Genomic DNA, 57067 nt, shown 5'->3' with positions numbered 1-57067 from the left:
TTTGTATATATCCACTTTGGCTGAAATCGAATAGTTTTAATTGTATGTTAAATGAAAGAATAAATAAGGGATAAATGTTCCAGGAGTTCTACTTGCGAACTATAACTGATTTTTGGATATGTTATGCTCCATGCCAAGAATAGCTCTATGCAAAATTTGGAATACCAATGGACAGCTCTAGCTAGATGAAAACCCACGACTTGTTAGATCTAGTCATAAACTTAAGGATTTATTTCTGGTTGATCTGCTCCAGTGCTGTGAATGAAACTTTTTCCATGCTCATATAGCACTAAAAGAACACCAATGCAAAAGTTTGAAATTTTTTTGAACATTGTGACTATATATTCCATTAAATCTTGATTAGATGCCATTTAATTAGTATAAATAGTTCCTCTAGTAGGGAAAATCTAAGTTTTATTCCAGTGCTTGCTTTTAGTGATATTAGCCTGCCTGAAAATTTGGAACATCATATAATGGTTAGAACTAGAGGTACTAAATTACCATGCTGTCATATGGATGATTTTGTTATTTTATTTCTGGTAGTTCTACTACATTTCTAACCATGAAACTTTCACCATGATCTAATATTTGTACCAAGAGGCTATGGTAAAAGTTTGGGATATGATGCATGAAAAGTTACAACTCAAATAAATATGCATGTTACAAGATGAATATATAGCTTACGAATTTTAATGATGGACATTAGGGTTGATAATTTTTCTAAGGCTTACTCACTACTAGAAATTTCTTATAGAGATATTTCTTAGAATTATATAGTGAATTATAGAACTAGAATGAAAGTGATCGGGTGCTCTAGCCTAAGAGGGGGAGGGGGTGAATTAGGCACTAATAAAAACTTACACCTGTGGCTCCAACTAGTTTGCACAAAACTTAAACTAAAACATACTATCTAGATGTGCAACTAGGTTGTTCTAGTGTGAAATCCCTATCCCAAAAGAGTTTAGCAACCTATAGCCTTTCCTATCAAGAAACTATTCTATGAAAGTAAAGGCACACAAATTGCTAGTATGAAATGCGGAAGCTTAAAGAGAGGGATATGAGATAGAAAACTCTTGACGCGGGTGTTTATCCCGTGGTTTGGTTAGCCACAAAGGCACACCTACATCTACGTTGTTGTAGCACTCACTAAGAGTATTGCTACTCGGCCACCAAGTCTCTTCCGTGAACACAATCACGGTCACCTTGGCCCCGGGTTCCACTAAGGAGCTTCTCCACAAAGGATGGGGGTCTCCACGTCCCCCGCACAAAGATGTCGTCGCCGCTCCACACCAAGTCAGAGGGTCGATGACGTTGCCGGCGAGCTTCAAAGCTCCAAGGTGCCGGCGCACCAAACTCTTGTTTTGGTTCACTAGAGAACCACATCACAAAGGCTCAAGGCCTTGCAATCTCACTCACTAACAGCTAATCCTTTACACAACACTCTCAAAGTGTGCTAAGGGCTAAGGATATGATCTTGATGCTTTTGTATGGCTTGGAGATGTTCTTGGGTGTGTGTGGGATGTCCAGCAACTCCAGCAATCTTCAAATGGCCGGGGTGAGGCGTATATATAGGCCACCAAGTCTTGTAGCCGTTGCTCCAACGGTCAGCTGAAAATCTGCGTATCACCGAAAGAACCGATGCCTCTTGGCGGGGTAGCGTCGGTTCATCCGGTCACTCTAAGCCACGAAGTAGCCGTTGAACTTCTGACTGCTGCTACAGTGACCACCGGTTGAACCGATGCAATGCACCGATGCCTCACCGGTTCAACCGGTGCTGAAGGATATTCTTCTGACAGCTAACGTCATTGCACCGATGGTATGCACCGATGCACCATCGGTTGAACCGGTGCTGAAGGATCTTCTCCTGGGTACTTGACATCGTCTCTGGTACACAGTCCGGCCAAAGCACCGATGCCCTTTCTTGGACCGTCGGTTCAACCGGTGCCTATAGGCTGACTTGGCTTCGATTTCCTCCTGCACCAATCATCGTAGCGTCGGTTCTTCCGACAAGCGTCGGATGCACCGGTGCCCCTGGCGTCAATTCTGGCGGAACCCCCGTAGGGGCGGCCCTTCGGGTCTTGCTACGCCTATCTTCTCTCTCTTTGTCATCACTTAAACCTAAAAGCATGAGAATGATAATCTTAATAATCATATTAGTCCAAGTGTTGTGTTGTCATTCGATCACCAAAATCACTCGAAATGGCATAAATGGTGCCATGTTCGTTACATAGAATTATAGAGAATATTTGTTATAGATATATTTCTTAGAATTATATAGTGAATTATAGAACTAGAATTATAGAGAATTATAGAGAATATTTCTTATAGAGATATTTCTTAGAATTCAATTATGGATATTCTTAGAATTGAATTATGGATATAGTTTTTCCTTTAATTACTTTTTCTTTACATGTGTATTTCTATGTCAATTATGAGATGTAAATATCTATGTCCTTATTCAATGTAAATGTCAATTATGTAATTCTGAATTCTTAATTCAAATGTGTCAATTATGAGATGTGCATGTCCTTATATAGTGAATTTTTGTACTTTCATTTCAACTAACTCACGCAAACACGCGTAAACTCTCGCAGTCTCCTTCAATCACACACCCGACCTCTCGCTTCTTCTCGCACACTCGACTTCTCGCTATCTCCTCTCACACACTCGGTCTCTCGCTATCTCCCTACTATAAAACACTTGCACCTCTCGTTGTCTACTTGTCACCGACGCTCACTTTCTCGCTCACACACACGCGTGCGCGCACACACACACACACACACACACACACTTTCTCTAACACATTTTTACGGTTTCAATTAAGGATGGACCCCTTCGGTGATGACGAGGTCGCCGAGCAATACATGGTGGACGCAATAAACGAAGATACGAGGGCCAACACCACCCAGCCAATCGCTGAAGAAGATGCTCAGACAGCTGATTCGTTCCTGAATATGTTTGGAGATGCCGATGAAGAAGATGATGACTTTGCGCCGCCGCCCAATCAACAGCAGCATGTTCCAGTACGAATCTTAAAACTATATGCATGGTGACTTCGGTAGATTAGTTTTGCAATTAACATATCTTTTCTGTAATTTAGTCGACCTCTGCATCGACTTCGTTGAGCCAGTCAAAAGGGAGACGCCGGCCAACCAAGAAAATGGAGGGAAGACAGGTCGTCACAGAAGTGGACGCAGAGGGCTGTCCAAGTGCTCCAGAGGCTGCTAGCACAAAATTTGTCAACCAATGTGGAGCTATTGTTCGGGCAAGAATTCCGATCACCACAAGACTATGGAAAACTGAGCAAACCCGAAGAACAGCAACACGCCGTGCCTGCACATCAGAAGGAAATGCTATGGGCAGAACTCAAGGATATGTTCACTCTTCTTGAAGGAGTTGACCAAGAACTTCTGAAGAAATGTGCCTTGAAAAAGATGGCCCTTGCCTTTGCAACTTTCAAGAAGAAGTTGTACATCAATTACATCAAGAAGGATAAGGAGCCGAACTGGGACGATCTTCCTCAGGTTAAATCATACTGGGAGGAGTTCAAACAATACAAACTATCAGAGGAAGCCCAAGAAAAATCCGAACAGGCCAAGGTGAATGCAGCAAATAAGAAGTACAACCACCACCTTGGGGCTGCCGGGTACAAGAAGTCAATAAAAAATGGCAGAAGATGGAGCAGGACCTTATGGATAGAGACATCAGGCCGACGACTTGGGATTGGCCGGATAGATCCAAGTGGTGGTTATTTGCTAATGGCGTGACACTAAACCAGTTGGATGGAAATTTGGTCGTGCCCGAGCATATGCAAGAAGTGTTCCGCGATCTAGTCGCTGCAATAGATGAGACCCAACAAGGAACATTCCAGCCTCAAAGGGAGAATGATGAGCTGACAAGGGCATTAAAGAATTCGGAACACCCTGGACGAGCCCGCGGCATCGACGTGGTCCCATGGAAAGTTGCTTGGGCCGGAGATTCCTCTTACAAGACTCACCGAAAGAGCAAAGCCGAACAGGAAGAGAAACTTCGTGCCATGCAAGAAGAGATGACAAGGAAGGTTGCATCCTTAGAATCTCAGATGGATGCCAGGGTCAATAAGGAAGTGCAGCTAGCTCTGAGCCAAAGGGGCACTGCTGGATCGCACCCGGATGTTGTGATAAGCCCGGTCTCTCAGCGACGCAGCAGCTGTGCATCCATAGCGGCGCCCGACGTACAAGCGGAACAACAACCCCAGATTGAGCCAACGGCAGTAGATGACTAGAGGTATCCAGTGGACGATGTAACCATGCCGACACCATGCGAGTTTCATGTGCGAGCAAGAAATATATAAATTCATGTCGCATACGGGTCAGCCCTGCCCCTGAATCCTTCTACTATAATTCATGGAAGGCCGACACCCCCTGGCTACACCTCCATCACAGTCGAGCAGATAGTTGGAAACAATGAGGATCTCGGCTCGACTTCATTGGAGGGGATGGAGAGAAGACATTGGGAGACGCACTGCACGGGGTCATTCTATGGCGCAAGGCCGACATCAAACTTACTGCAAGCACAACGGCTCCCGTGCAGACCGATCGCCCGTCTCCGCGGTCTCCCTCACCGCCGTCCCCACAACCACCTCCTTCACCACTGTCTCCGCCGGCGCAAAGGGCTACGAGTACTCCAACTCCTCCTGACTCAGAAAAAGGAAAGAAAAAGACAGCATCCCTCCCAGCGGCTGGACTCTCAAAGAAGAAGCAGAAAATGGTCAAAAGAAAATTAACCTATGAGAAAACTGCTGAGGAGTTGGAAGAGGAGACTGCTCGATATATAAAAGAACAATTGAAGCCTAAAGTCCCCCGCCGAGGGAAAATGTACCTCTAGAACTAGGGAAAAAGCTTCTCGCAAACCTAGACAACCCACCAAAATCGAAAAGCTTACCCTCGGACTATGATCGTACTCTGACAAAAGCACACAAGGTGAGAAATCTGAAGAAAAAATGTGGCAAGACCATTCCTCAGCTTGGCACACAACAAAAAGGGCACGAGTCCCTCCGGGTGCCAGGGTTGCCACTCCTACACCCGACAGACGTATAACTCCAGGCAGACCTACAGGCTGCGATATTTCTTTCTGAAACTGGATTAACGCTAGAGGAGGCAACGGGGCAAGTGGAGGCAGAAATCCCTGTCGCTCCCGTTCTTACTCCATTCCAGCATGGAAAACCTTTTGTCACTGAGGAAGAGGAGAAAAGTCTAGGCACGCAGATGTTCAATTTGCATAGATGGTACCTACGAATGTCGAATGACCAAGGGAAAATGTTTGGAGTTAAGTATCGTGACCATGATTTCTTCCGCGGGGAGGAGGACTTCTGGGTGTACTTCGAAAATTTATATCACATTTACCATCGACAAGCCCTCGACGCCTCTATCATCACCATTTGGGTTTTGTAAGTATCACTTACCTCTATATTAATATTTTTTGTTAACAAGAACATAATTATATGTGTGCATTATAAAATTTCTATTGTATCATTTAGATAGGAGACCCAAAGAAGCCAAAAACATGGATGGCACCATCAGATCGGCTTCATGTCTCCTTTGCTAGTCAACCAGAAAGTGCTCAACGAAAATTATATGGAAACGTGCCAAAACATGTACGATTCGTTGACTAGGCAAAATTACAAATCCTATATATTCATACCATACAACTTTGGGTAAGCCTTGGTCGACTCAATCCTTAGTTATATTACTAAATAAATACTAAGTCGTCTAATGCATGTATGTATATATCCTATCTATATCTGCAGTTATCATTGGATTTTACTCATACTTTCCGTAGAGACCGGCAATTTTATAGTCTTTGACTCAATGATAAATCCAAAGTCCGCAATCCAACATATCCTAGACCCCTTGAACAGGTAAGTTCAGTTTGCACAATCAAATCTTTTTTCTATTAATAACAATTCCTGAATATCAAACTTAACTTTGAACATAGGGTTTGGAAAAATTTTGTGAAAAATAACAAAGTACGTGGTCAATGGAGGCCCGAACTGAATGTTAACATGGATTATCCGGTATGTTGATTCATAAAGATTTGTCTAGTTAAGTATATAATCCCAAATTATTCTAAATTGAGTAATTTATTTGTTTCTCCTTAAGTGTACGAGACAACAACAAGGAACTGATTGGTGCGGGTACTACGTATGCGACTACTTGCACATCATGACTCCATGCGGGAAGGCTACTGATGAAGACACGAGAGTACGTCCAAACCGTTCACTAGTATATTTTCATAATTGTACTAATGCACATGATGTTAATCCTTTTTTTCTAAATGATAGATATCTCAAATGGGGGATGAATGTTACTCTACTGATCGGATCAACGCCGTGTGCGAGCAGCTCGCCGGATTCATTTTGAACGAGATCTTGGATGCTAGAGGCGAGTTCTACCACGACGGTCACATCCATAGAGGACTTCCATCGACCTCCTGAGGGGACCAGTAGTTGGACTACAAACATGACTTGTACATTTGTAAACATGTTTAAACACTATGTCTTGATGTTTATAAATTTGTAAATATATTAGTTCATCTAATTAGCTTAATTATATGCTCGCATTTCACTTTTAGTTAGTTTCAAATATTCTCTGAAAACAAACACAAACGACCAATGAACGTATAGTACTGTAGAGCTTGAGTGCGTTTAGCAATCATAAAAGAATAAACAGTAATAAATATAACAAACAAAACTGGATTTGGGAAAAAATGGGAAAAGGTCATTGGTACCGGTTGGAAAGACCAACCGGTACCAAAGGTGCTGCCACCTTGCGTCAGCGTGGCAGCCTCTTTGGTACCGGTTGGTGTTTTCAACCGGTACCAATGGAAGCCTAAGGCACCGGTTGAAAAATCTGGTGTCTTAAGGCGAGGCCATTGGTCGCGGTTGCGGGGCATCTGTTGGGAAACCGGTTCCTTACCCAAGGATGTGACCACCAAGGTGACTCCAAAAAGGGCGCCTACACCAAGATTGCCAAGAAGCAAACTGTTGGTTCCGCATGAACTCAGACCATTGTTAAATACAAGCATGGGGAACTCATGCTATCAGATTAGGAACTAACAGCAACGGGACTGGCATATAAGGCCTTGTATGAGCACTACAAATCCATAAGTGCAGGTGGTGCTCAATTTATCATTGCCAACTTAGATGCATCCCAATTTGGCACTAATGAAGACTAGACGTTTTTTATTGGTTTGAATGATATGTATGACCTCTTCAACCTTGACGCCCTGGATGTTAGCTTGCTGAGGTGCTTCACATTTTACGTCAGCTCATACTAGAGATTCAATAATTATTAAAACCAAGTATCGCAAAGTACAAACATTTTCATTTTCGGTAGGAAAATATCTAAATATATTAGGCATAGAATTTCAGCCGGTTGGTTGAAATGGCGTCAAGCTTCTGGCGTCCTCTATGACAAGAGGGTGCCATAAAAGCTAAAAGGTAAGTTCTATAGGACGGCGATTCGCCCGACGATGTTATACAGTGCTGAATGTTGGCCTACAAAAAGGTGACATGTCCAATAATTTAGTGTAGCAGAGATGCATATGTTGCGTTGGTTTTTTGGGCACACAAGAAGGGATAGAGTCCGGAACGAAGATATTCGGGATAGGATCAGGTGGCACCAATTGAGGAGAAATTGATTCAACATCGGTTGAGATGGTTTGGACATGTCCAACAGAGGCCTCCTGAGGCGCCGGTGCATAGTGGGGTTCTAAAGCGGGTCGATAATGTAAAAAGAGGTAGAGGTCGACCTAAACTGACTTGGGACAAGTCAGTTAAGAGAGACCTTAAGGAATGGAATATCTCCAAGGAATTAGCTATGGATAGGAGCGCTTGGAGACTAGTAATCAATCTGCTTGAACCGTGACCTTTGTTTCTTTTTCTGTTTACCCCTAACTGTGCCCTTTTTGTGTTTCTCTTATCCATATTTTTTTTGGGTTTCATCTCTAGCTACCCCAACACGTGGATTCTTCGTTGCATGTAACGCAATGGACCTGGCATATGACACCAAAACATACAAAAATCAATATGTAAGTATAATGCAGGATTTGAAATGCTAATGTATTTATTTCAAGCGTGGTATAATGCAGGATTTGAAATCTCCCCCGGGCCTGATTACGAAACAATCACTATGTCAGATTTGGAAGATGATATGCGAGTTCATCATGAAGGAAATCGTGCACCTGGATGGCGAGTTGCATATGTAATGGTCCAGTTTGAGATGGGGATACATTTTAAATTTGTTGTCTTGTAAATTTGTGACTTGTTGAAAACTTCTTCTAAATTGTGACATGTCTGAAACTTGTGTTGGATGAGATAGCTATGACTTGTATTTTTAGCAGGATAGTTGTGACTTGTTAAATATAACGGATATATGTTGGATGAGATAGATGTGCTTGTTGAAATATATATTGTTTTTGTACTGCTATGGAGTATTTCTGTAGGTTTTGAGTGGCTGCCAAATCCTGGCAAGGCTTCAGGATGCAGCCAGGAAGCAGGACACCAGGGTTGATAGGTAAGATGTAACGGATCTTATTCAAAACCCGTTAGTAATGTGCTTCAGAGATGTTACCGTTGACGCAACATAGGTAACGAGCTTTGTGTGTAGTCCTTTATCTATGACTACAACATTGGTAACGGACATCATTATTCATGACCGTTACCAAAACTGCAAATGGGCCCATGGAGGATGACACATAGTGTCATTGGTAACGCGGTATAGGTAACGGAGATCGTAATGGTCCACATATCTACCGTCACAGGTAACAGAGCGTGGTGCCCGTTCCCTCTGATCATGGTCGCAATGGCAGTCTTCGTTCATTACCAATCTTGGATTTTCATGCAGAGATACCTAACTTGTGCCCCGCAATGCTCGCCTACTCTTTTGCAGCAAAAGCGAAAATATCAGGCAAACCGACCTTGCAGCATGACACAGGAGCAAAGTGCTCTTCTTTTTTGCCCTTCCCCTTTATTTGCATTGTCCAACGAGGCCGAGGCAGCACAGAGAGCCAGTACCAATAATGCAAAGAAGCAAGCATTCCCTCTGCGTTAAGGAACTGGCAGCGGAAACTGGGCATCTTTCGTAGAAAGGCATTTTTAAGCAAAGTTTTAAATAGTCGGCTATAGCTTCCGCTATAGACCGCTATAACTTCTAGATAGGACAGCCGCTATGTCATTCAACCCGTTAAAGCCGGTTATAGCCCGTTAAATGTCGGCTATAGCCCGCTAAACACCATAACGGTTAGCCAGAGATTTAAAACATTGTTTTTAAGACCGTCCATAACGTAGTAAAAAATGGACGCTGGAACCTCTGTCTCTTTTCAAGCATCGATGCATGCCATTGCTAGTTGCAATGCTGATATAAAAGAGCAGGCTTCCGAATCAACTACATGCATCGATGCTTGGGAATAAAAAAAAAATATACGTGAGGGAGTGCCAACAAAGTGACGGGCCAGCACCCTTGAGTGCGCTTCCTTTTCGTGCCAGCGGAATGGGTCTTGTTTCCACTGGTCTTTATGCGGAACTTTAATTTCACTGTGTTTCTGTCTCCACAGTCCCCTCTACTCTCCCTTTGCTCCACTACTACTTCTCTCCTAAGCAAGAAACGCTCCATAACCATTCCCAGATAATACGAGTACGTCACATCCGAGAGCGGCAAATACACGGGATGGATAGCAAAGACGACGGCCAAGTTCCCAAGCCTACCGAAGCTTTACGGCATGCCGCAGCCGGAGAGGAGCCGGAGCTGGTAGTCCATTCGCAGCGTCCCGGGGAGCCCGACTGCTCCTACTATCTCAAATTCGGCAGGTGCAGGTACGGGTCCAAATGCATGTTCAACCACCCTCCCAAGCATTGGGCAGGGCAATGGCAGCGACACGCCATTGCCGCCGGCGAAAAGCAGGGGCAGCAGGCTGCAGAGTACCCGCGGCGGCCCGGGGAACCTGACTGCTCCCATTACGTCAAGTTCGGGAGCTGCAAGTTCGAGATGAACTGCAGGTTCAACCATCCTTCCCGCAAGCAAGTGGTACGTACGCTCTTCTTATTGGTAGGAACTTTTTTTTGTTCTTATGATAAGCTCATTTCGTAATATTTCCAAGGGGCCATGGGTGGAACGTATGCTCCATTTTATACATACCAAATGTTGATATAAAATTTGGCATACTTTCACCGATGATCAATTCCGTAGATTCAGCAACTCTGTCCATTATTTGTTTACTTATTTTCAAAAGGGTGGTTTTTTTTAGCATATTTTCAAAAGGATGGTGGGTGGTACTGGTGACGCGCAGGCCCGATTACTACTTTCCTGTATTCTTTTTTTCTCTCTTTTCTGGAAGCTTCAGGTTCTTCCGGAAAGAAAATGTCAATTCCTTACCTTTGCAAATCGACACATTATATGTTGTTTAGAGAATTCGGATTCTGAATTCTAATACGAAGTATTTTTCAGTATTTTCCTGCAGGAGCATGCAAGTGCAACCACCACGAAATTGAAGAAGTGAGACTCAACTCCCTTGGCCTTCCACTTCGTCCAGTAAGCAATTCTGGTTCATTTTCCTTGTCCACTAAAATTTGGAGAGGCTAATCGTTGAATAAGACTTGCTTCTTCGTATTGGTTCATTTTCTGCTGCTATTTATTTAATAAATTACAAACTTTTTGGTGGACCTGGTGCAATTTCCTTTGCAGGGGACAGGACTGTGTTCATACTATATGCAAAAGGGAGTCTGCAAGTTCGGCTCTAACTGCAAATTTCACCACCCAAATCGTTCAGAATCAGAGCAGGAGAAATTGAATGCGGATTCTGAAGGGTCCTCTCAACAGAATTTTTACTCTATACTAGGAGATATTATTAAACCTCACCCAGATCTTTCCCCCCGACATGCACCGCCTCCCCTCGACCTCCCCGTTCCATCATATCTACTACAACAATCGTCCAAGGGGAAGGAGGACGAAAGCTTTTCCCTTACCCAACCTCGTCAAGTCTATTCGTGTCCAGAACAGAGTGGGTATCAGCAGGTAGATATTCGTGTCCATCTCTCTCTCTCTATTTGGTTTACCCAATAATTATTGGGAAAAGAGAAAGATCAAAGAGTTCTGGGGTACTATTTTTTTTGGCACCAACTCCTCTAATATTGTAGTTGGATTGGGAAATGGGGATCTGCTCCAGATACTCTTCACATCCAACCGCATGGTAACGTTTGCGCGTGCCTGTGGTGTGGGGAAGGGTACTGCTTTTATTCTGTTCAATCAAATCTTTTTTTTTACCAATAGCTAAATAGCTGATAATTATGGTTTTCGTACCTCTCTGCTCTGATGACTTTGGCATAATCCACTGCAGCTTGCAGATTCGCATTTTGAGCCTGCTAAGCAAGTCCGTTACACTAGGGATCAACTTCTTCAGCGGCGCGAGGTATCTGCTCTTTGCTACATATCTAATCACTATTTATATTGCTGCTTATTTCATCATTTGAAATTAATTACTACAAGCAGCATTTGAATACCTTCGCTTCCACACAGAGAGACATATTTTGCATAGCATTTCGTGTGGAATTTATTCTTCAAGTTCCCTTAATTTTCTATACGGGATGGGAAATTAGGGTAGTCTCAGTGGGGTTTCATGGGCAGTTTCATGGCATTAAATTATAGGCCACATCAGCTACATAGTTCACATGGCACCTTTAATCATAACTTCATTCAAGAATTAAATGCTATAGTTTGTTTATGAAACTGTGTGATGAAACTGTCCACTGAGACTGAGAGTGACAGTTTCACTCCAATAATAAGCTGATATGGCAGTCTTGGTAACAGTGCAATAAAACTATGCACTGAATACCTTCACTTCCACAGATAGAAGTATTTATCATAGCATGTTGCGTGGAATGCATCCTTCAAGTTCCTTTTTAAATTGCAGTGCAGTAAAATTGAAAATAAACAAAATCTTGTCCGGCTGGGCTTGGCCCATGTACTGCTTATTTCAGGCTTAGGAGGTGATTATTTTAGCCTCTCAAAGAATAGCGTTGTTAAATTCTGAAATAAATTTAGAAAAAATGCAAGCACCACGTCGAGTCTATAATTCGAATCTGGGTGGGCAGGTTCTACCACAAAAAATCTTACCAACTAAGTTATGCTTAGTTCGCAAAAGAGAGATTTATTAACTAGATAGAGTTATACAATCGTTGTTGATAAAGTCACTAATGCACGCAGACGAAGGCACCCGCCTTAACCAAACCGCAGTATAGTGATGGGCACGTGGCATTATCATTGCAACTTGCACATGTCAGAGGTGGGAAATTGTTTGGGGAACTAAGTCCTGGTAGGAAATCATGATCAAACTCAATGAAAGGTGTAATAATTGAACTAAACCCACCTAAAGTGCGTGGCTCAGTTCAGCCTGATATGCTTATCGGACCTCATTGGCACGGGCATGGATTTAGGTTTATGTATAAGTCTTCTAACAATAATGAATTTTAAGTAGTTTGCATGAGTATTACCAGCCAGCGGTCTTGATTTGGTTTCAGTTGATCCCAAGATTTCCTAGCTACCGACTACCATCATAGCTTGTTTGGTTGGGGATAATTAGTGAGAGAAATTAAAAGTTAAGAGGTGAGAGTTTAGAAATATTTGTTTGTTTCATGGGGACGGGAGTTTTGATATATGGGATCTGGAATGTGAATTTAGAGGACCAACTCCCACCAATGATTTCCTAGGGGAAGGATGCATGGTAATTGGGTGGGTATTGTGCTTTAAGGAGAAGATCAATGCATCACAGCCGTTCATCTTTACTTATATACCCATAAACGGTGGAGCTTGATGTTTTCCTATTCTATTAACAGCTGTTACAATTGTGAATTTCTCCGATTTAAGTAACCCATTGCTTTATTATTAGTTATTTTACTGAATTTGACATCTTTTCACATTTACATGTGCCATAAGAAGACTCAACAGCTTGTTGATGTATCTAAGGACATATTGGAACTCAAGCAATGCATTGAAATGGAACTTCATGGTGAAGATTATAGCTGGCCTAACAATGACTCGAATGTGAGAGACTTCTCTTTTCTTGGAGGACTTTTTTTTGTACTCTCTAATTTTAATGTGTTATCAGGTGTATATATAACATTGGATCATTCTATTTTTTATATTATAACAGTTTTCATGTTTTTTAGGTACATACTCTGTCGTACCATCGATATGATTTGGCAGACAGGCGTGAACGCCATCCACGATCAACTGCAAAAATTCCTGAGGTTGCAAGTGAAGAGAAATATTGGGACAACATTGATGAAGAAAAAGAATCGTACGGTACAAGCGGGAAGCAAGAGCAATTCTGCAAGCACGACCAATTACGCTGTTTCGAGTTTGACTCTAAACCTCAGGTATTTTGCTACAAGTTTACTCCATACATCTAATTGGGAGAGGTTGGTGTGTTTGAACATTTCCAGTGTTCCACACGCTTCATGCACTTCCGTACTCCACCCAAAAATAACTCACCAAACAGTGTGTGATAAATTCAACAAAAATATGGATTGATAGATGATGCAAGTATCTATGTTCACACAAAATTTGGGGTTGAATAAAATTTGTACAAGGAGAAACAAAAAGACAAAATCGGCATATGAATAGGGTTCTCCTTGACTTCTAAAATATAATCTAACAAGGAACAAATATGATATCAAAAACTAGGGAATCTTTATTAGTTTTACTCTAATTAATATCAAGAAAACAGGGTTCAGAAAAAACCATGAGTGACTCCTGAGATGGATCACAACCAGATCATATAGGTTGAATTCTCATATGTTATCCCACTAAAAGACAAAAAGGGCAAGCAATCGTTCACCAAGATTTAACCATGAGTAGAACTAACATTTTTTTCACTAATTAATTTACACAAAAAAATACTTACTAAGTATAGAATCCAGATCTTAAACTAGAACCAAGCATTTGGAATGAAAGGGCTATTCTTATTGGAGTTATTATATACACTAGCAAATATACCCATGCGTTGCAACGGAAGAAAAAACAAAATCTTCAAAGTCTTGTGCATGAATGGTGCGAAGGACTGCTACAGCTGATACAATCTCGACTGGACTCATACAAGATCAAAGAAGATAAATTAGGATATATTAATTAAAATCAGAATAGGAAGTTTGTTAATCACTTTAATATCATGCTGCTGTTGCATCAATAAGCAATTAATATTATGTTTTACATTACGGAGAAGTAAAGATAATTAGCAGCCACCAATCATCATATAAGCACTCAATGTGAGAACCTCTCTATAGATGATATTCCTAATAGAGTACTCTTCCTAATATATGTCTCACTCTGTTCGTGTCACAACTTATAGTAGTTTGATCCTATACAGTTTCACATCACCACATTAAGTTTGGTCCTATAGTAGGAAAATATGGAACAATGGGTCAAAGATTCCAAACCTGGCTAAGGAAGTCAATGCCGCTATACTATACTCATGCTCAGCCTTCTTGTTAATTGGTGCACAGAGCCTTTCCCTAGTACCTAGTTGGAGCGAGAGGCCAGCGGCAAGCCACGGTTAAACTCAGATATAGCAACTGCAACTTAAGCACTGTACGCAATCCTGACCATCCGATTTTCCGGCGAAAGATCCAGATCTGCTGCTACGCCGACTGTACGCCGGCCGGATACTAATCCGTCCGTTCCTACCTGCTCCAGTGGGTGTGATGACACAACTGCAAGGGAGCAGGGCACATTGTCAAAGGCACTGACCGAGTGAGCGTGATGATGACAGTGGTGCCACATGCTCCGATCCGGGGGAGGCCAAGGTGCACCTCCGTGTGGCCATCGTGGCGCTCTACCACCTGCACGTCATCCACCCGGAACTTGGTGCGACCAGCAACTCAGGTGCCTCGTCCTTGAATAGTTCCTTGCGGCTCACTCGGTGACCTATGCTCCAGCGGTGCACCGACTCTCTCCTCTTGTGGCACGGTGCGTACTCTACAGCCTGCACCACTTGCACCGTCTCGGCATCATCATGGCGAGTGTTTTTTCTGACCTGGTTGCCCGACGAAGCAAAGAAACCTTCTCTCTTTTAGTAGAAAAAAAAGTAGTAGATATTAATTTACCAGTTGGTTAGGTTTTCTATGATGGAACCTATATATCCAACTAAGTTCGACTACACCTAGGTTCAAATTAATTGTGTCCCACGTATGCTTAAAGTAAATTTCTAACTAATTTCCAACTATATTTCTTAATAAAAATCTAACCATATTTTCACCTACATTTCTTAATAAACTCCTAACTAAATTACAACTATGTCTCTAACTAACTAAATTCCTAACTAAGATATCAAATTCATTTCTAACTGAGTCTCTCAAGATGAGAAACAAAAGACCGGCTAGGTGGTGCGGAGCTTGGGGTCGCCTGAGACAGTGACAGGAGGGTGAGGGGCCTCGGAGGGAAGGGGGGCCCTCACGGAGGACGTCAGGACCGTGAGCTCGAGGTCACCGGGGTGACGGCGGGGCTGCATGCTTGCGAAGCTGCAGGCGGAGAGTTAAAAGGGCGTGTTTGGTTCCATGCCATAGATTGCCATGCCACGGAAAATACGGAAGCTCCTTGGTTTTTACTCCCTCACTTCTAAATTATACTAAGTGATTCCAATTTTCTCGAGTGTCAAACTTTTTTATGTTTGACTAAAATTACAGAGAAAATCACACAGGTCTATAGCAACGAATAGATATACTACGAAAATATATTTAATGAAGAAACTAATGGTACTTATTTATTATCATGAATGTTAATACTTTGTTGTATAAATTTGATCAAATTTGAGATGCTTTGACTCTTCAAAAAAATTAGAATGACTTATAATTTAAAACGAAAGGAGCACTTTACCTGCAGCACGCCACATATTTGCATTGCTAGCTCATTTGTCTGGCGACAAATTTTGCCGCCGAGGCTTAGGTGACGCCACAACTGTGCTGCGCAGTCCTCCCTTGGCACAAAGCACAAAGCACAAAGCTAGGGATCCCAGCAAAGAAAGAAAAGGACGACGGCGAAAGCACAATAATCAAGGAATCTCAGCAAAGAAAGAAAAGAAAGGACAGCCAAAGCACAAAACAAGGGATCCCAGCAAAGAAAGAAAAGAAGCTGCTAGTATGTTTTTTTTTTGCCAATTTTAGATGTCAATATATATGCCCCTGCTTTTTTGGTGAGCTTTTGCAAACCAAAAACTAATTTCCAGAAGCTAGTCTAAATATTACATCGTGTATAGAACATACTAATCTAAAACAATGCTAAGGGCGATATTCATATACCGACCATCTTCACCTTTAAGCGTCTTGCCACACACTAGGATATAATTTCTTCAAGTATCTTCCATTAAAAGCCTTAGTTAGACATTCTCCTTGCAGCGTCTCGACCATATATGAATATCCGAAGATAACTTTGATAATCATGTACGGACCTTCCCAACTTGGTGACCACTTGCCGAACTTATTATTCTTCATCCCAAGAGGTAGAATTGTCTTCCAAACCAGCTCACCAACCTGAAAAGATTTACCTTTCATTTTCTTATTGCAAGCTCTAGCCACCCGAAGCTTATCGTTCTCAATCTCCTTCAAAGCCCTTAAACGCTTGTCGGTCACCTCATCAATGTTATCCATCATTAAATCATAGTAATCAACAACACCTTATCAATATTATCCATCATTAAATCATAGTAATCAACAACAGAAAGATCATTTTGTCTAGCCAATCTATAAGCATCTAGATTCACCTCAACGGACAAAACGGCCTCTTGACCATACACAAGCTCAAAAGGAGTAACTTTAGTAGCACCACGTCTAGATATACGATGAGCCCATAAAGCTTTAGATAAAATCTCATGCCACCTTCTAGGATTTTCCTATATCTTCTTTTTGATAAGCTTAATCAAAATCTTGTTACTAGACTCGGCCTGACCATTAGCATGAGCATGGTATGGAGATGAATTGAGCAATCTAATCTTATAAGATTCGGTAAATTCACGCACCTCCTTTGATATAAATGAAGAACCTCGATTAGAAGTCAAAGTCTGAGGAATACCGAATCTATGAATAATATGTTCTGTAATAAACTCAATCACATCTCTATGTGTCATATTCTTCAAATGATCCGCTTCGGTCTACTTAGTAAAATAATCTGTAGCAACCAACACAAAACGATGCCCCTTCGACGATGGGGGATTAATCTGACCAATGAAATCCAATTCCCAACCTCGGAACGGCCATGGTTTAATAATAGAATGCATCAATACAGCAGGAACCAATTGAAAATCACCAAACCACTGATATTCTTCACACCCTTTATAATACTTGAAGCAATCAGACATCATGCTAGGCCAATAGAAACTGGCTCTTCCAAGCAACCACTTCATCTTAGGAGTCGATTGGTATGTACCACAGATGCCCTCATGAACCTCTCCCACAGCAACTCTGGCCTGATCCGAGTCTAAACATTTGAGAAGTAAATCTTCAGCAGTCCGACGATAAAGCTCATCGTCGATCAATACATATTTAAATGACATACGCCTAATATTACTATCAGCACCTCGACCAGGATCCTTTAAATAAGCAATAATAGGAGCCCTCCAGTCCTGATCTTCGGCTTTGACAATTGAATCATCTTTCATAACCGAATTAATGTCCTCAGCAGCCTGGGCGGTCAGACCGGTCTCACGACCGGTCAGACCAGTCTGGGCGGTCATACTGGTTTCTTTGATCGGTCGGACCGGTTGGTCCAGAGCCTACACCTCGGCTTTTGCTTGCACCATCTTTTGAAGGTGAAAATATTTTTTCACAACGGCATAGCCAGATGCTTCTGAGCCAGAGCATTAACCTATCCATTCTTTTCCCTTGGTATGTCTTATCACAAATCAAAGCAAGAGATGATATTAAGGCATCTATCAAGATATGCATTTAGAGAACCATTATAACATTGGCATACCTCGGATACTTGCTGCACCACCAGAAGTGAATCACCAAAAACTTTAATATATTTCACGCCCATAGATTGCAAAAATTCCAAGTCAAATAGAAGTGCTTCATACTCAACTTGATTATTTGTGCAACCCTCCTCTAATCGGTTTGAAAATTCAAACACAGTACTGTTCGGAAAAATAAGAATAGCACCAATTCCTTGACGACCATCATCACAAACCGATCCATCGAAATACAACTTCCATGGTGTGCAAGAAACATAGCCGACTTCTAAATCTTACTCATCATTAATACAATGTTCAACAATAAAAGCTGCTACAATTTGGCCTCTCATAGATTTCAAAGGTTCACAAGCCAAATCATATTCAACTAATACAAAAGCCCACTTGCCGATTCTACCACTCAAAATCGGCTTATGTAACATATGTTTGATCACATCGGTTTGACATACTACTATGCAAGTACTATATAGTAGATAATGGCTCAATTTGGTACAAGCATAATATAGAGACAAACATAACTTTTCAATAAAAGTATACCTCGTCTCCGCATCAACAAGTCGTCGGCTTATATAAGTGATGATATTCTCCTTGCCTTCGGTTAACTGAGTCAAAACAGCCCCAATAACTTTGTCTTCCGCTGCAACACAAATCTTGAAAGGAACCCCTCTCCTAGGTGCCCTGAGTACCGGTGGTGAAGACAAATATTGCTTGATCTTTTCAAATGCTTCTTGCTGTTTTGCCCCCCAAGTAAATTCGGCTTTATTCTTTAACCGAAGAATAAGAGTAAAAGTATCAATCTTTTCAGACAAGTTAGATATAAATCTTCTCAAAAAATTCACTTTGCCTAGAAATTTTTGCAAGTCTTTCTTGCAAGTAGGAGCCTCAAATTTCCTCATGGCTTCAATTCTCTTAGGATCAATCTCTATGCCTTTCTCATGAATAATGAAACCAAGAAACTTCCCAGCCAATACACCAAAAGAACATTTGAGTGGATTCATCTTCAAACCATACCGACGCATCCTTTCAAGAGCAAGTTTCAAATCGGCTAAATGATGATTTAAGCCAGCCGATTTAATCACAATATCATCAATGTATACCTCCAAGATGACACCAAGTAAATCATAGAAGATCAAATTCATAGCCCTTTGATAAGTTGCAATAGTATTTTTAAACAAAAGTCATAACAACCCACTCAAATAAACCAACAAATCCCGGACACCTAAAGGTCATTTTAGACATATCTTCTTCGGCTATGAATATTTGATTGTAACCAGTGTTACCATCAAGAAAGCTAATAACACGATGTCCAGAAGCTTCATTAATTAACATATCGGCTATAGGCATAGGATATTCGTCATTGGGAGTAGCTTTATTAAGATCTCTAAAATCAATGCAAACTCTAATTTTCCCCAAATCTTTGCTTTCCACAGGCATAATATTAGAGATCCAATCAGCATAACGACAAGACCGAATAAAACCAACATCTAATAAATAATTAATTTCTTCTTTGATTCGGTCATATATAATAGGATTGAAACACCTAGCAGGTTGCTTATAAGGTCTAAAACCAGCTTTAATTGGCAACCGATGTTCAACTAGATCACGACTCAAACCAGATATTTCATGATACTCCCAAGCAAAGCAATCAACATATTCTTTTAACAAATTAATCAAATCGGCTTTATATTCAACCGATAAATTTTTGTTTACAAAAGTCGACATAGGAATAGTACCATCACCAAGATCTACCTTTTCTAAAGGATCAGCCAACGTAAAACCTTGGCCCAACTTATCTATATCATCCAGATCTCCAATGTCTTCACACATATCGTCCGTACGTTCCTGATAGTGATCAATCCAATGCTGCAGCCAATCTGAACTGGACCGGTCTGACCGGTCGGTGTATGCACCGATCTGAAGCAGACTGGTCTGACCGGTCGGTGTATCCAGTCTGACCGATCACACCTGAGTCATCTGTTTGACTCATCTTGATCATACCAAATGATTTAGCCGATTCTCCATCATCTTTAATGTAGCAGGGACGAAACCATTCTTAGTGCAACTGATCAATTCATAATCGGACAGATCCAAGCCCAATAAGCATTTAATGTTGTCGTGCGCACCAATAGAATTTGAATCGACCGTTGCAATGAAAGATGAAGTGTCACCATGCACCACTTCAATTTCATCGCCGATCCACTGAATAAGAAACTGATGCAAGGTAGATGGCACGCACTGATTGGCATGGATCCAATCATGCCCAAGGATTAGACTGAAGTTACCTTGCACCTCGGAGACGAAGAAGGCTGTGGCAAGCGTCTTGCTTCCGATGGTCAATTCCATGGAAGCAACTCCCTTGGCGCCAAAGGGATCACCTCCACCCACACCGCTGACCATCATATTTGTCTTGATCAGCTCGTCGTCCTTTCCACCAAGCTTCTTGAACAACGTGTAGGGCACGAGATTTACAATGACCCCACCGTCCACTAGCATCCGTGAAATCGGCTTTCCATTAATGTGCCCTCTCATGTGTAGGGCCTTCAAATGGTTATCCGATTCTTTGGGCTTCTGGAACACAGCATCATGAGGCCCAAACTAAAGATGCGCAACCGCCTCCTTCGGAACCACGAAATAATCTGAAGACAAGTGCACCACATTAATCTCCACATTGCTCTGCTCCGGAGACGCCTCATAATCCACCAGTTCCTCATCCTCCTGCGCTAAGGGAACCAATGGCGCATCATCATCATGAGAAACCGAAACGAGCACTGCCGATTTGGCCTGCTGTCCCGCTGCAGGTTCAATCGGTCTGACCGGTTGCTCAGGGCGGTCAGACACTACTACATAAATCTTTATCGAGGCGGGCAAAAAGCATTAACCGAGGCAGTTTTTGCAACCACCTCGGACCCAAGGTCACAGTAAATGACCTATTTTCCGAGGTGGTTGCATGCCCGCCTCGCGCGCCGCCAGATCCGCCCCACGTGCCGCTGGATCCGCCCCGCCAGCCGCCGAATCTGGCCCCCGTGCCCCGGATCCGCCCCGCCCGCCGCCGGATTGGCCTCGGCCACACCCGCGCCGCGCTCAGCCGACTGCTCGGAGTAGGGGTGCGATGGAGGGAGGGGGTGCGGCTGGCGGAGGGAGGGGGCGCGGCCGGCGTCGGGGGCCGGAGGTGGGGTGGCGTTGGTAGCCGGAGGTGGGGGCAGGCATCGGGGCCGGAGGCGGGGCGGTGTCGGTGGCCGGAGGTGCACAGGCACCGCAGCACCTCCGTGCTCGCAGGAGTGCCGCCGCGCAGGCACCATGGCCCCACGCGCTCGCCAGAGCGCCCTGAGCACTGCTCGCCATAGCGCCGCTGCATGGGCACCGAGGCCCCCTAGTCCCGTGCTCGCCAGAGCGCCACCTCATGCCGCTGGGAGAGAAAAGGGGAGGGACGGTGCTGTAGGGGAGGATCGGGCGGCGTTGTAGGGGGCGGCATGGGAGGGGAGGGAGAGAGAGAGAGAATGGAGGTGAGTGGGTTAGGGCTCATATGAGTTTTCATTGGGCTCGGTCTATTAATCGAGGCGGGCCTTTATAAGGCGTCCGCCTCCAAAAATAGGGGTATTAACCCGCCTCGGTTAACGGATTTTGAGAGGTGGTTTTTTGTACCCGCTTCGGTTAATAAAAAATGACCACCTCAGTTAATCACAGGTATTAATTGAGGCGATTAAAAATGTACCCGCCTCTGAGGCTATTTTTAAAAGTCGCGGTTAATGTTTTTTTGTAGTAGTGAGACCGGTCGGTGACACCGATCAGACCGGTCGGATGGGGCGGTCCGACCGGTCCAGCTGGCCGGTCATTAGACTTGACCTGTCAGATCTTGCCTTGAGGGACCATAGGTCTGTACTTGTTGAAGTATTCGTCCCTCAGCTTTTCTACCTCCTACTCCCTCTTCTCTTTGTTCCGCAGGCGCTGCAACTTTCTCTTTTGGGTATGAGTCAACCCTGGAGGACACCACTTGGGTTGATGGTACTTGCTTGCTGCGCCACTGCTACTGGCCTCATGATCATTGGCCATGAGAGATTTCTGAATGAAGGACTTGACTGATTTACCAAACACCATCGGTCTTTTGCTCACATCCTGCACGACCACTTTAACCTCGCCGATTTGTACAACATCATCGGCTTTGGCCTTTCCTGAATCAGCCTTCATGGGCTGAACTTCTTCTTTCCTTTCCTTGACATGGTATTCTTGTCTCGGAGCAGAACCAGGAGCCGGTTTCTGGGGAGACCGGTCTGACCGGTGCAGGGTGTTGCACCTGACCTGATTGGCGTGGCTCCAATCGGTCGTGCACCGGGATCCTAGAACCTTCCTCCCTCTGGTAAGGTGGTGGATGTGGCATTGGGAAAATACTGCATCCAGATCTATTCATTTGTTGAGCTGATTTACTGTTGAGATTCTGCTTTAGCTGATGATACATGATACTAGCTAGGCCTAGGAGGAACGGATGAAACGGCAAACACGGATAAGAGCATTTATAGGCACTCCTAATTTTGATGTGTTGTTCGGTGCATTCTGATTATGGGAATTAATGCAGGTTGGTGTGCTGATTGGAAAAGCTGGCGAAACAATCAGGAACTTGCAAACGAGCTCGGGTGCAAAGGTCCAAATCACCAAGGATGTCGATGCTGATTCGAATGCTCTGACCCGGTCGGTTGAACTAGTTGGAACCCTTGCAAGTGTTGATAAAGCCGAGCAGCTTATTAAGAGTGTTATAGCTGAGGTACTAAATATGTGTGTCCATTCATTAATTCTCGTTCTAGTTGTTTTTGACCTGTGCATCCACCAGTGCAAATCCTAACAATTCCATCACTCTATTCCAGGCTGAGGCTGGCGGTTCCCCTGCTTTAATAGCTACAGGCTTTGGAAGTGGGCAGTCAGGATCCGAGCAGTTTGAGATGACAGTTCCTGATAACACGGTCATTTCTTAGCTTTGACGATGTAGTTATAGTGTGCCATTTTATATGCTCAACAATTACCTGTTTGCTATAGGTTGGCCTGATTATCGGAAAAGGTGGCGAGACAATTAAAGGCCTGCAAACAAGATCTGGTGCTCGTATTCAGGTGGATATGTTACTTATTTTGTTGGCATGCCAATACTTTCACCGCCCATATATTGAGTGGTCTAAGCCGATGAAAACTTTGAATTTTTTTTGTAGTTAATACCCCAACATCCTCCAGAGGATGTTACATTGACTGAAAGAACTGTACGTGTAACTGGGAATAAGAAACAGATTGAAGATGCAAAGGATTTGATCAAGCAAGCTATGAATCAGGTGATGTGATCTTACTTTGTCTTCTGTTTGTAGTCGATTCGTGCTTTCATTGTTGAGTGTTGCTAGAAGCCTAGAAGCTTGGATTCCTTTATGCTTTTGTTTGTTCATTCACTCTGTGATTTAACCCTGATGCTAGCTGCTTATGTGATTGCTTCATGATTGATTTACTCATGATATGGTTACTCACGTTATGCTAGACACAGAATTCAATTTTCTCTTCCAGGTATTTCTGTTACCTTGGCAAATTCATGAACTGTTGAGAACACTGCATACTGTGCTATTATATTGATTGGTTGATTGATAAAACTGTTCTGAGCTTTGGATGCCATGCCCATGATATGCCTGCTGTATCATTGTACGGTTCGTATGATACTTCTGATATTTTGGAGCCAAACTTGAGATTTTCGGTCATTGTATTAATCAGTTCTCCCCGATAAGCTTTTTAGCTTGTATAGATGTCCCAAGTATACTGATATTTTTGTTATAAAGAGAAACACTGCTTTGTTTCACTATTTTGTTATTAATATTGTAAGTAGATTGCCATTTTCTTGTGCTGGGGAGTGTTGGGCCTTTGTTTTTTTATTAATTCGAGTGTTATTATAAACTAACCTTTCATCTACAATGGCCCTTGTATGAAGTACCAATCTTGATATATGGCCGGGCCTAGTTGGGCTGAAAGGTAAGTTCTTCTTAATCAGTGATCTGTTTGTGTTCTCTTTTCCATCTTCTGATGAAAGATAGATCTTTCCATCTTCTGATGAAAGATAGATGAGACACCATTACTTTGTGAGGACCGAGGAAATCAATAATTTCTATTATCTCCTCATCCACAATGTTTGTTAGGAATATTTCTCTTAGGTTTTTAAGCTTCATCAAGTTCAATACCTCCATGAATGTTTCACTTCCTTTCGCTCATCTAAATCCCTATCCTTAGCACTAAGTACTATGATTTTTGTTGCTTTATTTTGTCTTCCCGTTTTACAGCACTATGCATGCTTCGATACTTGTCCACTCTTGACTATAAAGAATATAAATTATAAAATAGTCAAAATAATCATAATCAAACAATTCAGAGATGGGATGGACTGTTGACGATACATAGCAAGTGGTTTGTTTGGGAGATTTGGATAAAACTTATAGAATTCTTTATCCTACAAGCTTGACTGTTAGTAATAAATACATTATGGATATTTTTTATCTGTTAGACTTAATAACAAACATGAGCATGCTTAATTGAAATAAGGTGGAACACAAGATCCATGACTTCAGCTTTTCAAGTGCTGTATTACCATACCAGCGGTTTGTCCAATTAGCATTTTGCTAACTACTAGATACGATCTGATTATCTTTCCTACATAAGCAGTCACAACTGACAAATCAGATTCATTCGCTTCCAGTTTCCATGGATTGTCTTTGTTGAAGGTGCAAATTTGGAGTTGGTTGGGTATCCTAATGTAGATACAGCTAGCATTCCTCATGGGGGTCATCGTTCTTCATCCTATACATGCACTGCAGAGGGATATTTTCCATTATCCCTTACCCTTGCATGGTTTATGTAGTTGGTAACTGGTAAGGCTGCCTATTGCCAAAAGGAAACAGAAACAGTATGGTATTTGAAGACTGCAACAGGTGTATCATTGCCATGACAAGGCTACTGCAACAGCATGTCTAGGTTTGCTAAACTGAATCGTTTGCGACTGTATGTTGTCTGTAAAATACGACTTCCATATGCTATAGCTGAACAAAGAATTTGCACATCATTGGTACTTTGGTATAGCACTCTTATGTAGAATGTTGAAGTAACTATAATGAAATCCAGGTTACTTAGCACTATTATAAGCCCAATATTTTTTACAGTTGCTATTGGATAATGTGTGCTGCAGTGTATTTAATCTCAAAATATTTGTGTTTTGGATTGAAGCTGCTTGTATGTTTATGACTGAACTACCCTTCTTTTTATCCACATTTCTTGTTGCTGTTTTCAATTATGGTAACCACGATCTTGTATTATGTTAATGGTGTCACATACATCATGTTCTTCACAAGTTTGTGGAAATTTTGAGTCGTATTGATGGAATTCTGTTCTTGAACAATTTTCTTGAATGATTTAATGATCAGTGTTGGACTGCCTTAAGTATGGTACATGGCCAAATATGCAGGCGTATTTTCTCATTGTTATTCTTTTTTTAATTGCAATGTGAACTCTGTCTGGTTGCCCCTTAATAACATCCTATAGTTGCCTTTTGCTTTTTTGATAGGTATATTTGCCACTATTTATTATCTAGTTTTCTTTTCTGGTTTCTAACAGGCTTTCTTTTACAGAATTTCTCAAAGCATGCGAACCAATCTGGTGGATATGGTCTGCAAGGTTCCCGCCCTCAGGGTCATGGTGCAGCTTCGCAGTGGGGGCCACGTTCTCAAAGTCAGCCTGGCTATGGGTACCCACCACGAGGTATGCCTCCACCTCAGAACTACAACCCACCCTACGGTGGTTACCCACAGCAGGGACCACCAAGAGGCGGCATGGGCTGGGACCAAAGGCAGGGCCCTCCGCCCCATCCTTCATATCAGGGTGGTGGTTCTGACTACTACAAGCAGGGATCTCAACCGTACGATAGCCAGCCACCAAACTACCCTCCTGGACCAGGGAAGTTCAACAGTTATGGGCAATCTCAGGCTCCTGGCTATGGACAACCTCCGTATCCGCAACATGCACCTCAACAGAACTATGGCCATGGGTATGGTGATCCTAGATACAATGCTCCGCCTCCAAACCAGTACTATGGGCAGCCACCAATGGCCCCCCAGCAAGGCTATCCTCAACAGGCAGATCCTTATGCTAGGCCTCCGTACAGTGGACCGGGACAATGGGCGCCTAGAGGTCCTCCGGCTGCAGATGGTTCCTACCAGGCACCACCGCCTGCATCTTATGGGCCACCCTCCCAGCAACCTCCTGCTTATGGCCAAACATATGGCACTGCAACTGCACCTCATGGGTATGCTCCACAGCAGAGTGGGCAAGCACCAGCTCCATATGGCCAGAATGCACCAGCAGCACCAGGCTATCCTCAGCAAGGTGGCTATGCACAGTACCCGCAAACCCAACCAGCATATGGCGATCAAGCAGCTCAAGCCAATGCGAACTATGGCTACCAGGGAGCTCCAGCAGATCCCAATTATGGAAGTGCCTACTCACAATCAGGATATGGACCTCCTGCTCCGGCAGCTGGTCAGCCTGATTATGCTTCTGCGCCAGCAGCTGGCCAGCCTGCAGCATATGGCCAAGCAGGATACACCCAACCACCTACAAACCCTCCAAGTTATGATCAGTCTGCAGCAGCACCAGCTCAAAGCGGATATGCTGCGCCTGCTGCAAATCCACAGCCTGCTCCAGCAAAGGGGGTGTCGCCACAGCCTGCTGCTGGATACGCCGGTGGGCAGTGGACAGCATGAGCCTCTCTCAAACTTCACTGACAGCAGATCACCTATTCCAATGTTTGGATCTTTTGGATGTTTCTGGGGATGCAATGGGTAGTGGACTTTTGTAATCTGAATGAGATTGTAACCCTCCAAGTTGTAACACTTGCATCGCTGTAGTACCTACTCTACTAGTAGTCTGGTTAAGGTGACATTGAACATCCTATTCAGTTTAAGAGAACCAATGTTTTATTATTTCGTAGCTTGTCGAGTAATTTCTTGATCCTTCGTCTATAATGTTTTTGCTTAGTTTTGCACTGTCGTTCCTGGAAAGATTTGTGTGTTTTGCCTTGCATTATGCTGTTCATGGCATGATAAGGTGTTCTTGGGAGTTGGCACTAATTCAATGTTTCTGAGCTTGAGCTGTTAGATAATGAATCTGACAAAACTTAACACTGACTTAACCAGGAACACTAATCTAAAGGAGATCATCTCTAGTACATTAACTAATGCGGAATAGATTAGTTTCGGTCTTATACCAGCAGTAGTGGTGTCCATGGCGGTGCTGGAGGTTGGTGTAGACGTGACGACGTCGACGGTGTTGACGGCGTCGGGGATGAAGCGCAGACACTCCTTGAGGGATTTCTCGGGGTAGCGGCGTCCTTCAGGGCGCCAGCGGCACTGCCCTGGACGTGGTGCTCGTGCTTCCGAGCCTTCCAGCGTGCTTAGCGATCGGTCAGGGTGGATTGCGTGAGAATCACGAGAGTTCTTAGGATGGATCAAACCCCATGGGATTGACCCTCTATTTATAGCCACGCTGTAGGCCCGGGGCCGAGCCCAATGGGCTTAGGGTTTTGCCTCCCGATCACGGCAAAACTGGACTCGGGATTTGTTTCCCGAGTCCGAGATTTAGGGAATAGATATCCCCTCTGATTGCGTTGGTTAAGGGTTGACCGAGGTCAAACTAACAAATCCAACATTCTCCCCCTTGACCGAAGGTCAACAACTTAAACTTAAACTAATGACTATTCGGTCACTGGCTTAATTTAAACTAAACTAACGTTCCTCCTCAGTAAGTCAGTAAGTACCAGACCAATGCGTCATCAGCAGCACAACGGCATACTGGGACAACATTACCCATAGTCTCATCGAGAAACCTTGTCAGAACTCTTATTCTTAATTGGGGAAATTTAATGGCCCTGAACCAGGACTTGATCCATGCTACTCACCAGACCCATGCCTAGGACATGCTTCTGAAAAAGGATTGGTGGTAGACCTTTTGTGAGCAGATCCGCAATATTTTCTTTAGTACTTATATGCTGAATCTTAAGTGTATTGTCCCGGTTTCTATCTTTTACGACACGATACTTAAGATCTATGTGCTTAGAAGCACCACTTAGTTTATCGTTTGCGCAAAAGAAAACTGCAGACTGATTGTCGCAGTACATTGTGATAGGTCTCGAGATGCTATCAACAAGTCTCAATGCCGGTATAAAGTTCTTAAGCCACACTGCCTGTCCCGTGGCATCATAACATGATACAAATTCAGCTTGCATTGTAGATGCAGCTGTTACACCTTGCTTATCACTTCTCCATGATATCGCTCCCCTGGCTAGTGTATAAATATAACCGGAAGTAGACTTCCTGTCATCTTCAACACCAGCAAAGTTAGCGTCAGTGTAACATTCAACCTCAAGGTTATCAGTTCTCTTATATGTTAACATGTAATGTTTTGTGCCTTGGCAATATCTTAATGCCTTCTTAACACCTACCCAGTGAGCCCACCCTGGATTAGACTGATATCTGCTTAGTACTCCGGCTGTAAAAGCCAAGTCTGGACGCGTACAGACTTGTGCATACATCAAGCTTCCAACAGCTGATGCATATGGAATATTACTCATCTTACTTCTTTCAAAATCATTCTTAGGGCACTGACTTCCATTTAGCTTATCGCCCTTCTGCAACGGAACAGGTGACGTGTTGCACTTATCAAGATTATATCTTTTAAGCATTTTCTCAATATAAGCTTTCTGAGATAACCCTAGTACGCCTTGGGCTCTGTCTCGGTGTATCTCAATGCCAAGTACATACGAGGCTTCACCAAGATCCTTCATATCAAAATGAGATGAGAGGAAATTCTTAGTCTCATGTAACATATTCTTATCGTTGCAGGCTAACAGTATGTCATCCACATACAGTACTAGAATTATTAGTTTTCCACCCTTGGCTTTAATGTAGATGCATCTATCTGCATCATTTTCCACAAATCCGAACTTCTTAATAACTTCATCGAATTTGAGGTTCCACTGTCTGGACGCTTGCTTAAGTCCATAAATGGATTTCTTTAATCTGCATCCCATGTGTTCTTTACCTTTAATGGCAAAACCTTCCGGTTGCGCCATATAAATTGTCTCATCTAAGTCTCCATTTAGGAACGCAGTCTTAACATCCATCTGATGTAACTCCATATCAAAATGGGCTACGAGTGCCATGACAACTCTGAATGAATCTTTGGTAGACACAAGAGAGAAGGTTTCGTTATAATCAATCCCTTCCTTCTGTGTAAACCCTTTAGCTACGAGTCTTGCCTTGAATCTTTCGATCTTCTCTTTGGAATCACATTTGGTTTTGTAGACCCACTTACAGCCTACTATTTTGATTCCATCAGGAATTTCTATTAAATCCCAGACCTGATTAGAACTCATAGACTTTAGTTCCTCTTCCATGGCTTCAATCCATTTAGTGGAATTCTCACTTTCAACTGCCTCTCTGAATGTGGCAGGGTCATTAATCTTCCCAACATCATATAGATCCTCACTTAAATATGTCTCATAACAGTCAAGAAGAGCTGGTTTCCTTGGCCGAGTTGACCTTCTTAATGGTTGTTGTTCAACTGGCTGAGGAACGGGTTGAGGCTGCACTACTGGCGCGACTGGCGCCTGTGCCTCTGGAGGTGGCGCCTGAGCCTCTCGAGGAGGTGGCGCCTGCTCCCCCATTGCTGTCACTGTGCTACTCATTTGAGGAATAACTGGTGATACAAACTGATATACCATCGTAGGCTCTGGAACTATTGGATCTGGAAGCTCAACCCGTAGTTCTTCGAGACTGATATCCCTCTTTGGAAATTCTTCATTAATTCCCAAATCTTCTAAAAATTCAGCCTGTCTGGTCTCAACGAACTTAGTGGAGCGACCAGGACAGTAGAATCGGTACCCTTTAGACTTATTAGGATAACCAATAAAGTGACAGCTCACAGTCTTAGAATCTAATTTCTTATGATGTGGATCAAATAACTTAGCCTCAGCAGGACAGCCCCATACTTTTAAATAATTCAGAGATGGTTTCCTCCCAGTCCATAATTCAAATGGCGTCTTGGGAACTGACTTAGATGGAACCCGGTTAAGTATATGAGATGTTGTTTTTAATGCTTCCATCCAAAGCTCCACAGGCAAACTAGAATAACTGAGCATGCTCCGTACCATATCCATTAGCGTACGGTTGCGACATTCAGCAACTCCATTTTGCTGTGGTTCTCCCGGCATGGAGTATTGTGCTCATATGCCGTTTTCTTCTAAGTACTTGGCGAATGGTCCCTTAATCTGACCATATTGTCCAAGTTTACCATAATATTCTCCACCCCTATCTGATCTTACAATTTTAATGGAAGTGTTGTGCTGTTTCTCAACTTCTTGTTTATAGATTTTAAAAATTTCTAGCACATATGAACGCTTACGAATGGGGTAGATATGTCCATAGCGAGAATAATCATCAGTAAACGTTATAAAAGAATCATAGCCATCTACTGATGTCACTGAGAGCGGACCACAAATATCTGTGTGAATTAATTCTAACACGCCCGAACTTCTAGTAGCGCCTTTCTTAATAGTCTTAGCGTATTTTCCCTTAATGCAGTCAATGCAGCGGTCTGAATCGGAGAAGTCTAACTTATCAAGTATTTCATCTTTAATGAGACGTTCCATTCTCCCCCTCGAAATATGGCCTAAACGATAATGCCACAATTTCGAAGATGTCTCATTAAATCACTTACGCTTATTCGAAACATTACTGACATTCATTACAGAATCATCATCAAGAGAGAGCATATAAAGTTTGCCTTGCCTGACAGCAAGACCCACATTTATTGAATTAAACTTTATCACACACTGATTGTTTCCAAACTCACAAATATGACCTGAATCATCTAATGCTGAAATAGAAATTAAGTTTCTCTTTAAACTAGGAGCATAAAGGACATCATCTAAATTAAGCTGGAAACCGCCCGGCAACTCTAAGTGGAAGCTTCCAACGCCTTCAACTTCAACTGGAGTCCCATCAGCCACTCTTAGGCTTCGCTCCCCCTTTCTTATAGTTCGGATCGTACGGAATACCTATAATGAATTAGAGATGTGCACAGTGGCACCTGAGTCAATCCACCAAGTATTAGGGGAAAAATCCGCTAAGAATAACTCATCAATGAACGAAACAACATCACACTTACCTTGTTCTTTCAGCCATTCCTTGAAACCAGGACAAGCTTTCTGAAGATGCTTGGGCGAGTCACAGAAAGAGCACAACATCTTGCCGCCCTTGGTCTGATGGCGCTTGAACTTGTTGTTGTTGTTCTTGGGCCCAAAATTCTTGTTCCCAGTCTTCTTATACTTCCTTTGGCCTTGCTTGCTGCTACCTGACTCATGTTGATTCTTAGGAGTGCCTGAAATGCTGAGGTTGCCAACCATGTTCACAACATCCTTCATCTTTTCAGTCTTAAGCCTTTCTTCTTCTTCAACACAGTAGCTGATCAACTCACTGATAGACCAAACAGTCTTGTTGGTGTTGTAATTAATCTTAAAGGCAGCATACTGTTGAGGCAGTGATGTCATGATGAAATGCACAAGAAAACCCTCAGAGATCTCCATCTGCATTTCCTTAAGCCTGTTAGCCATGTCGCACATATTGAGGATGTGCTCCCTTATGCCAGACTGACCATTATACTGAGAACCCACCAACTTCATGATGAGTGTACTAGCATAAGTCTTAGATGAGCTCTTAAAATTCTCCTCAATCTTGGCTAGGTACTCCTTAGCATTCAGATCAATGCCCTGAGCATTCTTAGTGGGGATGGCACCCTTGATGCCAGCACTGATGGTCTGCATCATAACCATGAGAGCCATGCGATCAGATCTGTCCCACTTCTCATTTGGAGCTGTACTAGCCCCAGCAGCAGGCGCAGCAGGCTTATCCTCCCTCAGAGCAACATCAAGATCATTCCAAGCCAAGCATGTGATGACCTTGCCCTTCCACTCATGAAAGTTTGCACCGTTGAGCGGCTCAATGTTGTTCAGATAGGAGGCCACATCATTGACATTAGTAGCTGAAAATAAGATCAATTAAACTTAACTTAGTAAGCATATACAATGAAATGCAAATAAAAGCATGATAATAACCCTACATTGGTCTGATTAAAAGCATGCAATTAAATTTCAAAATGCATCATCGTTGGGGAAAGCAATTGAAATTCATCTTAATACTCATGATTAAAACAACGTTGGTCAGAAATAATCACAAGTTTACTCTAAACAAACTTCTCGTTGGTTCCATTTATTTAGAGGCATCTCAAAGTATAGTGGTGGAATAAACTTATGAACATGAAATAAACACCAACTACTTAAAAAAATTACTTATGCAATAGCTTAACTTAAATGGATGCAGAAATAAACTGAGCTTAATACTGAAAAGAGACTGAAAACTGAAATAAAAGAAAACTTGAAAATTCAGCCTGAAACATGAAACGGCCTGCTGGCGGCCTGCTTGCGCGCGCAGCGCACCCTCAATGCACGGCCCAGATGGGGCGCGCGCGCAGCCCAGCAAGCGAGATGAGCGGCTCAGGCTGATGGCGGCTCGGCTTAGCTTAGCGCTCGTGGCTCGGCTAATACGCGCGGCTCAGGGGGCGGCTCAAGGTAGCGCGCGGCTTAGGCGGCCCGTTAGCGATCTGGCCCGGCAGCGAACGAGCAGGCCGGCCATTCGGCCCGCTTGGCGCGCGCACCGCCCCCTCTCAGTGATCGATCTGAGCCGTTGGCTCTCATCCGACGGCTGACGATGGTTGGGGGGAGATATAAAAGGCTGAAAAGTTGGGAGAGAGTGAAACCCTAGTTCACTCTCCCTTTCCTCTCCCTCGCGCGCTCTGCTGCTCAGAGCGGCGCCGCCGGCCGCCGGCCGACGCGCGGTTTAGGTCCGCCCCTCCTCAGAGCTCTCCCCGCGCACCCTCTCTGATGGGATCTAAGTGCTGGAGCACTGCGGGCCCTCTCTGCGGCGCGCGTGCGTCTCGCGCGCATACCGCCGAGGGGCTCCGCCGGAGCTCCATGTCCGGCGATGGGAGCTACTGATGGCCGGCGAGGGCTCAAGTTGAAGGCACGGAGGCGGCGCTACTGATGCGCGAGCTGATGGCGCGGCTCGGGGTGCGTCCTGATGCGCCGACGAGGCAAGCACCGCCACGCCGAGCCGATCGGCGGGGCTACAGCTCCCTGAGGGACGCCGGCATCCACGCGCAGCAGCGACTAATGCCACGCGCGAACACCGGAGGTAGAGTCCCCTTTCTTATCTTAATCTTACTTAAACTGATCTAGGGTTAGGGTTTGGGATGGGGATTTGCGGGATTAATCTTTGATTCGATCTGAAATTTGCATCCCCTCCTTCTAATCTCACTTCGTGCCAACTTATGCACGAAATTTGACCCAAAACCGAGATGGTTTAGGCCACTGACTTAACAAAAAAACTTAATTTTGTGAACTAAAACATGAAAAACGCCTAGATAAACTTAGTAGATCTAAAGTTCTAGTCATGGAGGCATTTCTGACTAACTAGAAACACGTGCATGATCTGAATCTTAACTGAGTAGAGCTAAAAACATGAACAAGAACATGCACAGATAGATCTACACCATGAAACCGAACCTAAAGCTTAGGGTTTGTCTAGGAGATCTAACCAGGATTAGGATAGGCGACTGATACCAATTGTTAGATAATGAATCTGACAAAACTTAACACTGACTTAATCAGGATCACTAATCCAAAGGAGATCATCTCTAGTACATTAACTAATGCGGAATAGATTAGTTTCGGTCTTATACCAGCAGTAGTGGTGTCCATGGCGGTGCTGGAGGTTGGTGTAGACGTGACGACGTCGACGGTGTTGACGGCGTCGGGGATGAAGCGCAGACGCTCCTTGAGGGATTTCTCGGGGTAGCGGCGTCCTTCAGGGTGCTCGTGCTTCCGAGCCTTCCAGCGTGCTTAGCGATCGGTCAGGGTGGATTGCGTGAGAATCACGAGAGTTCTTAGGATGGATCAAACCCCATGGGATTGACCCTCTATTTATAGCCACGCTGTAGGCCCGGGGCCGAGCCCAATGGGCTTAGGGTTTTGCCTCCCGATCACGGCAAAACTGGACTCGAGATTTGTTTCCCGAGTCCGAGATTTAGGGAATAGATACCCCCTCTGATTGCGTTGGTTAAGGGTTGACCGAGGTCAAACTAACAAATCCAACATTCTCCCCCTTGACCGAAGGTCAACAACTTAAACTTAAACTAATGACTATTCGGTCACTGGCTTAATTTAAACTAAACTAACGTTCCTCCTCAGTAAGTCAGTAAGTACCAGACCAATGCGTCATCAGCAGCACAACGGCATACTGGGACAACATTACCCATAGTCTCATCGAGAAACCTTGTCAGAACTCTTATTCTTAATTGGGGAAATTTAATGGCCCTGAACCAGGACTTGATCCATGCTACTCACCAGACCCATGCCTAGGACATGCTTCTGAAAAAGGATTGGTGGTAGACCTTTTGTGAGCGGATCCGCAATATTTTCTTTAGTACTTATATGCTGAATCTTAAGTGTATTGTCCCGGTTTCTATCTTTCACGACACGATACTTAAGATCTATGTGCTTAGAAGCACCACTTAGTTTATCGTTTGCGCAAAAGAAAACTGTTCGTCGCTCACGTGCGGTACGCCAGCGCGGCAGCGGCCACGCGCGCGGGGGCGAGACCCAGGGCGGCGGCGGCGGCCAGCAGCCATCAGCGCTGCGACAGGCGATTTTTTTATTTTTATATTTTTTAATTTCGTTTTTTACAAATATATATTTTCGTTTTCAAAATTTACAGAAATATACCCCGGCCGCCCAACTACCGGGCGGGCGGCACCGGGCCGCCCCGCTGCAGGACGGCAAAGATTTATCTGCAAATACTTTTATGAAAAATTTATGCTCCGGTCCCAGGAGGACCGGTCGCCCGACAGCAGGGCGGCCGGCCCCCGATAGAGGTGCGGCGGGCACCCTCGGCCCTCTCATGCATCAGTCTCGCTCTCACACATCCATGCATGCGCGCGCCAGTATTTTATCTCTGCGCCGCATGCTGGCACGTACAGCGCGGCGGCAGGAGCCGAGCACATGCGTGCGCACGCACGCACGCTCTCGATCACCGGCGATTAAACAAACAGCGATCCGTGTCGGTACGTACGTCGGCCGCGGCCGGTCAGAGCCAGAGAGGCCGGGGCCGCGGCGTTCGATGGAGCGGCAGCGGCAGCGGCGCACTAGGCGCCAGTCCGGCCCAAGACTCGCGGCAGCCGCTGCTGCCCACGAGGGGAGCTAGCAGGCCACGCAGCCCAAGGCAGGGACGCACGGTGCAGCCCATGTGCGACGAAGGCCCAGGCAGGGGCGAGCGCCCAAGAGCAAGTTGCGCGCGGCCCAAAGCAGTCAGCAGGCTGGCGCAGCGGCTTGATCTGCGTGAGGAGCGGGCAGCCAGCCCGTGGCCCAAGGCAAGCAGGCAGCCTGCACAGCGACACCAAGAGAGCAGCGTGAGCTTTCTTTTCAATTCCTCTGACATTTGTTTTCTTATGAACAGGAAGTTAAATTGTTGAGTAATCCTTGCTTGTGTGCTTTGATCATTCATTCGTGCACTTGGTTAGCTTGCCGAGTAAATGATCTTGAGCTTGTGCACGTGACCTATTAAATGTTGAGCTTAACTTGTTAGTATCCTTGCTTGATTATTTAAGAGATCTCTTTTTGTGGTGATTAGTTTTAATCTTTTTAGTGAGTCTCTTGATCGGCTTTTTGTTAAGCTTTGCTTCCGCTTGATTTTGTGCTTTGCTAATATCTGTTTGAATTTTTGCATGCTTGGTCAAGTAGAGTTTTTCGTGGTAGCTTTAGCTTTCACTCTAGTTGTTGGCTTCCGCTAGAGTCGGGCTTTTGGCGTTTCAGCTAATCTTCGGTGTCTGCTTTGCGTCGTGTTTTTTCTGACCGTTTCTAGGGTGAACTTGTCACTCGTTGGCTTTGTGTCATCTTGGCGGTTAGAAGAGAGGTGCGTCGGGTTGAATTCGGGACATAGGTCTTATTCTCTTGGAGAATTTTTAAAGGCTCCCATTCAACCCCCCTCTGGTCGCCTGACCGGTCCTTCAGCGGTCGCCGACGATGCGCACCATGGCGGGCGGCGACCCAGAGCCCGCCGGTGTAGGTGCTGATGCCGGAGACCGACCAGATGTCGTACGTTTGGTCCGGGACGCCCTCATTCTCCATCATGCCGTCCCGGTCCCGGTCGAACTGGTCCATGTACGCCATGGCCGCGTACACCGCCGGCCACGCCGCCTCGGCGAACGCCGCGTCGCCCGTGGTCACGGCGGCGCGGTACACCTGGAGCACAAACTGTTAGAAATCTAGGCAATTTTCGGTATATTTTAATTCCAAAATTAGATGTAAAAACTAGCAATATTTCTATGACTTTAAGGAGTAAAAGAAAATATGTGAACATGTTTATACTTATCACACATATAAGCATAAACAATATAAATAACCAAAGTTTTAGGGAGTACCCTAAAGCGGGGCCGTTGCCGGAGGCATTGGCTGCGCTGTTACCAACTGGAGTAGACATCTACTCGGTTGGCCTCAGTCGAAGTAGTCGAACTAAATCGGTGCAGGAAGATGTTCGCAGTGCAGTCCCACGAACGGTCACCAAGATGTAGTCGACGTAGTCGTTCGGCCACCAGAATGTAGTCGACGTAGTTGTTCGGCTCGTCCACCAGGAAGTAGTCGTACAATCGGGCAAAGCCTTAGTATTTTTGAGCAGTCACGCTAAAGCGTTACCCAAAAACCTGATTGCCCGCCTATCCCGTGCAGGATCTCAAGGCGAGCAAGGTTTCAGAGGCCTGCTCACGCTAATTCTGTGCGCGCAGAGATTAGCGTTGGGGAACTCAGTTGTTGCAACTGGAGAGGGAGAAGAGAGGAGCCGAGTTGCCTCAGTGCTCTGGTGCAGGATGGATGAGGGGCATGGCACTCCTTATATAGTGACTCAGGTGCTCAGGTTCGTTGAACCTGGACACCATCAGAGTCATTTAGGTGATGCGGTTATGGCCATTAATTACAGATTTAATTGCACGTTTAATCGCACGATTAATTGCTGTCAACGGCAAAATAGCCATCACATCACACCGCGCCACGCCACGCCGCGCCGCGCCGCGCCGCGCCGCGCCGCCCGTCCGGCCGTGCCGTGCCGCGCCGCGCCGCGCCGCGCCTCGCCTCGGCCTCGGCCTCGGCCACGGCCACGGCCACGGCCACGGCCACGGCCACGGCCCGGCCCGGCCCGGCCCGGCCCGGCCCGGCCCGGCTCGGCGAGGCGAGCGAGCGCGCGCGCGCGTGTGGTTCACCGTCCTCCTCTTACCGGCTTCACAAGTGGTGTACAAGAAGTCCACCTTTTAAGTCGGTTGAGATCCTCCTCAATTCCCGGTACGGAATTAAACATTGATTCCCTAGCATTAATAGTGGGCTTTAAATTCTTTTATTGCTTTAGAATAAATGGGCCAAGCCCATTACTCCAACAATCCCCACCAAGAAATTCAAGCCACACTAGAAATACCCTCATTCTCTCTTTGATATACCAGTATTCGACAGAGACTGTTAAGTTGAACTTCCATCTAGGACAAAGGCTACACTTATTCACAACTGTGCAATGGACTATGCCTTGAATTGCCAGTTTTGTGCAAACAAGTTTGACCAGAGCCCTACACTGGTACTAGGCTGCAAAAGCATCCCCGCGGTTTGGAGCTTATGAGTCATACTCCAGGCCCTTCATGAGTTTCTAGAGAATACCCAATTCTCATAGACCATGACCAGTGGTCAAACTCATATAGGTGTGTTCCTTTCAGATGTTCTGTAGGACAACATCTTTGTTTCAAGAAAACAACTCATTTGTTTAAAAGAAACCACCTGGCACACATTAAGGTATAGACCAACCTGCCATACAGATTAGAAGAAAAATGCACCTTATACACGGAATGAGCCCTTTTCACAAAGGTTCTCTTCTCACAGTCAGACTTTAGTTTGTTTCACCATCCTAATTCACGGGATCTCCGATCACATAGGACAGGTTTCCACTATAGAATGACTCACGTGGGTCTCAAGCCCAATTCCATAGATGCATTGTCTATCACATTTCGTGAAAGACCCTTTGTAAACTGATCTGCCAGATTTTTAGCCGTCTGAACATAGTCCAGGGCTATAACTCCGGAGTTTCTCAATTTTCTGACAGATTTCAACCGCCTTTTCACATGTCTAGATGACTTCATGTTATCCTTTGAACTATTCACCTTGACAATTACCGTTTGATTGTCACAGTTCATTAGGATTGCCGGTAACGGTTTTTCAACTATCGGCAAGTCCATAAGGAGCTCACGAAGCCACTCAGCCTCAACAGTGGCGGTATCTAATGCTGTGAGTTCTGCTTCCATAGTTGACCTCGTTAAGATGGTCTGCTTGCAAGACTTCCAGGAAACAGCTCCACCACCAAGTGTAAACACATATCCACTTGTGGCCTTTATCTCATCAGCATCAGAAATCCAATTTGAATCACTATACCCTTCTAGTACCCTTGGGTACCCGGTGTAGTGAATTCCATAGTTCATTGTCCCCTTCAGATAGCGCATTACTCTTTCAAGACCCTTCCAATGATCATCTCCCGGGTTTGAAACAAACCGGCTCAGTTTGCTTACAGCAAACGAGATATCAGGTCTTGTAGCGCTCGCTAAATACATTAATGAACCAATGATCTGAGAATATCTCAGCTGATCTCGCATTATCCTTTTGTTCTTTCTAAGAATTAAACTGGCATCATATGGTGTTGAGACAGGTTTATAGTCACTATAACCAAAGCGACTTAACACCTTCTCCACATAGTGAGACTGTGTAAGAATCACCCCACCATTGATCTCTTTTACCAGCTTTATATTAAGGATAACATCAGCTTCTCCCAGATCCTTCATCTCAAAATTTTGAGATAAAAACTCTTTGACTTCCTTAATCACATTAAGGCTAGTGCCAAAGATCAGTATGTCGTTCACATACAAGCACAAAATCACTCCTTCAGCCCCACCATAGCGATAGTACACACATCTGTCAGCTTCGTTCACAACAAAGCCGGCAGAGGTCAAAGTTCTATCAAACTTTTCATGCCACTGCTTAGGCGCTTGCTTGAGACCATATAAAGATTTTAACAACTTACAAACCATTCCTTCTTGACCCTTTGATACAAACCCATCCGGCTGATCCATATAGATCTCCTCTTCTAACTCTCCATTGAGGAAAGCCGTCTTAACGTCCATCTGATGAACGAGAAGACCATAAGAGGCTGCCAAGGAAAGTAACACTCGAATTGTGGTCAATCGGGCAACTGGTGAATAAGTGTCAAAGAAATCTTCTCCTTCTTTTTATGTATAACCCTTGGCCACAAGCCTAGCCTTGTACTTTTCAATAGTACCATCTGGCCTAAGCTTTTTCTTGAACACCCACTTGCATCCAACCGGTTTACATCCATAAGGACGTTCAACGACCTCCCAGGTTCCATTAGACATAATAGAATCCATCTCACTCCTTACTGCTTCCTTCCAATAGTCAGCATCAGGAGATGAATATGCCTCTTCAATGGTTCTGGGTGTATCATCTATGAGGTATACAATGAAATCATCACCAAAAGACTTTACAGTCCTTTGTCTCTTGCTCTTTCTCGGAGCATCATTGTTATCCTCCTCAGAATTTTCTACAAGTGTATGTTCATTGTGTTCTATCGGCTCAGCAGAGCCATCATCCTTGATGAACTCTTGCCTAGATGAACTTGTTTCATCTCTCATGGGAAAAATGTTTTCAAAAAATGTAGCATCTCTGGACTCCACTATAGTACCAACATGCATGTCAGGTACTCCAGATTTCACTATTAAAAATCTATATCCAACGCTGTGAATAGCATAACCTAGAAAGATACAATCCACAGTTTTAGGTCCAAGCTTACGTTTCTTGGTTATTGGCACACTCACTTTTGCCAAACAACCCCATGTACGTAAGTATGACAGTGTTGGCCTTTTCTTCTCCCATTCCTCGAAAGGAGTTATCTCTTTATTCTTTGTAGGAACACGGTTTAGGACATGACATGCAGTCAATATAGCCTCACCCCACCATTCCTTGGAAAGTCCCGCTGTATCTAACATGGCGTTAACCAAATCCGTTAGAGTGCGGTTCTTTCTTTCGGCAACCCCATTTGACTGAGGTGAATAGGGAGGCGTCCTCTCATGAATAATACCATGTTCCTCGCAAAATAAAGTGAATAAATTTGAGAAATACTCGCCACCACGATCTGACCTAACTCTTTTGATCTTTCTCTCAAGTTGGTTTTCTACTTCAGCTTTATAGATTTTAAAGTAGTGTAAAGCTTCATCTTTTGACTTCAACAAATAGATGTAACAAAATCTAGTACTATCATCAATCAAAGTCATGAAATATTTTTTACCACCTTTTGTCAACACTCCATTCATTTCGCACAAATCGGAATGAATTAATTCTAAGGGTGCCAAGCTCCTTGCCTCCGCGGTCTTATGAGGCTTACGAGCTTGTTTTGATTCAACACATACATGACACTTAGAATTTTTGACAAAAGTGAACTTTGGAATTAAGCTCAAATTAGCTAAGCGCATCATACAACCAAAATTAACGTGACAAAGCCTCGAATGCCAAACATTTGTTTCATCAACGTTAATAACATTGTATGCAATTTTATTACAAACATCTGACAAAGAAAGACGGAACAAACCTCCGCTTTCATAACCTTTTTCAACAAAAGTACCAAACTTAGACAAGATACATTTATTGGACTCAAAGACTAATTTGAAACCATCTCTACACAGTAGAGAGCCGCTGACTAAATTCTTCTTGATGGTGGGGACATGCTGCACGTTCTTCAGCTGCACGGTCTTCCCCGAAGTAAACTTCAGATTTACCGTACCAACACCAAGAACACGCGCATGTGATCCGTTCCCCATCAGCAAGGAGGAAGTCCCGCCGGTCTGGTAAGAAGAGAACAAAGAAGCATCAGCAAAAACATGAATATTAGCACCAGTGTCAACCCACCACTCGGGTGAACCAAAGACTGAAAGAACAGTAGGTAATAAATTACCGTACCCCGAAGTTCCTCCAGGCTCGCTAATAACCATGTTAGCGGAGTTGTTGCCTTTGCGGTTCGGACACTTTGCAGCAAAGTGATCCGTACTAGCGCACACATAGCAAGCTCCCGTCTTCTTCTTCTTCTTAAAAGTGGTTGTCTTCTTAGTCTTTGGTTGGTTCTGCGGTGGCTTTTTCTTGTTCTTGTTGGAGTTGTTCTTCTGAACAAGATTGGCACTTGAAGCACCAACAACTCCTTTCCCACGTATGTCGTTTGCTCTCGCCTTCTCCTCAACATCAAGAGTCCCTATGAGTCCATCTATTGTGAACTCCTGTCTCTTATGTTTTAGAGAAGTAGCAAAGTCCCTCCAAGAAGGTGGCAGCTTAGAGATTATACCTCCAGCCACAAACTTTTTGGGTAACACACATGGGGACTCTTTGCTGCAATTTTTGAGATCTTTTGCCAGAGTATGTATTTCATGAGCCTGTTCCACTACAGAACGGTCTTCGACCATCCTGTACTCAAGGAACTGCTCCATGATATACAACTCACTCCCGGCGTCAGATACTCCATATTGAGCCTCAAGAGCATCCCACAAAGCTTTGCCAGTTGGCAGCCGGATATAAGAATCCACCAGGTTATCACCGAGAACACTAATGATCAAGCCTCGAAAGAGGATATCAGCCTCATCGAACGCACTCCCTTCCTCTGGAGAGAATTGTTCAGGCTTACCCTCTTTCACATGGATCACTCTCGATAGTGTTAACCACAGTATAAGCCGCTCTTGCCAACGTTTGTAATTTGAACCATCAAAAGGTGATGGTTTGATTGATGCAGCAAAGCTAGATACCGAAAGCCTATTAACACAATCAGGTTTTTGGATTGTTAGAAATCTAGGCAATTTTCGGTATATTTTAATTCCAAAATTAGATGTAAAAACTAGCAATATTTCTATGACTTTAAGGAGTAAAAGAAAACATGTGAACATGTTTATACTTATCACACATATAAGCATAAACAATATAAATAACCAAAGTTTTAGGGAGTACCCTAAAGCGGGGCCGTTGCCGGAGGCATTGGCTGCGCTGTTACCAACTGGAGTAGACATCTACTCGGTTGGCCTCAGTCGAAGTAGTCGAACTAAATCGGTGCAGGAAGATGTTCGCAGTGCAGTCCCACGAACGGTCACCAAGATGTAGTCGACGTAGTCGTTCGGCCACCAGAATGTAGTCGACGTAGTTGTTCGGCTCGTCCACCAGGAAGTAGTCGTACAATCGGGCAAAGCCTTAGTATTTTTGAGCAGTCACGCTAAAGCGTTACCCAAAAACCTGATTGCCCGCCTATCCCGTGCAGGATCTCAAGGCGAGCAAGGTTTCGGAGGCCTGCTCACGCTAATTCTGTGCGCGCAGAGATTAGCGTTGGGGAACTCAGTTGTTGCAACTGGAGAGGGAGAAGAGAGGAGCCGAGTTGCCTCAGTGCTCTGGTGCAGGATGGATGAGGGGCATGGCACTCCTTATATAGTGACTCAGGTGCTCAGGTTCGTTGAACCTGGACACCATCAGAGTCATTTAGGTGATGCGGTTATGGCCATTAATTACAGATTTAATTGCACGTTTAATTGCTGTCAACGGCAAAATAGCCATCACACCGCGCCGCGGCCGCGGCCGCGGCCACGGCCCGGCCCGGCCCGGCCCGGCGAGGCGAGCGAGCGCGCGCGCGTGGTTCACCGTCCTCCTCTTACCGGCTTCACAAGTGGTGTACAAGAAGTCCACCTTTTAAGTCGGTTGAGATCCTCCTCAATTCCCGGTACGGAATTAAACATTGATTCCCTAGCATTAATAGTGGGCTTTAAATTCTTTTATTGCTTTAGAATAAATGGGCCAAGCCCATTACTCCAACACAAACTTGGGGTTGAGGTCCTTCCACCGCTTCGCGTCGCGTCGTGGAGCTCGTACGCGTTCAGCTCCACCCACGGGTCGTTGAGCCCGACGTCGTGCGGCACCGCGCCGAGGACCTTGCGCCGCACGGTCCTGCCGTCGATGGTGCAGCGGAGGCGCGGGTCGTGGAGGAGGCCGGCGCGGGCGAAGTCGCGCTGCAGGCTGAGCTCCAGCTCCAGGAAGAGGGCGGGCAGCGCGAACGAGGAGTAGAAGTGGACGTCGTAGGTGTTGTACATGTTGTACTCCATCCCCTCCATGTACAGGAACTGCCCCACGTTCTCGCCGCCGCCGCGCAGCAGCGCCGTGCCGAACGCCGCCGGGGCCGAGTGGGAGCGCTCCGTCGCCGACGCCATGGCGCTCACGATGCCGTCCACCGCGCTGCCGCCGCCCGTGGGCGCGTCGAGCAAGAACGGACTGGATGAAGCGAAGCCGGCGTTCTTTGGAGGCTGCCCGTCTGTCGTGTCGCTTACATTTCGTCAGTCGCCAATTATTCATGATCCTTTTTTTTTGTTGGAATTTTGTGTGTTCAAATCAAAGACAGATGATTTGTTTGATCATTAGCAAGCTGCTCATCTCAGTTACCTGTCCGGATGGTGCCTCCAGCATTGAGGTAGTAGAGCTCGTTGAACAGAGCAACTGGATACCTGAAACCAAATGTTCACTTGTCCAGTCAATGCTGGATTGTCAGTTTTGTCATGAATTTAGTCTGACTGAATTCTCACCATTCAGGCAGCCTCTCGTCGTGCAGGATGGGCCTCTGCCACTCCTCGATCTGGGACTCCCAGTTCATATGCTCTAGTCATGCAGTGAATTCAAACATGTGTCAAACAAAATGAAATTCTTTTTGATCATCTCTCTTTCGGCACGAAGGTTCCGTCACGAAGCTCACCAAGAAGAGCATCGTGAGCCAGTTGCTCTGCAGCTGCGTCGGCATCAACGCCGTAGAACTTGGTGTACCTCCTGCCTCACCGAGCAACAACAACAACATGCAATGTCAGTGATCACTGACAATCCACTGGTCAATGGAGGATCAGCGAGAAGGACACCACCCGTGTCGTTGAAACAACATGGCGAGTGATTTGGTGATCGAATGACAACACAACACTTGGATTAATATGATTGTTAAGATAACCATTCTCAGGCTTTTAGATTCAACTGATGACAAAAAGAAAGAGAAGATAGACGTAGTAAGGCCCGAAGGGCCGCCCCTACGGGGGTTCCGCTCGGTGCATCCGATGGTTGTCGGAAGAACCGACGCCATGGCAGAAGGGAATCGAAGCCAAGTCAGCTAATAGGCACCGGATGAGCCGATGGGTCAAAAAGGAGCATCGGTGCATTGGGCGTACTGTGTTCCAGAGACGATGCAAGTCGCGTAAGAGCCAAGTCTTCAGCACCGGTTGAACCGGTGAAGCATCGGTGCATACCATCGGTGTAATGACGTCAGCAGAAGAGTTGAGTGCTGTGAGTGACCGGATTATCCGACGGCTAAGTATCGGTTGAACCGGTGGTCACTGTGTCAGCTGTCAGGAGTTCAACGGCTACTTCGGGTTATGAGTGACCGGATGAACCGACGCTAGCTCAGCCAGAGGCATCGGTTCATCCGATGATACGCAGATTTTCTGCTGACCGTTGGAGCAACGGCTACAAGACTTGGTGACCTATATATACGCCTCACCCCGGCCATTTGAAGATTGCCGGAGTTGCTGGACATCCCACACACACAAGAACATCTCCAAGCCATACAAAAGCATCAAGATCATATCCTTAGCCCTTAGCACACTTTGAGAGTGTTGTGTAAAGGATTAGCTCTTAGTGAGTGAGATTGTAAGGCTTCGAGCCTTTGTGCTGTGATTCATTAGCGAACCAAAACAAGAGCTTGGTGCGCCGGCACCTTGGAGCGTGAAGCTCGCCGGCAACGTCATCGACCCTCCGACTTGGTGTGGAGCAGCGATGACATTTTTGTGCGGGGGACGTGGAGACCCCCATCCTTTGTGGAGAAGCTCCTTAGTGTAACCTGGGGCCAAGGTGATCGTAATTGTATTCACGGAAGAGACTTGGTGGCCGAGTAGTAATACTCTTAGTGAGTGCTACAACAACGTGGATGTAGGTGTGTCTTTGTGGCTAACCGAATCACGGGATAAACACCCGCGTCAAGAGTTTACTATCTCCTATCCCGCTCTTTAAGCTTCCGCATTTCATACTAGCATTTGTGTGCCTTTATTTTCATAGAATAGTTTCTCGATAGGAAAGGCTATAGGTTGCTAAACTTTTTTGGGATATGGGTTTCACACTAGAACAACCTATTTGCACATCTAGATAGTTTATTTTAGTTTAAGTTTTGTGCTAACTAGTTGGAGCCATAGGTCTAAGTTTTTAGAGTGTCTAATTCACCCTCTCTCTCTTAGGCTAGAGCACACGATCACTTTCAGTCGTCCCCGCCGGCTCGGCCGTGGACGCCGCCACCGCCGCCCCGACGGAGGCCCCTGGCTTCGACGCAGCCCCGGGCGCGTTGCCGGCGCCGGCGTGGCCGAACGAGCCGTGCTGTTGCAGCAAACGTGTGCGGCGCGTGGAGCGTCAGAGATTCAGAGGAAAGCAATTCAGAGTTCAGGGATGGGTGGATGGAAATGGAATGTTTCTACCTTCTTGATCTCGTTCCACATGTCCGTCGCCGTGAACTGGCCGGAGCTGGACGGTCCCATCGTGAAGGACGGGCAGACGCTGACACGGCGTCCGTCTCCTGGGATGCGATCGCGAACGTCACCGGAGGGTACCCGCCCGCCGTCCTGCATTGGCGTCAGTGTCATCTCAGCACCGGCATTCACAGAAGGTAGCGCAAGAGGGGAAAAACAAGGCGCCATGGATGATGAACAAACACACCTGTGATGGAGGAGAACGCCACTGACGCCGTCTTTATCTCTGCAAAACAGGCAAGAACGCAGTTGCAACATGTAAGAAGGCAATGTGAATGATTCCTGGTTTCTTCTGCATTGCATCAGCTGGAGATGTTAATAAACACAATGTCATGTCCATTACTTCATTTTTGAGTTGCTATGATTCCCGGTCAGTTAATCGTCGATTAATTACCGTCATTAGATTCGTCACGAAAAGTTACACTCATCCCTGAAGAGGTTTTGCAAATAGACTTCATTTAATAGTTCATGCATACAAAATTCTTTTCTAGAAGAGATTAGATTAAAAAGGAACCAAACAAGACCATTGGTGGTTGCGGAGGCGCTGCGGCAGGATTGCAGGAGCACTTGTATTCCTCTGGTTTTCGTGTGATGTCACAAGAATTCGAATTTTGAAACATGTGGCTGACAGGGAGGACCCACGGGACACCTGGATATTTTTGTCCAGGGTCCAACATGATCAAACTATTTCGTGTTTCTATGTTTCGGGGGAAAAATAGAAATGAACCCTTTATGCTTTTTGAGAAAATTGTACAAGATATTTCAGAAAAATAGTATTGAAATTTGGGCTCTCTCTAAAGTCCAGACAGATAGTTGGCCCGTTTCACCCTATTGTCACGACTACGTAAACTCAATCAATGTTAGTGTCGTTACAGCAACCGTTTTGCGAAAACAAACAACCCGATGCCCCCCCTACAGCAACCGTTTTGTGAAAACAAACAATCCGACGCCCCCCTCCCCCCCCCCCCCAAAAAAAACACCTTTCTTCTTCCCCGACGCCCCTTCTTATTCCTCGCTGCTAGGTGAATCTAAGGTGCCACCACCCTCTCGTTTCGAAACGCTGTTAACCGGAGGTTGCCGCTCCTTCTTATTCCTCGCTGCTAGGTGAATCTAAGGTGCCACCACCCTCTCTTTTCGAAGCACTGTTGGCCGGAGGTTGCCGGCAAAATGAGTCACCGGCCCTTCCTACGACTTGCTCCCGCTACGAGACCCTCCGTTCCTAGCGGCTAGGACCTCGGCATGCTAGGGCACGGGGACATGACCGGCGCCGCCCAGGCGCTCGGCGGCGAGTCTACCAGTGTCTAGGCTGCTAGCTCCCTCGGCAGCCAGGGAGAAAAGAAACAACCCGATGCGCCCAACCTTTCTTCTTCCTCGCCGCCCCTTCCTGCTCTACAATTTTAGGAGCTGGAACTATGTTATCAGCCAAACGGGTTCACCAGCTCCACATTTTTTTTCTGGAGCCCTTCGGTGGAGCTGCTCCATGGTGAAGTTGGTGGAGCAGAGCTGAATTTTATGAAGTGGAGCACTCCCAAATAGACTCCTACAGCTGCTCCATCTTTATTATTAAAAAACACAGGGCTCACTGTGCAAAACTCCACCCGTCAGCCACATAAGCTGGCCACGTAGACACGGGGACATAGATTTAGATCCGATAGGACCTCTAATGAGACCCAAACAATGATTAGGTACACTAATGGTACGATATGAGAGAGTTCGTGTACAGGGGTGACAGAGCACGACAAGTCTGAGAACCGCCGGTGCATTTTTACTCTTTCAACATTATTGAAGGATCTTGTTGCCATCACTTTTGGTTGCTTAGATCGCTTTAGTTTGGCGGATGCTTTGTCGTCCTGCTGGTCGAAGTCTGTTTAGGTGGATGCTTTGCCACCTCTAACTGGTAGTGCCTTCTGGTGGATGCTTTGCCACCTCTCTTTTGGGCGGATGCTTTGCCGCTGTGGTTCATCTTCACCTTTGGCGGATGCTTTGCTGCTGGGGATCTTGGTGCTGCGACGGAGGCTGTGCAACCTTTGTGTTGTTGGGTTTCTTTTTGCAGGTTTGGTTGTGGAGGTGGTGTGGGCTTCTTTGGTTTGTGGGTTGAGCTTGTTGTCTTCCCCATGTTGCTTGCTGCTGTACGTGTTGTCGCTGTGTTTTCTCGCTTGTGTGTGCATTTTTTTTCAGTGTTTCTCTGTTTTTGGTCCTTTGCGTTCTTGTGTTGGTCGAGCTCTGTTTGGCCGCATCAAGATTGTGTTTGTAACTGCTTTCTTGTTAATGAAAAATATGCTTAGGCACGGTCGCGAAAAAATTTATTGAAGGAACACATCCACCCTCAATAAAAATTGTGACTTCATGCCAATTTTGATGAAATTTTGTTTTTAAAATTGACACATGTAGTTTTTCTATATATATGTGCAATTCTGCGTATGGGTATAACTTACAGCTGTTTTTAATTTTTATCATTGAAACTAGAAAAAGTGCCAATAAAATAAGATAATGACTTAATACTAGCCGTGTCGGGTGCCACAATTAGGGACACCCTAATTGAGGTACTAAAACCACTTTCAAAAACACAAACATATGTTAAGGCAACTGGGCCCACGAAGGCCCACTGCCTATTTCTCCCTCAGAGGAAAGGAAAGGACTCAAAGAAGTCCAGCATGTGGCCCAGCCACATCCCCCTCGGGCAGGTGGCCAATCTCCGCCTCGCTCAAGGGCCCCTCTCAGGCCCACCAAACAAACTCCGCCCCGCTCGAGGGTAGCGGATCTACCCTCAGGCGGGTCACTCATCTCCGCCTCGCTCGAGGGCTCCCCTCGGGACCCTCGACCGCGCAATCGCATTTCCGCCTCGCTCGAGGACAGCGGACCTGCCCTCGAGCGGGTGGCCAATCTCCGCCTCGCTCGAGGACAGCGGACCTGCCCTCGAGCGGGTGGCCAATCTCCGCCTCGCTCGAGGACAGCGGACCTGCCCTCGAGCGGGTGGCCAATCTCCGCCTCGCTCGGGGCCATCTCTCGGCACAAGAGACAAATGGCCCCGCCGCCCAACCGACCGCCGTACGAAGGCATTAAAAGCCAGCCACTCCACCACGGCTCAAAGGGCAGGCGGCGTCAGACTGCCACTCCCGCAGTGGATGTGACCGGCGTCCCGTCCACCGACCCCGGTCACCGCTCTGCCACCCCAGTCGCTGTAGCAGTACTGTGGGCATTCAATGCGGCACGAGGCAAGTTGGCGCCGCCCCCGTTACTGTTCTGCCGACATCCATCGCCGGACCCATCTCCCGCTGGGGAAGGGGTCCGACGATGTCACGTGTCCTACCAAGAGGGGCACTCAGCACGCACGGGCGCGACCCCTGACCTCCCCCTCGTGGGGTCCGGGACTTCTACGCGCTCCCGGACCTTCTAATGTGCACACCCGCGCTCCGGCCAGGGGGTCCAGGACCGTCCCACGCCATTACTACCACTGGTACACTACAGGACGGCCGCCGCCATCTCCACGAGACCAAGGACGAAAATCCAGGACGACAGCGACACGCGCCGCCTTCCCACAGTACACTTTCTACAGTGTTCGACCACTGTACCCCGCGATTCAAGGGAGAACGACGACTTCCGCGCCCCTACACTCATGTACACCGCCTCTCCTTACAACTATAAAAGGAGAGGATGGGCTTCCTTTTGTAAAGGGGGGACGGATCTCTCCAATCGAAGGGTGGAAGTAGGCTCCCTGAACTTCCCCTTTCAGAACTTTTAGCACGATTGAGTACTCATCTCAACTAACTCCACTTCTAGCAGAGACGTGGGAGCTTTCCTCCCACTCTCGCCCCGCTTGTATCCCCTACTGCAAGCACCCCGGGTGCAAGATAATACAGTGCCCTCGCACACCCCCTCTGCTGGACGTATGGCCCCACGGCCGGAACTAGGATAAATTGTGCGTTACTATGTTGCCTCTTGCATCATCATCTGGGACGAGGAAACACGCAGCATTTACTAGTTGGGATTCAGGCCCCTCGGGTCGGAACACCGACAGTTGGCGCGCCAGGTAGGGGCGCTGCGTGACATTTTCTTTCCTTCTCCCATTTGATCTCTCGGAATGGCGAGCAGATCCAACCCATACCCTATGGGCGTTTCGGATCCGTTTCCAGCGGGACGCGCGGTCTCGTTCGGGAGTCTTGAGTTCAGAGCAACCGGCAACGGTTACCTCATGCAGCTCCTCTCCTCCGAACGCAACCTCATCGCTCCGACTCCGCCAGCCCGACGCAACAGGCGCTCGGGTCAGCGTTCACGACAAGCACGCACGGAGCGGCGTCGTGCGGCCCGCCACAGCTCCCCCACGTGGGTCGAGGCTGGCGTGTCGCAACTCAACATCGCGGCCAGTGGGGCAACCGTCTCATCATCGCGTGCCTCGGCGTCATCCGCGCCGGCACCATCGCCTGCGGCAGCACTAGTGTCTCCCAGGGGGGGACCCGACTTCGGTGTCTTCTTTCCCCTTCGGGATGCGCAACGCCGCCACCCGCGCCTTGTCAACCGTCGCTGACCTCATCGAGCATGAGGATACGCCGGGTCATCATCTTCTGCCGATCCGCGGCCTCAGCACGTCGTCCCCTGACGAACCCTACCCCGAGACGGCGAGCTCGATCGCCGACGACGTCGACTTCTTCATGAACAACTTCACGGCCGAGGAGGCCGAGGACTACTCCGGGGTCCGCGACCCCGACGCTCTCCGTGCGTTCCAGCTGGCGACGGCCTACTGCCTCACCTGCTCTGAAGACTCCAGCGAGGGGGATTTCGATCCTTCCAGGGAATGCTTCATGGCGGACCTCGCGAACGAGCAAGACGACAATACTCCAGCCAACGACGAGGACGGCGGGGCGGACGTACGGGCAAAGCAGCCGGTGGTCCCGCCCGCAGCCCCTTCCTCGTCAAGTTCAGCGGCGCGTCAAGCCCAGCTGGCGCAGCTCAACGAGCTTCAAGCCAAGCTCGACGAGCAGCGTCGGCAAACCCAGGAGCTACGCGCCGCACTCGAGCAGTAGCGTACCGTGCCTGGTGCGCACGCCCGGACGGCGGGACGTGTGGCCCGGGAGCGCATCCTGGCTAACGACAACGTCGACAAATCTCCGGAACTGCAAACGGCCGGCGAGAAACTCGTCGCTGCGGCTTATCTACTTCAAGCTATGCCTGAGCCATCGACACCTTCGGGCCGCAACCTGCACCGCGAGGCACAGGAATTCATCGAGCAAGCTGCCGTGCAGCAGGCCGAGAGTTCTGCGTCTCGCATGCGCTCGAAGGCCCCGGAGCAGTGCGCTGGGACTGCGCACCAGGACCGTGAGGTTTCTGTGCACACACCCCCAGCAGGGAAGGGCAAGGCGGCCGTAGCACCCGGTGCGAGGGCACCCCCGGTACACGAGCGCATCGGAAGAGTTCCCGTAAGGGAGCGAATCCGCGACACTCGCGGGCACGCTGGCGACGGCGACGCCCGCAACGTCATCAACGGCAGGAGGTACACCCCTCGACGGGGTGGACGCTTCGACCCTGAGCACGACAGGGATGAGTCACCAGAGCCTCCGGGCACCCGGGTGTTCTGTCGGGAGATCCGGACCGCGCCTTTTCCCCCGCGCTTCCGACAACCCAACACCCTCGTCAAATACTCGGGCGAGACTGATCCTGCAGTCTGGCTCAACGACTACCGCCTAGCGTGCCAGCTAGGCGGCGCGACGGAAGACGCGGTCATCATCCGCAACCTCCCCCTTCATCTTGCTGACGCCACACGAACGTGGCTCGAGCACTTGCCTGCGGATCAGATCTACAGCTGGGCCGACTTGGTCCATGTCTTCGTAGGCAATTTCCAGGGCACGTACGTGCGCCCTGGGAACTCCTGGGACCTCAAAGGGTGTCGCTAGAAGCCCCGCGAATCCCTGCGTGACTACGTGCGGCGCTTCTCCAAGCAGTGCACCGAGCTCCCCAGCGTCACCCACGTCGAGGTCATTAACGCTTTCCTCGAGGGTACGACGTGCAGGAATCTGGTGCATGAGCTCGCGAGAAGCCGACCCGTTAATACCAATGAGTTGTTCGACGCTGCCACCAACTTCGCCGCCGGCGAGGAGGCTGTTGGTGCCATCTTCGACGACAAATCAAGCAAGCGCAAGGACGATGCGCCCGCGGAGGGCAGCAACGTCAAGCCCAACGCCCCCGCCAAGAAACAAAAGCGGGGGAGGAAGGGAAGGAAGCCGGTCCCGCCGGACTAGCGCGGGACGGGGCAGGCAGAAGACTCCGAGGAGGCCTTCGCAGCCGCCCCGGACCGCAAAAGGCCTCGAGGCCCCCCTCGAGGCGGTGGTGGCCAGTTCGACGACATGCTTAAGAAACCGTGCCCTTACCACAAGGGCCCGGTCAACCATACTCTCGAGCAGTGCGAGATGCTCAAGAAATACTATAACCGCGTCGCGCATCGCGATGAGGACAAGAAGAAGGATGCTGGCGACAAAGGTGGAGATGACGAGTTCCCCCCAGTGGAGAACGCCTTCTTCATCTTTGGAGGAACGACGACGAATATGACTTCTCGGCAGCGCAAGCGTGAGCGCCGCGAAGTCTTTTCCGTCACCAAGTCCACGCCATCCTACCTCGACTGGTCGAAGGACACCATTGCCTTTGGCCGCGAGGACCACCCCGACTACGTCCCGCATCCGGGACGTTACCCGCTCGTTGTCGACCCCATCATCGGCAACACTCGCTTCTCCAAGGTGCTCATGGACGGAGGCAGCAGCCTCAACATCATGTACGCCCCCACCTTGGAGCTCATGGGGATCGGATTGGACAAGCTACGCCCCAGCAAGTCGCCATTCCACGGCGTCACGCCGGGGAAGCGGGTCCAACCCCTCGGCCAGATCGATCTGCCGGTCTGCTTCGGCACGGCAGCCAACTTCCGCAAGGAGGTACTCACCTTTGAGGTGGTGGGGTTTCGAGGATCCTACCATGCCATCCTCGGTCGTCCTTGCTACGCCAAGTTCATGGCCGTCCCCAACTACACCTACCTCAAGCTCAAAATGCCGGGACCAAAGGGCGTCATCACCATCGGCTCTTCGTTCGAGCACGCCTACGAGTGCGACGTCGAGTGCGTTGAGCGCGCGGAAGCTCAAGCGGAAGACGAGGCCCTCGCAGCCACCCTCGACAAAATGGCAAGCGAGGCCTTGGATTCCACACACCGACATGCCGGGAGCTTCGAACCCACCGAGGGTATCAAGAAGGTGCCCCTCGACCCGAGCCACTCCGACAACAAGGCGTTGCAGATCAGCGCCACCCTCGACGACAAATAGGAAGTGGTGCTCGTCGATTTCCTCCGCGCCAACGCTGATATCTTTGCGTGGAGCCCCTCGGACATGCCTGGCATACCGAGGGTGGTCGCCGAGCACTCTCTTGATGTCCGACCCAACTCCAAGCCGGTGAAGCAACGCCTGCGACGCTTCGACGAGCTCAAGCGCCGGGCGATCGGCGAGGAGTTGCAGAAACTTCTGGCGGCCGGGTTCATCAAAGAGGTATTCCATCCCGAGTGGCTCGCTAATCCAGTATTAGTAAAGAAAAAGAGTGGAAATTGGAGGATGTGCGTAGATTACACTAGTCTAAATAAGGCATGTCCGAAGGTTCCCTTTCCTTTGCCACGAATCGATCAGATTGTAGATACTACTGCGGGATGTGAGCTCTTATCCTTTCTTGATGCTTACTCCGGTTACCATCAAATCAAGATGAAAGAGTCCGACCAGCTCGCGACTTCTTTTATCACACCTTTCGGCATGTACTGCTACGTTACGATGCCCTTTGGCCTCAGAAACGCCGGAGCCACCTATCAACGGTGTATGCTCCACGTTTTCGGAGACTAGCTCGGGCGGAGCGTAGAGGCATATGTCGACGACATCGTTGTCAAAACCAGGAAGGCGGACGACCTGGTTGCTGATCTCAGGATCGCATTCGATTGCCTACGAGCCAAAGGGGTAAAACTTAACCCCGAGAAGTGCGTGTTCGGGGTCCCTCGAGGCATGCTCTTGGGCTTCATTGTCTCCCAGCGGGGCATTGAACGCAACCCCGACAAAGTCTCGGCCATCACTCGAATGGGACCGATCCGAGACCTAAAGGGGGTACAGAGGGTCATGGGATGCCTAGCGTCCCTTAGCCGTTTTATCTCGCGTCTCGGTGAGAAAGGCTTGCCCCTGTATCGACTCTTGAGGAAAACCGAGCGCTTCACGTGGACCCCCGAAGCTCAAGAGGCCCTCGAAAGGCTGAAGGCATCGCTCACCCGTGCTCCCATTCTTACACCACCTACGGACGGCGAGCCCCTCTATCTATACGTGGCCACGACGACCCAAGTGGTCAGCGCGGTGATCGTTGTGGAAAGACAAGAGGAGGGTCAACCTCTGCCCGTCCAGCGGCCGGTGTACTATATCAGCGAGGTGTTGTCTGAGACCAAGACGCGCTATCCTCAGATTCAGAAGCTGCTCTACGCAGTAGTGCTAGCTCGACGCAAGCTGCGCTACTACTTCGAGGCTCACCCCGTCACCGTGGTCTCGTCTTTCCCCTTGGGAGAGATAGCCCGCAACCGGGAAGCCGAGGGCAGAATCGCCAAATGGTCTGTGGAGCTAATGGGAGAGACACTCACTTACGCCCCCCGCAAGGCAATTAAGTCCCAAATCTTGGCTGACTTCGTGGCTGAATGGACGGACATTCAGCTACCCCCATCACAAATCCGGGGCGAATGCTGGACTATGTACTTCGACGGGTCGGTGATGAAAACTGGAGCCGGAGCCGGCCTCCTCTTCATCTCACCTCTCGGAGAACACATGCGGTATGTAATCCGCTTGCATTTCCCTGCTTCGAACAATATGGCGGAGTATGAGGCCCTCCTCGGTGGCCTCCGCATCGCCATCGAGCTCGGCGTCAAACGCCTCGATGCGCGCGGTGACTCTCAGCTCGTTGTCGACCAAGTAATGAAGGAGTCCAGCTGTCACGACCCGAAGATGGAGGCGTATTGCAACGCAGTACGCCGCCTCGAGGACAAATTCGACGGCCTCGAGCTCAATCACGTCCCACGCAAGTACAATGAGGACGCGAACGAACTAGCCAAGATAACTTCGGGGCGGACCACCGTCCCCCCGAACATCTTCGCTCACGACATCTCCAGGCCCACCGTCGAGTTCAAGCAACCGACGGAGGCAGGCCCCTCATCCGCCGGACCCTCCGACGGGAACCCCCCGGCGGACGGGGTCGGGCCCATGGATACTAACTTCGGGACAACCTCCGCGGACGAGGCCGAAGCAATGGAAGTTGACGAGGCCCTCGCTTCGCGAGACTGGCGCGTTCAGTACCTCGAATGGATGGTTCGAGGGCTCCTACCCTCGGACCGTGCTCAGGTGCGACGCCTTGCCAGGCGGGCCAAGTCCTTCGTTCTAATCGACAACGGGCTATACATGCGTAGCCCCTCGGGTGTCCTGCAACGCTGCATCCCCATCCCCGAGGGCAAGGAGCTGATCCGCGACATCCATGCTGGCGTCTGCGGCCACCACGCCGCGCCACGCACCCTCGTGGGTAACGCGTTTCGGCAAGGCTTTTACTGGCCCACCGCGGTCGCCGACGCCACTAACGTCGTGCGGACCTGCGAGGGATGCCAGTTCTATGCCCGAAAAACACACCTCCCGGCCCATGCCCTGCAGACCATCCCCGTCACGTGGCCGTTCGCCGTGTGGGGACTGGACCTCGTCGGTCCGTTGAAGAGGGCGCCCGGGGGCTTCACCCACTTGCTGGTGGCGGTCGACAAGTTCTCCAAATGGATCGAGGCTCGACCCATCGGCAAGATCAAATCCGAGCAAGCAGTCCAATTCTTCACCGACATCGTCTTCAGGTTCGGGGTCCCGAACTCGATTATCACCGACAACGGCACCCAGTTCACAGGCAAGAAGTTCTTGGCGTTCTGCGACAGCTTCCACATACGTGTGGACTGGTCAGCTGTGGCTCACCCACAGACGAACGGGCAAGTGGAGCGTGCCAATGACATGATCCTCCAAGGACTAAAGCCGAGGATCTTCAACAAGCTGAACAAGTTCGGCCGAAGGTGGCTCACAGAGCTACCCTCGGTCATCTAGAGTCTGAGGACGACCCCGAGCAGAGCTACGGGTTTCTCTCCGTTCTTCCTCGTCTATGGCGCCGAGGCCATCCTCCCCACCGACTTGGAATACGGATCGCCAAGGCTCATGGCATATCAAGAGCAACGAAACCAGCGAGCTCGCGAAGACTCGCTGGACCAAGTGGACGAGGCTCGAGACATGGCACTCCTGCATTCCGCGCGCTACCAACAGTCCCTACGAAGGTACCAAGCGCAGAAGGTCCGGCGCCGAGACCTCAACAAAGGGGACTTGGTGCTAAGGCTTCAGCAGGACAACAAGGGCCGCCACAAGCTCTCACCTCCATGGGAAGGACCGTACATAATCGCCGAGGTACTCAAGCCCGGCACGTACAAGCTGGCCAACGAAAAAGGCGAAGTCCTCACCAACGCTTGGAATATACAACAGCTACGTCGTTTCTATCCTTAAGCATTTCAAGCAATTTCTATATTGTTCGTAATCGCATTTTCGATTTCCCGAAATAATAAGGAAGCACCCTTCACTTATCGCTTTTTGGGAACCTTCCCGACCCTCGAGGGCTCGGGCGCACACGAACATAGAGGTACGCTCGGCTTTACCCTCGGCAAAGCTGAGCCTCCCTCGGGGGCTACTACGGGGGGAACCCCCGAACGTCCCCAAAAAGTCGCCAGTGTTTTTTCGAAATATTTCCGTCTCGATCCTGAGCTTCTCGTATCCTTGGAAAAAACGGACGTGAGGCGTAAGCAACCACGGTACGGGGCTGGCCGAGTCACGGGGCCGCCTACGCCTCCGGGATACGGCACCCCCCTCACCACCCTACGCCTACGTTGCTTATGAACGCGAACTTCCTCGCAGATGTTTATCTAAGTCGCGTACGAAGAACACGGAAATAAAGTAAAGGAACACAGGCTCGATCACACAAGGCCTCGACGGGCCACACATTCAAATTACGAAACAAAATCCTTTATATTCATAAAGTGCGATTACAAGGCATGACCATGATAAACACTAATCTATTTACATGGGCATCGAGGCCCAATTGTCCTACAGGCTACCATCCCCCCCTTGCGGGTCTTCAGGGGTGTCGAATTCGGCGATGGGAGGGATGTCCGCCTCGAGCTTCTCGGCGAGGACGGTGGCGAACT

The 57067-nt window shown here is 47.2% G+C and overlaps 2 protein-coding genes and 1 pseudogene across 4 annotated transcripts; 1 reads left to right on the top strand and 2 right to left on the bottom strand.

Annotated features, from left to right (window-relative positions):
• The first annotated feature begins 9482 nt into the window (after nt 1-9482).
• LOC120711697 (far upstream element-binding protein 1-like) lies at nt 9483-26979 on the top strand. 3 transcript variants are annotated; one of them, XM_039997313.1, is made up of 12 exons: nt 9483-10064; nt 10485-10568; nt 10722-11051; nt 11374-11445; nt 12969-13076; nt 13202-13411; nt 22562-22747; nt 22848-22943; nt 23017-23088; nt 23184-23300; nt 25623-26464; nt 26504-26979. In XM_039997313.1, the coding sequence occupies exons 1-12, from the start codon at nt 9708-9710 to the stop codon at nt 26751-26753; spliced, it is 2724 nt and encodes a 907-aa protein (XP_039853247.1). In that variant the 5' UTR covers nt 9483-9707; the 3' UTR covers nt 26754-26979. The 3 variants fall into 3 exon arrangements, with proteins under 3 accessions (XP_039853247.1, XP_039853245.1, XP_039853246.1); XM_039997311.1 differs by having other exon boundaries at nt 9484-10064; nt 25623-26979; XM_039997312.1 differs by having other exon boundaries at nt 9487-10064; nt 12972-13076; nt 25623-26979.
• Nucleotides 26980-30819: 3840 nt separating this feature from the next.
• On the bottom strand, nt 30820-32120 carry LOC120713908. The gene is made up of 2 exons (XM_039999871.1): nt 31216-32120; nt 30820-31105 (listed from the first exon to the last, which is right to left on the bottom strand). Exons 1-2 carry the CDS (start codon nt 31886-31888, stop codon nt 31050-31052), a joined length of 729 nt encoding a protein of 242 aa, XP_039855805.1. The 5' UTR covers nt 31889-32120; the 3' UTR covers nt 30820-31049.
• Nucleotides 32121-36165: 4045 nt separating this feature from the next.
• On the bottom strand, nt 36166-46185 carry LOC120713220 (annotated as a pseudogene).
• Nucleotides 46186-57067: the final 10882 nt, after the last annotated feature.

Source organism: Panicum virgatum, chromosome 6K (assembly GCF_016808335.1).
Source record: "Panicum virgatum strain AP13 chromosome 6K, P.virgatum_v5, whole genome shotgun sequence".
NCBI lineage: Eukaryota > Viridiplantae > Streptophyta > Magnoliopsida > Poales > Poaceae > Panicum > Panicum virgatum.
This window is presented reverse-complemented; position numbering and strand designations above follow the sequence as displayed.

Excerpts from the sequence above, each read along its gene's own strand:
- LOC120711697 (XM_039997311.1), top strand. The coding sequence starts at position 9,708 with ATGGATAGCAAAGACGACGGCCAAGTTCCCAAGCCTACCGAAGCTTTA. Across the intron at positions 13,077-13,201 it reads GGCCTAACAATGACTCGAAT|GTACATACTCTGTCGTACCA; the intron begins GTGAGAGACTTC and ends CATGTTTTTTAG. Across the intron at positions 13,412-22,561 it reads AGTTTGACTCTAAACCTCAG|GTTGGTGTGCTGATTGGAAA; the intron begins GTATTTTGCTAC and ends GAATTAATGCAG.
- LOC120713908 (XM_039999871.1), bottom strand. The coding sequence starts at position 31,888 with ATGGCTCTCATGGTTATGATGCAGACCATCAGTGCTGGCATCAAGGGT. Across the intron at positions 31,106-31,215 it reads GGAATGGCTGAAAGAACAAG|GTATTCCGTACGATCCGAAC; the intron begins GTAAGTGTGATG and ends AATTCATTATAG.